The sequence below is a fragment of the Pristiophorus japonicus genome, chromosome 12 (genome assembly GCF_044704955.1).
Source record: "Pristiophorus japonicus isolate sPriJap1 chromosome 12, sPriJap1.hap1, whole genome shotgun sequence".
Classification (NCBI taxonomy): Eukaryota; Metazoa; Chordata; class Chondrichthyes; family Pristiophoridae; genus Pristiophorus; species Pristiophorus japonicus.
This window is the reverse complement of record NC_091988.1, coordinates 9,415,559-9,487,647: the sequence shown is the minus strand read 5'-3', so window position 1 is coordinate 9,487,647 and position 72,089 is coordinate 9,415,559.

Sequence of the window (72,089 nt, the reverse complement as noted above, 5' to 3'; positions counted from 1 at the left end):
ACAGTCTCTCGCCGCTCCTGCTGTATCTGCCCATGCTCCAATCACCGACCTGGATCTTGATGACGTCACTCTTCACTGCCGTCGCCCTCCTGCACCAGCTTGCACTGCTCCCTGGAGTAGTAACATAGAAAACATAGAAAATAGGTGCAGGAGTAGGCCATTCGGCCCTTCGAGCCTACACCACCATTCAATAAGATCACGGCTGATCATTCCCTCAGTATCCCTTTCCTGCTTTCTCTCCATACACCTTGATCCCGTTAGCCGTCAGGGCCATATCTAACTCCCTCTTGAATATATCCAATGAACTGGCATCAACAACTCTCTGCGGCAGGAAATTCCACAGGTTAACAACTCTCTGAGTGAAGAAGTTTCTCCTCATCTCAGTCCTAAATGGCCCACCCCTTATCCTAAAACTGTGTCCTCTGGTTCTGGACTTCCCCAACATCGGGAACATTCTACCTGCATTTAACCTGTCCCGTCCCGTCCCGTTAGAATCTTATATGTTTCTATGAGATTCCCTCTCATCCTTCTAAACTCCAATGTATAAAGGCCTAGTTGATCCAGTCTCTCCTTATATGTCAGTCCTGCCATCCCGGGAATCAGTCTGGTGAACCTTCGCTGCACTCCCTCAATAGCAAGAACGTCCTTCCTCAGATTAGGAGACCAAAACTGAACACAATATTCCAGGTGAGGCCTCACCAAGGCCCTGTACAACTGCAGTAAGACCTCCCTGCTCCTATACTCAAATCCCCGAGCTATGAAGGCCAACATACCATTTGCTTTCTTCACCGCCTGCTGTACCTGTATGTCAGCTTTCAATGACTGATGAACCATGACACCCAGGTCTCGTTGCACCTCCCCTTTTCCTAATCTGCCGCCATTCAGATAATATTCTGTCTTCGTGTTTTTGCCCCCAAAGTGGATAACCTCACATTTATCCACATTATACTGCATCTGCCATGCATTTGCCCACTCACCTAACCTGTCCAGGTCACCCTGCAGCCTCCTAGCATCGCTGCTCCTTTTATGGCCCCGACCTGGCAAATGGTGTTGTCACGCAGGTCGGTGTGTAACTGAATGGATTGATGCACCCATTCTGATGAATTACAAAATATTTAATCTTAATATGCACACTGATTGAATTGCTTAATTTAAAAAAAAATTGTTTCAGTTTTTCCACAGGAGTCAGCCATTCGATCAGACTGTATTATGAAGTACACAGTTGATGGCTGGTCAAGTGCCCAATCTGCAAGTGACTTTATTGAATTCTCTGGAGCACTTTAAAAAAATGTAAACAGATGTAATATGTGATGATTTTCAGGACTGCAATTTGCATGGTTTCCGTTTTTTAAATTAAACTGTTGGATGTTAATGCTGAATCTGTCAGTCAATAATGACATTTTGTCATGACACGCAGCACTCTGCTCGTATGGGTTTCCAATTAAAATACTTAAAGTCCTTTCCTGTCAAATTTGTGGTAATCGTGAAAAATGATGTCATTCCTGGTAGGCATCGTCAATATACTTGATATTTTGAAGAGTTCCAAAAAGGGTTGAATAAAATAATAAAAGTACTAATGGTGTGTTGGACCAGGCCGTGAAAGAAGTGATTTGTGCTTAATGGGACATGTAATAAATAACCATATGAAAAATGTGGTATCTAGCTATTGTATGGTTAGGTTCTTGCAGAGCTCATGAACGAGATAAAAGGACATGATTGGCAATAGTATGTGCCTGTAAAACTTAACTGGACACAAGGAAGCTACTGAGTGTATAAAGTAGAAGCAGAGAAATTGCACCACCAACTGTGGTCTAATATCATCGCCCTGGGTGATCACGGGTAAAATTAGTGAATTTTATGATGACCTGAATTGAAGGGTCAGGGAAACAGATATGACTGCACCTGCAAGAACATAAATTGGCTGGACGCGATCCGCCTAAAGCTATCATTCTAGGATCAATAAACAAACTAGCAAAGGTCAGGAAACGATAGTCAAGACTATTTAATTACTGTCTTTCTCTTGGAGATGATGATTGTGTCCTTGGCTACAGCCTGGTAACTCCCTGAAACATTGGGACCATGTCGGGGAGATTCTAATCAAATACCTTCAGACACCCCCCCATTTTTTAAGTTATAGTACTGGAAATCTATACTGCATGATCTTGCGATACTGCTGTGTGTGCAGATGTGACGTGTATGCAGCATGGAACACTATGTCTGGTTTAGCCTCAGTGAGCATGTGACTTTTATTTTCCCCACTTAAAGCTATTTTCCGTAGTGGATGGATATCTTTTAAAGCAGGAATATCTCTCCACCCAAAAACTTTGAAAAATGAATTGTTAAGATTTGAAGTAGCAGGAAGACTAAAGACACAGAACCGCAATAAACTATTATGCCCCTTAAATTGGCTTTTTCAACTTGACAGAAATCTAATTCACACACTACAAAAATTACATAATGTTCTCCCCAGATAATAAATAAGAACACTATGAAACACCTCTCTGTATATTATTTTACAACCCGTTCTTTATTCATAATAAAATATTTACATAAAACCCTCTGAAATACATTTGTTTCTCCTCATGTTTCTTTTATGTGACCAAACTAGGAGGTAAACAGAAGTGATTTTCATGATTTCTTGAATGTCATGTGTATTTTGTTTGATGCCTAAAATGTCAGGTTATGAAAGTAGTTAATAAACATCATCGAAAGTCAAGCTTAATTCCTAGTTCAACCACGAAAATGTCAGGCACTAAACTGGGGATGCATGATATGTATAAGCAGAGGAAACTCACTTCTGTTGGGAGCCAATATAAATATGAAAGCATTTTCTAGATAAACTCGGTTTAGTGATGTGTTATAGTCAATGTCACTTTTTGCATTTAAGTGATAAATTGTTGCTCTGCAGTATAAGTCAATATAAGGTCTTTGAATTACCTGAATTGAGAGTTTAAAGCCCCATATCAGAACTGCTTGCACAATGTTTTAGACTGTATCTTCATAAAATTACTTTTAATATTCTCCTGCCCCATGGCTGTTGTTCTGGTTGGAGCCGTCATGTTTGAGTGATTCTCACTTCTGACATATGATATCTTAGTGCCTAGCGGAACACTCCATGCTTCCCGCTGTTCAAACTGCTGCGTGTGATCTTGATGTCGTATCTCTCACCAGAGAGAAAACATGAAGATCAGGTTCTGTTCAAAATCATTTGTGTATGCTATTTGTATAATTTGTAAAATACCTTTGAGGATTTGGTGTGTACATATAATGTAAAAATTATAAATCCACAAATTACCTTTGATCTCAACTAATTATTACCTTTCAAACTTGGTAAAAGAAGGCTTTGGATGTTTTGAGTTATTAATGAAGACCAACTCACTTTCCTTCACCTTTCTTTACAAGTGAAAAATATAAAAACGGGTAACATTTATTTTGATTTTGATCAAAGATGAGAGAAAATGTGTTGAGTCCTAGAAGCAGGAAATGCTGAAGTCCATATCTGGTCCATCAGCATCTGAAAAGACAGGATAGGTTAATATTTTGAGTCGAGATTCTGTGTTGGAACTGGGTCTCAGTTCTGACCAAGAGTGTGCAATTAAAACATTAATCTGTCTATTTTCAAATACCTAACAGACTTTCTGTGTATTTCCAGCATTTCCCACTTCTATTTCAGATTTCCAGAATTTGCATATTTTTCTCCTTTTTATCCCAATTTGTTTTAAATTATTGCAAGTTTCACAAACACAATATAACAGCTTAAATGATTCTATTTTGTTTTTTACATTGAATATCGCTTGCTCCCTCACCACTCCAGGGAACCTTCATTTGCACATTTCTGTAGAAACAAAATTACTTAAATCAGCGTAGGATTGTAAATATCACTCATAATTCCATGGCTCTGCTTGTCTGATATTTGTCTGAATTTTTAAGTTTGTAAATCTGTATTCTTATTGGCTTTTACATAACATAATTTAAAAATGAACTGCTAACATTATGGGTGCCTGCTGGGGCCATGTGCTTCCTCTCTGTGCAGTTGTCTCTCAGATTATATTTTCAGGCTGGCCATTTTCATTTGCCATTTAATTTAATTTTATTTGTTATCTAACTGTCTTCACACTGAATGCTCAAAATGACAGCTGGCAATACTAATCCAAAGATATTGAGCTTAAAAATTGGACAAGGTTTCTCCTTTTACTTCTACCTGTCAGCTGTGGCTCAGTGGGCAGCACACTTAGCCTCTGAGTCAGAAGGTTGTGGGTTCAAGTCCCACTCCAGCTTCTTGAGCACATAAATCTAGGCTGGCACTCCCAGTGCAGTGCTGAGGGAGTGCTGCACTGTTGGAGGTGTCATCTTTCAGATGAGATGTTAAATCGAGAACCCTTCTGCTCTCTCAGGTGGATGTAAAAGATCCCATGGTACTATTCTGAAGAAGGGCAGGGGAGTTATCCCCGGTGGCCAATATTTATCCCTCAATCAACATAACAAAAACAGGCTATCTGGTCATTTTCACATTGCTGTTTGTGGGAGCTTGCTATGCGCAAATTGGCTGCTGTGTTTCCCACATTACAACAGTGACTACACTCCAACAGTACTTCATTGGCTTTTAAGTGCTTTGAGACATCCAGTGGTCATGAAACACCAGATAATTAATGTAAGTTCTTCCTTTCCCTCTTTCACTCTTTCAATCTTTTCTTTCACCCTTTCACTCTCTCTCTCACAGTGGGCTATAGAATGTTTCTGCCTCCAATGGGTACAGAATACAAATTTAGATTCAAAGTAATAGAAGTGATTAAGGTATTAATACATCTATTTATTGAGAATATTATTTTAAACCAAAGTTATTGGATTAACAAGGATATATGGAACTAATTGTCGATCATTTATTTGACAATATTACTTGAGCCAGTTGTGGACACCAACTTGCAACTTTCAAAGGAGAAATTGATGTTTATTTCCAACCATTTTAGATGTGTTTATTTGAAAACAAGGTGTTTTATCAAATTCATTCCGCAGTCACCCCCAGCACCCCCTCCTCTCCCCACGGCACCTTCCCGTGCAAGTGCAGGAGATGTAACACCTGCCCTTTTACCTCCTCCCTTCCCACTATCCAGGTCCCTAAACACTCCTTCCAGGTGAAACAGCGAGTTACTTGTACTTCTTTCAATGTAGTATACTGTATTCGCTGCTCACGATGTGGTCTCCTCTACATTGGGGAGACCAAGCGTAGATTGGGTGACCGCTTTGCGGAACACCTCCGTTCAGTCTGTAAGTGTGACCCTGAGCTTCCGGTCGCCTGTCACATTAATTCCCCGCTCCACTCCCACTCTGACCTCTCTGTCCTTGGCCACCTACACTGTTCCAACGAAGCTCAACGCAAGCTCGAGGGACAGCACCTCATCTTTCGTTTAGGCCCATTACAGCATTCTGGACTCAACATCCAGTTCAACAATTGCAAAGCGTAACCACTGGCCATATCTTGTTCCCTTTCCTCCCTTTTTTTACTAAAACTTTCCCCCTTTTTAATTTTTATTTTGTTTCATAGAAACATAGAAAATAGATGCAGGAGTAGGCCATTCGGCCCTTCGAACCTGCACCACCATTTAATAAGATCATGGCTGATCATTCAACCTCAGTACCCCACTCCTGCTTTCTCTCAATACCCCTTGATCCTTTTAGCCGTAAGAGCCACATCTAACTCCCTTTTGAATATATCTAACGAACTGGCCTCAACAACTTTCTGTGGTAGAGAATTCCACAGGTTCACAACTCTCTGAGTGAAGAAGTTTCTCCTCATCTCGGTCCTAAATGGCTTACCCCTTATCCTTAGACTGTAACCCCTGGTTCTGAACTTCCCCAACATCGGGAACATTCTTCCTGCATCTAACCTGTCCAATCCCGTCAGAATTTTATATGTTTCTATAAGATCCCCTCGCATTCTTCTAAATTCCAGTGAATATAAGCCTAGTCGATCCAGTCTTTCTTCATATGTCAGTCCTGCCATCCCGGGAATCAGTCTGGTGAACCTTCGCTGCACTCCCTCAATAGCAAGAATGTCCTTCCTCAGATTAGGAGACCAAAACTCTGCACAATATTCAGGGTGTGGCCTCACTAAGGCCCTGTACAACTGCATTAAGACCTCCCTGCTCCTATACTCAAATCCTCTTGCTATGAAGGCCAACATACCATTTGCCTTCTTCACCGCCTGCTGTACATGCCAACTTTCAATGACTGATGTACCATGACACCCAGGTCTCGTTGCACCTCCCCTTTTCCTAATCTGTCACCATTATAGTATTCTGCCTTTGTGTTTTTGCCACCAAAGTGGATAACCTCACATTTATCCACATTATACCGCATCTGCCATGCATTTGCCCACTCACCTAACCTGTCCAAGTCACCCTGCAGCCTCTTAGCATCCTCTTCACAGCTCACACCGCCACCCAGCTTAATGTCATCTGCAAACTTGGAGATATTACATTCAATTCCTTCGTCCAAATTATTAATGTATATTGTAAATAGCTGGGGTCCCAGCACTGAGCCCTGCGGCACCCCACAAGTCACTGCCTGCCATTCTGAAAAGGACCCATTTATTCCCACTCTTTGCTTCCTGTCTGACAGCCAGTTCTCTATCCACGTCAATACATTATCCCCAATACTCGATGTTTCCCATGGCAGCTGGTATTTATTCCGCCATTCAAACCCTATCTAGACTCACCTTTTGTTTCCTAACTTGTGCCATTACCATCTCCATTCGGCCCATCATCCCCTTTGTCTCTCAAATCTTTTCTGCCTTCCACCCCATCACAGACCTTCCCTTTTGTTCTCCCCTCCCCTTCCCCTATCACTGCCCCCTGCACTTCCTTAAGAATCTGTTACATTTTGAGCTGTTGCCAGTTCTGACGAAAGGTCATCGATCTGAGACGTTAACCTCTGTTTCTCTCTCCGCAGATGCTGCCCGACTTGCTGAGATTTCCAGCATTTTCTGTTTTTATTTCAGATTCCAGTATTTTGCTTTTGTTTTAGTGTATCATCAAATGTTCATAAGTTGTCCTGTGTAACAATCCAGGTTATAACATCAAACCTGGTCAGAATGGTATTAATGCCTTTTTTTTAGGTACATTCTGGATACTAGCCAATGGTGACATGATGGTTTACGTATAGTCTGTTTTAGAAAGTTGTAGATTCAAGCCCCTAACCCTAATTGAGGCTGACATTTCAGTGTGGTACTGACGGAGGGCTGCATTGTTGGGAGGGTACATCTTTTGGATAAGATGTTCATTGAATACTGCGTCCTCCCTCACCTCTTCAGGGAACCTTCATGTGCACAAGTCTACTCCAGTGGATGTAAAAGATCACAAGACACTTTTCAAAGGACAGCAGGGAGGCACCTCAGTGCAGTTGCTAACATTCCTGTTTCAAACATCAACAAAAACAGATTAGCTAGTCATTCCTCTCATTCCTGTATATGGGACCTTGCTGTTCAAAAATCATCAGCGTTCATGTGGAAACTGACGCTGTGTTTTCGGATGACATCGCCAAGGGGCAAGTTGTAGATGAGAAATAGGAGGGGGCCAAGTATAGATCCTTGGGGGACACCAGAGATAACGATGCGGGAGTGGGAAGAGAAGCCATTGCAGGTGATTCTCTGGCTACGATTAGATGGATAAGAATGGAACCAGGCGAGTGCAGTCCCACCCAGCTGGACGATGGTGGAGAGGCGTTGGGGGAGGATGAAGTGGTCAACCGTGTCAAAGGCTGCAGACAGGTCGAGAAGGACGAGGAGGGATAGTTTACCTTTGTCACAGTCGCAAAGGATGCCATTTGTGACTTTGATGAGAGCCGTTTCGGTCCTGGGGCAGGTGCAGAAACCGGATTGGAGGGCTTCAAACCTGGAGTTGTGGGAAAGATGGGCATGGATTTGGGAGGCAACAACAAGTTCAAGGATTTTGGAGAGGAAAGGGAGGTTGGAGACGGGGCGGTAGTTTGCAAGGATGGATGGGTCGAGAGTTGTTTTTTGGAGGAGGAGGGTGATGACGGCAGATTTGAGGGAGAGGGGAACAGTACCTGAGGAGAGAGAACCGTTAACAATGTCGGCTAACAGGGGAACCAGAAAAGGGAGTTGGGTGGTCAGCCGTTTGGTGGGAATAGGGTCAAGGGAGCAGGACGTGGGTCTCATGGACAGGATGAGCTCGGAAAGGTCAGAAGGGGAGATCAGAGAGAAACTGGAGAAAGGTGTGATGTCAGGGCTAGGGCAGGGGGATCCTTCGAGGAAGTTTGACCCGGTGAGCTAGGGGATGGAAGGGAAGAGGCAGAGGCAGATGGTCTCAATCTTAGAGACAAAGAAATCCATGAGTTCCTCACACATTGTCGGAGGTGAGGGTGGAGACTGGGGAGTTGGGTTTAAAAAGACGGTTTGCAGTGGAGAATAGAAGCCGGTGTTTATCCTTACATTCCAGAATGATTCTGGAATAGTGAGCGGCAGGCGAGAGCAGGGCCCGATAGTGCTTTATGTGGCTCAGCCAGATCTAGCAGTGAATGACTAAACCAGTCGTCCAATATATCTGTTCAAGTCTGCGTCCCTTGGACTTAAGGGAAAGAAGATCAGGACTGCACCAGAGGACATGGCCAGGGTGAGAGAGAGTAATTGTTTTAACAGGGACTAGGGCATCAAAGGTGATGGTGAGGGTGTGATTGAGCAGATCGGTAGCTGCAGAGATGTCTGGTGAATGGAGGGCTAAAGGCTGGACAGTGGAGAGTTCAGAAGTGAAGTTGTAAAAGAGTCGGGAGAGAATTTTTTCCAGGGCGGACACAGAAGGAGGTTGGGTTGACAGGGGGTCGGGGGGGGGCTGTTGGTGTGGAAGGGGGATGTGGATGGAGAGCGATATGAGGAAATGGTCAGAGATGGCCTTATCTGTGATTGACACGATGGGAGTAACGAGGCTACGAGAGATGGCAAGGTCAAGGGGGTGGCCGTGAATGTGGGTTAGGGAGTTTACCTGGAGGGCGAGATTAAGGGAGAATAGGAGGCTAGTGAACTCAGAGGAGAGCATGATGAATTGAGATGGAGGTGTAAATCACCGAGGATGAGAAGTTGGTCGGTACAGAGGCAAAGGGAGGAAAGCAGTGAAGAAATATTGGTAATAAAATGTTTATGGTACTTGGGTGGGCATAGAGAACGAGAATTTAAAATGAGAGGTGGGAGGACTGGAATAAGGTGAGATGCTCAAAGGAGGAGTAGGGGGACAGAGCAAGGTGTGATTCGGTGAGGAGAGCCACACTGCCACCTCGACGGTCTGGACGGGGCAAGTGGTAGAAGGTATAGCCGGGTGGGGAGGCTTCATTTAAGGGTAAGGTGTCATCATCCCTCAACCAGGTTTCCGTCAGGGCCATGATGTGAATGCCATCATCCACGATAAACTCATGGATGGCAAGGGCCTTGTTGGCAAGTGAACAGACGTTCTGGAGGGAGATGCGGAGAGGGTCGGTGATGGCTGCCCCACTGCCTGCGTCCACAGGGTCAGTGCTGGGGGGAATGAATTGGTTGGGGAGGAGATTGGCAAGATTAGCCCCCAGTGGTGCACTGGGTGGGAAGGTCGGTGAGAGAGTAGGATCGGACAGTTGCGATTGCTATTTGTAAGGAGGCAGCGACGAGTGCCTCGATGGGCCCTGCGTAGGATGCCAAGAGAGGCACAGAGGGAAGCTGCAGGATTATCTATGAGGGAGTCGAGCCTGGGCGACGGCAGGAGAGGAGGAAGGTCGAAGAGTAATGAAGGGTTGGGCTATGGATTTGGGAGGGCAGAGTATCTGAGAGAGGAGAGATGAAAGGAGGCACGATGACAGGAGAGAGCGGTCAGGGAGGGAGAGAAAGAAGAGGAAAGATGGGGAAAAGTGGAGAAGTATTGAATGGCTGGGGTCCGGAGTGACAGCCACAGTGCCTACACAAATGGCCAGGGGGAAAGCTCAGGTTACAGAGGTCTGTTTAAATGTGGTAATGGGATACAATAGTAGGGAGACCAGGATCAAAGCCAGAGGTCGCAGAGAAGGACAAAGCCGACGAGCAGGATGGGACCAGCACGGAGCATCGACGAGCAACTGATCAAAACAGGCGAGTGAAGTGCAGAAGCTATTTGAAGGGTAGAGAGTTTGAGGTTGTGCAATAAGAGGGAGAGTCAGTCGTGGTGCAGAAAGTTTCTAACGAATACTCACCCTGCTGTTGAATTAAAACCTAACCTGTAACCAGCAGTTGCATTTTACTTTAATTCAGAACCCAACTCAGGAATGTACTCAACATCAAACACTCCCATATTACATTCGAGCATTATAGTATTCGCAACATCAGTACAACAAGGTTTCATTAACTGCTCAGATCCCAAAACACAATGTGGTCAATAGGGAAAGAAAACTAATTATAAGTAGACTTACTGTTGTATTTAATATAAGGAATCTAATTTGATTGGTTTTTGGAACACAAATATGCTTTTTGTAAGCTTCCCCTACAGTATTCCTCAAACCAGGCTACTTGGCGATAGGCAAACTGAAAATCAGAGAGATGTACTAACTGTGGTTCATGTCAAAGAACGTTGTAATGTCAAATAACAGTATTGTGTAAATTGTGTCCATTATATTAAAAATGAATGTCCTTTTTATGAACTAAATTTCTGTGGGAAATTCTGAAACGATAATGCATGCAAGTCATGTCACTCAGAACACATTGGGTGAAGAAGGAATATTGTTGTATTGTTCTTCCATTCCCTGCCCCGTCCACCATCCAATCACTATTGCAGGCTGGATTTCTCCACAGTGCTTCAGGTCATGTCGTCATATAATGAGGCTGATGGTTTTCAAATTCTTCATATTAGAAAAAACCTCCGATAACACTATTTCCACAGGATGGAAGTTGTCACTCCCAGAAAGAAACTGAAACTCCTGCTAAACATTAATTCTGTTTATCCTTCTAATAACATGTATAGTATAACAGTGAAAATATTCGTGTATTATTAACTATTCTTGACGAACTATATGGTACAGCTTCTGTTTCTGTTATAACAGCTACTGTATATTGTCGTGGAACAGCTTTCGAAAACCAACTTCACATTCAATCTCAAATGATGCACTTACAGCAACCTTAATAGCATTGTATCTGTAGGTAAGTATAAGACAATATATTGTTTAAAAAAACAATGCCACCTCCCACAGCAGAGCTTCCGATTTTTCCTCAGCCGAGGAAATCCACTGTGGTAGCCAGGGCCCTCGAGAGTGTCCATCCCATTTCCTGTTCTTCAGCCTTCATCCCTGCTCCTCCTCCATTCTAGAATCATGATACGGCCCTCCTTATCCTCACCTTCCACCCCACTAGCCTCCACATTTGACGATCATCCTCCATTACCTCCAACACGATCCCACTATCAAACACATCTTCCCCATCCCTTTTAGCATGTCAAAAGGACCACTCCATCTGTGCCAGCCTGGTCCACTCTTCCATCTGCTAGTGCTGTTGGCGGGGAGTTAAACTAATATGGCAGGGGGATGGGAACCAATGCAGGGAGACAGAGGGAAACAAAATGGAGACAGAAGCAAAAAACAGAAAGGAGATGAGTAAAAGTGGAGGGCAGAGAAACCCAAGGCAAAAAACAAAAAGGGCCAATGTACAGTAAAAGGGAATATTATTTGAATGGGGAGAAATTACAACATGCTGCGGTACAGAGGGACCTGGGGGTCCTTGTGCATGAATTCCAAAAAGTTAGTTTGCAGGTGCAGAGTCCACGGTCAGATCAGCCATGATCTTGTTGAGTGGTGAAGCAGGCTCGAGGGGCTAGATGGCCTACTCCAGTTCCTAATTCTTATGTTCTTATGTTCTTATACAGCAAAATTCTAAAGGGTCAAAGTGTAATAAAAAGGCAAGCCTGAAAGCTCGGTGCCTCAATGCGAGGAGTATTCGGAACCCAGGAGAGGGCTCTGAGCTAGTTAGAGTGGGTGAGAGCTCAGATGAACAGGACCCCAAGGAAGAATGCAAAAGGCAGGAGGCAACAGAGCAGAGTAGCACTGGGGTAAGTGTAAACCACAAGGTGATAGGAAGGAACAATATGTATGAATATAAAGGGGCTGCAGGAGGGGTCAAAACTAAAAATCATGGTTTAAAAACTAGTATTAAAACACTCGACCTAAACGCATGCAGCATTCGAAATAAAGTAAATGAGTTGACGGCACAAATCATTACAAATGGGTATGATTTGGTGGCCATTACAGAAACGTGGTTGCAGGGTGGCCAACACTGGGAATTAAACATACAGGGGTATCTGACAATTCGGAAGGATAGACAAGAACGGAAAGGAGGTGGGGTAGCTCTATTAATAAAGGATGATATCAGGGCAGTTGTGAGAGATGATATTGGCTCGAATGAACAAAATGTTGAATCATTGTGGGTGGAGATTACAGATAGTAAGGGGAAAAAGTCACTGGTGGGCGTAGTTTATAGGCCCCCAAATAATAACTTCACGGTGGGGCGGACAATAATCAAGGGAATAATAGAGGCATGTGAAAAAGGAACGGCAGTAATCATGGGGGATTTTAACCTACATATCGATTGGTCAAATCAAATTGCACGGGGTAGCCTGGAGGAGGAATTCATAGAATGCATACGGGATTGTTTCTTAGAACAGTATGTTACAGAACCTACAAGGGAGCAAGCTATCTTAGATCTGGTCCTGTGTAATGAGACAGGAATAATAAACGATCTCCTAGTAAAAGATCCTCTCGGAATGAGTGATCACAGTATGGTTGAATTTGTAATACAGATTGAGGGTGAGGAAGTAGACAAAGGGGACTACAGTGAGATGAAGGCAGAGTTAGCTAAAGTAGACTGGGAACACAGACTAAACGGTGGCACAATTGAGGAACAGTGGAGGACATTTAAGGAGCTCTTTCATAATGCTCAACAAAAATATATTCCAGTGAAAAAGAAGGGTGGTAAGAGAAGGGATAACCAGCCGTGGATAACCAAGGAAATAAAGGGGAGTATCAAATTAAAAACCAAAGGTGGCCAAGGTTAGTGGGAAACTAGAAGATTGGGAAAATTTTAAACGACAGCAAAGAATGACTAAGAAAGCAATAAAGAAAGGAAAAATAGATTACGAAAGTAAACTTGCGCAAAACATAAAAACAGATAGTAAAAGCTTTTACCGATATATAAAACAGAAGAGAGTGACTAAAGTAAATGTTGGTCCCTTAGAAGATGAGAAGGGGGATTTAATAATGGGAAATGTGGAAATGGTTGAGACCTTAAACAATTATTTTGCTTCAGTCTTCACAGTGGAAGACACAAAAACCATGCCAAAAATTGCTGGTCACGGGAATGTGGGAAGGGAGGACCTTGAGACAATCACTATCAGTAGGGGGGGTAGTGCTGGACAGGCTAATGGGACTCAAGGTAGACAAGTCCCCTGGTCCTGATGAAATGTATTCCAGGGTATTAAAAGAGATGGCGGAAGTTATAGCAGATACATTAGTTATAATCTACTAATATTCTCTGGACTCTGGGGAGGTACCATTGGATTGGAAAGCAGCTAATGTAACGCCTCTGTTTAAAAAAGGAGGCAGACAAAAGGCAGGTAACTATAGGCCGGTTAGTTTAACATCTGTAGTGGGGAAAATGCTTGAAGCTATCATTAAGGAAGAAATAGCGGGACATCTGGATAGGAATAGTGCAATCAAGCAGACGCAGCATGGATTCATGAAGGGGAAATCATGTTTAACTAATTTACTGGAATTCTTTGAGGATATAACGAGCATGGTGGATAGAGGTGTACCGATGGATGTGGTGTATTTAGATTTCCAAAAGGCATTCGATAAGGTGCCACACAAAAGGTTACTGCAGAAGATAAAGGTACGCGGAGTCAGAGGAAATGTATTAGCATGTATCGAGAATTGGCTGGCTAACAGAAAGCAGAGAGTTGGTATAAACGGGTCCTTTTCGGGTTGGAAATCGGTGGTTAGTGGTGTGCCACAGGGATCGGTGCTGGGACCACAACTGTTTACAATATACATAGATGACCTGGAAGAGGGGATAGAGTGTAGTGTAACAAAATTTGCAGATAACACAAAGATTAGTGGGAAAGCGGGTTGTGTAGAGGACACAGAGAGGCTGCAAAGAGATTTAGATAGGTTAAGCGAATGGGCTAAGGTTTGGCAGATGGAATACAATGTCAGAAAATGTGAGGTCATCCACCTTGGAAAAAAAAACAGTAAAAGGGAATATTATTTGAATGGGGAGAAATTACAACATGCTGCGGTGCAGAGGGACCTGGGGGTCCTTGTGCATGATCCCAAAAAGCTAGTTTGCAGGTGCAGCAGGTAATCAGGAAGGCGAATGGAATGTTGGCCTTCATTGCGAGAGGGATGGAGTACAAAAGCAGGGAGGTCCTGCTGCAACTGTACAGGGTATTGGTGAGGCCGCACCTGGAGTACTGCGTGCAGTTTTGGTCACCTTACTTAAGGAAGGATATACTAGCTTTGGAGGGGGTACAGAGACGATTCACTAGGCTGATTCCGGAGATGAGGGGGTTATCTTATGATGATAGATTGAGTAGACTGGGTCTTTACTCGTTGGAGTTCAGAAGGATGAGGGGTGATCTAATGGAAACATTTAAAATAATGAAAGGGATAGACAAGATAGAGGCAGAGAGGTTGTTTCCACTGGTAGGGGAGACTAGAACTAGGGGGCACAGTCTCAAAATACGGGGGAGCCAATTTAAAACCGAGTTGAGAAGGAATTTCTTCTCCCAGAAGGTTGTGAATCTGTGAATTCTCTGCCCAAGGAAGCAGTTGAGGCTAGCTCATTGAATGTATTCAAATCACAGATAGATAGATTTTGAACCAATAAGGGAATTAAGGGTTACGGGGAGCGGGCGGGTAAGTGGAGCTGAGTCCACGGCCAGATCAGCCATGATATTTTTGAATGGCGGAGCAGGCTCGAGGGGCTAGATGGCCTACTCCTGTTCCTAATTCTTATGTTCTTTTGTTCTTATATCACCGCTAACACCTGCTCTCCTTCACTGGCTCCATTATTTGCAAGCATAAAAGATGCAACATCTGTCCTTTCGCCTCCTCACATAACACCATCTAAGCCCGCAACACTCCTTCCAGGTGAGAGTGATTTATTTGTAATAAGAACATAAGAACTTAAGAAATAGGAGCAGGAGTAGGCCATAAAGCCCCTCGAGCCTGCTCTGCCATTTAATACGATCATAGCTGATCTGATCATGGACTCAGTTCCACTTCCCCGCCCGCTCCCCATAATCCCTTAATCCCTTATCGGTTAAGAAACTGTCTATCTCTGTATTACATTTATTCAATGTCCCAGCTTCCACAGCTCTCTGAGGCAGCGAATTCCACAGATTTACAACCCTCTGAGAGAAGAAATTTCTCCTCATCTCAGTTTTAAATGGGTGGTCCCTTATTCTAAGTTTATGCCCTCTAGTTCTAGTCTCCCCCATCAGTGGAAACATCCTCTCTGCATCCACCTTGTCAAGCCCCCTCATAATCTTATACGTTTCGATAAGATCACCTCTCATTCTTCTGAATCCCAATGAGTAGAGGCCCAACCTAATCAACCTTTCCTCATAAGTCAACCCCCTCATCCCCGGAATCAACCGAGTGAACCTTCTCTGAACTGCCTCCAAAGCAAGTATATCCTTTCGTAAATATGGAACCCAAAACTGCACGCAGTATTCCAGGTGTGGTCTCACCAATACCCTGTACAACTGTAGCAAGACTTCCCTGCTTTTATACTCCATCCCCTTTGCAATAAAGGCCAAGATTCCATTGGCCTTCCTGATCACTTGCTTACCTGCATACTATCCTTTTGTGTTTCATGCACTTCTAAATTATTGTACCGTATTCGCTGCTCATGATGTGGCCTCCTCTGTAAAGTCTAGTTCTATGTGTACTGTTTAATAAAACCCTCATCATCATGGGTGGCATTTTGGTGTATGAACTGTGAATATTCGCCATATGGACCCGCTGAACCTTGGCGTTCATTGATTTGCCCTAAAAGTCATCCTGCCTCAAAGAACCCTCTTCTGGTCCATCTGCCTCATATATTAGTCTGGTTGTAGACTTTTTGTACATTCGAGTTAAGTGGCCACTGAGATTGCACTTCCTGCAGACAAACTGTTGAAATCTGCAAGATTTAGTTGAGTGTTTTCCCCCACACCTCCAGCATGAGTTAAAGTTTCTATTGTTGGGAACAAAGGGACTATGGCCAGGCATTTAGCACTGACTGTCCCTTTGACTGCTCTTAAGAACTCTATTAGTGGGTGTCAATGGCCCCATCCTGGGCCGCATTGTCCACTGTGATTGTTCAGTCTGGCATTGTCTTTGTTGAAGTCCTACTCTGGGGTCTATTGTCGTCTGGGCAGTGTCGGACTGCCCCTGCCTGCCTGCGGGGCTCTGAGTCATATTGATGATGTTGACTCCCTGATCCATCACCGTGTTAGAGGCAGAATTGTGTGCGTGTATTATTTTCGACTCTTCCTCCCCCGCCATGAAAGTTTGAGCTATCAATGCCACCGTTTCCAAGGTCAAATCCTTGGTCTCAATTAATTCATGGAAAATTCCCGCATGACCGATGCCCTCGATAAAGAAGTCCCTTAGCATCTCCCCAACACAGTGCTACTGGTGGTCTATTGTGGGTCGTGAATTCCCGTTTCTTGTCGCCAATGTAAAGTCTTTATTCTATAGTAAGAAATTATACGAGGCACATTTTGGGGATAAGGTCACTCTGTGACCTTAATTCTTTATTTATAGGACTCCAAAGACCATGACCCTGTGTGGGACCTCCCTTTTTATACCTGTGTGATCAGGTAAGGAGTGTCTCTTATAAGTTCACCCCTTGTGGTCAAGGTGTGCATCTAGGTTGAGTGTATACAGTAATACAGTGGTGTTACATTGTGGTTACATACATGACATCCTTCACATCGGGAGACCAAATGCCAATTTGATAATCTCTTCATTGAACACCTTTGTTCTGTCCAGAAGTGCGACCAATGTACTTTATTGGTTGTAAAGCGCTTTGAGACATCTGGTGGCCGTGAAAGACGCGACATAAATCCTTCTTTTTTTCTTTGAGCTTCCGGTCATTTACCACTCTGACCTTTCTGTTCTTGGCCTCCTGCACTGTTCCAGTGAAGCTCACCACATTTAGCACTCTGACCATTCTGTTCTTGGCCTCCTGCACTGTTCCAGTGAAGCTCACCACATTTACCACTCTGACCTTTCTGTTCTTGGACTCCTGCACTGTTCCAGTGAAGCTCACCACATTTAGCACTCTGACCTTTCTGTTCTTGGCCTCCTGCACTGTTCCAGTGAAGCTCACCACATTTACCACTCTGACCTTTCTGTTCTTGGCCTCCTGCACTGTTCCAGTGAAGCTCACCACATTTAGCACTCTGACCTTTCTGTTCTTGGCCTCCAGCACTGTTCCAGTGAAGCTCACCACAAGCTTCAGGAGCAGCAACAAATGTTTCTACTAGGCACTTTACAGGCGGACGTGCCGCCTCGCGCTGACGTGTCACAACGTCCCTCCCCTTCAGTTAAAGGGGAGGGCCGCGACGAACTCTACAGTCACTTTGGTGGCAAACACTGGGCCATCAGGGAGGGTTTCGGCCGGGCCAGCGGCCTGGTACCCAAGAGTTGGTGCCAGGCTGCCCGTGCTAACAGTCGACTGACAAAAATAAATATGATGGAGTCGCTCGCAGTGCAACCTCCCCTTTAAGAGTGGGCGCCCACCCAGCCACACACAGCTCTCCGCCGGGGAAAGTGCTCAGTGGCACCGACCGGCGGTGGCAGAAAGGTTGGTCACCGCCGATCGGTAGTGGGTCGGCGCTTCTGCCCGCCCCGGGTTGGCAAAGCCTCTCTGCTCCATTCCCACCTCTTAAAGGCGGTAATGAAAGCTTATGGAGACTTTGCTTGTAAGCAATGTTACAGGAAGTCCTTATAGCATTGCACTAGATCAAAATAAGCCAAAGTTCAAACTTACTCTGTTTAAAATGTACTTTCAATAGCTAGTTCCTGGCCCCTGGGGTTTCAGAATCGAAGCATTTATGCCCACAGAGCGGAGATACACAAGTTCAGAGATATTCTTTTGAATATTAAACTCAAATTGCAATGTTGCATATGTCATGCCCTGAGTTTATTAACCGGTGAATTAAAAAAAAACATTTTAGCCATAGAAATGCTGGTCTCTTTAACTCACTTGTATGTATTAATCTGTGGTTTAACATATTTGTATTGAAATATTGAGCATTCATTTTCAAAGCCATTTTGTTTGACCTGACTACCTTTGTTGGTTTTTTCCATTTGAAATGCAATGGTTGAAAGGATTCTTTGGGGATTCATTAGACTTTTATGTGGTTCAACCTATTTAATATAAATAACTTTGTAAATGAATTTATGAGAGACTAGTCATCAATTTGCATTTTTTCATAATTTTCACATTAGCTAAGTTTCCCATCCGTAGAATTATGCTAAGGCTATCTGTAGGGGATAAACCTCTGGGTAAGCATAACTGCTGTTGGTGAAGATAACATCTTGTTTAATCTACTAAGTGCTGAATTGCTTTTGTAGCTTGCAGCACAGTAATATGTTTTCTTCCACAAAACTTCACAAAATTGTACTTTGTAATTGAACATAACCCCAGGCATGTTTCAATGTAGAAAGAGGTAAAATAATAGAATAATTAGAACATCAAATTACTTTATTTCCTTGCATTTGCTTGTCATAATCTATATACAACAAGGGTAACTATTCCAGAATACATTGAATAAAATGTCTTTTTTGAAACATTTGTAACGTGGATTTGTTTAATTTTCAGACTTGAAGTAGTAAATTAATTTTGAGTATGATTTAACTTAATAATTATTGGGATCTACAAAACCCTAATGAATGTTTTGAAGCTAAAACCATTCTCGCAACTGGTTAATGAATGTCCTATAGGGACACAAATCAGATTTCACTACACTGAGAAATTCACTTCTGTCCACATACATGGTACTAATGGATATCGGACTGAATTACTTGAAAACGTGAAGTTTAGGGACCCTGAATCTAGGTACTGCGCAGCGTGCGAGAGCAGCCGTAGGAAAGATATTGATTTTTTTTTTCTCTTTTTAAAATCAGCTTTGAAGCTACTTTTGAGATGATAGATATGAAGTACTTTTTTTTTTGCAGAGAAGCTCCTGGCCTCTCACATTTTCTCACATCGGATGGTTGAGATGGGGACCTGATCATGGGACTACGGATATCAACCTACATCCTACAATGGAGGCGAGGAGACAGAGGTCGGGACTGTGAGGTGCGGAGGTCGGGACTGGTGAGGTGCGGAGGTTGGGACCGGCAAGGTCCGGAGGTCGGAAGCGGAGAGGAGAGGATGGACAAGGCATGGAGGAGCAGAGAGGTCGGAGCCCAGAGATAGAACAGTGTGAACAAGACCAAGGGAAGGTGCAGCATGGGCCATTACCGAAGCTGTGAGGTTGTGAGGCTCACATTGCAGACTATGAATTCCATGTAGAGAGAGGTCCTGTGGGAAGGAGGAAGGAAGGAGGACAGTAGGAGTGTGTTTGAGTTTGTGTGTATGTATTGGCACACGCCGCGGAGCCTGGTCTCCAGTCGTCCTGGTTCAACCCTTGCCACTGGACCAAGACCTCGCTCTGTCAAGCCCGTGTGGTGGCTGGTGTGCAACGGCCACCCCACGTTAAAAGAATTCACACACAGGCATCTTCCACCATTTAAAACGAGTTCATCAGTCACATGAGTACTCATTTTTAGTGTGGAAGCAAGTCATCCTCGACCCAGAGGGACTGCCTATGATGATGATGATGACCATTACTGTTGTGTATCTGTAAAGCATGCACTCCCATGTTCCGCCACCAGAGAACTCATTCCCTGAAGTTCCAAGGGATCCCAGCATCCCTTGGGAGCACTGTATATAAGCCGGCCCCTAAGGCCTGTTTCTCACTCTGGAGTGTCTTATTAAAGACTGAGGTCACTGTTACTTTAACCTCCCTGTGTGCACTCTCATCTGTGTTAGGAACACAATAACTGGCGACGAGTATACGAATCCAATGCAAAGATGCAGCAAACTGTGGGCATCCTGGAGAAGTTCTCGGAGGGTGAGGACTGGGAAGCCTATGTCAAACGGTTAGACCAGTACTTTGTAGCCAACGAGCTGGACGGAGAAGGAAGCATTGCAAAAAGGAGAGCGGTCCTCCTCATGGTCTGCGGGGCATCGACCTACAGCCTCATGAAGAATCTTCTGGCTCCGGTGAAACCCACAGATAAGTGGTATGAGGAGCTGTGTACACTGGTTCGAGAGCATGTTAACACGAGGGAGAGCGTGCTGATGGCGAGGTATCGGTTCTACACGTGCCGGCGATCAGAAAATCAGGAAGTGGCGAGCTACATCGCCGAGCTAAGGCGACTTGCAGGACAATGTGAGTTTGATGGCTACCTGGAGCAAATGCTCAGAGACTTTTTTGTACTGGGCATTGACCACGAGAACATCCTATGAAAATTTTTGACTGTAGAGACACCGACCCTCAGTAAGGCCATTGCGATAGCACAGGCGTTTATGTCCACCAGTGATAACACCAAACAAATATCTCAGCACACAAGTGCTCGCAATGTTCATAAATTAACTGGAACTGTGTTTGCGAGCAGAAATGTACAGGACAGAAACCACGAGTCTGCAACTGCCAGCAGGCCTCAGGTGACCCAGATGACTCAGAGTCCGCAACAAAGGATGAATGCAAGGCAATTCACACCTTGTTTCAGTTGTGAAGGCTTCCATTCAGCTTCAAAGGGTATGTTTGCAAGAGCTGTGGAACAATGGGGCACCTCCAACGAGCTTACAGCCGAGCTGCAAGCTCTGCAAAACCTGCTAACCACCATGTGGCAGAGGAAGATCAGTCCATGGTGGATCAAAGCAATTTCGAGCCTCAGAGAGAGGAGGCAGATGCTGAAGTACACAGGGTGCACACATTTTCGACGAAATGTCCACCTATAATGCTAAACGTAAAATTGAATGGCTTACCCGTAGCCATGGAACTGGACACTGGCGCTAGCCAATCCATCATGAGTAAAAAGATGTTTGAGAGACTGTGGTGCACAAGGCATTCAGACCAGTCCTGAGCCCCATTCACACGAAACTGAGAACATACACCAAAGAGCTTATCACTGTCCTGGGCAGCGCCATGGTCAAGGTCACCTACGAGGGCATGGTGCATGAACTGCCACTCTGGATTTTCCCAGGTGATGGCCCCACACTGCTTGGAAGAAGCTGGCTGGGCAAAATCCGCTGGAACTGGGATAACATCCGAGCGCTATCACATGTCGATGAGGCCTCATGCACCCAAGTTCTTAACAAATTTCCTTCCCTTTTTGAGCCAGGCATTGGAAACTTTTCCAGAGCGAAGGTGCGGATCCACTTGGTCCCAGGAGCACGACCCATTCACCACAAGGCGCGAGCGGTACCTCACATGATGAGGGAGAGTGTGGAAATCGAGCTGGACAGGCTGTAATGCGAGGGCATCATCTCCCCAGTGTAATTCAACGAGTGGGCCAGCCCGATTGTTCCAGTACTCAAAAGTGATGGCACGGTCAGGATTTGTGGCGATTATAAAGTAACTATTAATCGTTTCTCGCTACAGGACCAATACCTGCTACCTAAGGCAGATGACCTATTTGCGACGCTGGCAGGAGGCAAGACGTTCACCAAGCTCGACCTGACTTCGGCCTACATGACGCTGGAGGAGTCTTCGAAGGGCCTCACCTGCATCAACACGCACAAGGGACTGTTCACTTACAACAGATGCCTGTTTGGAATTTGGTTGGCTGCACCGATCTTCCAGAGAAACATGGAGAGCCTACTCAAGTCGGTACCACACACGGTGGTCTTTCAGGACGACATATTGGTCACGGATCGGGACACCGTCTAGCACCTACAAAACCTGGAGGAGGTCCCCAGCGCCTGGATCGCGTAGGGCTGCGGCTGAAGAGGTCGAAATGCATCTTCATGGCAACAAAAGTGGAGTTTTTGGGGAGCAAGATCACGGCGGATGGCATTCGGCCCACAGACGCCAAGACAGAGGCTATCAGGAACACGCCCAGGCCACAGAATGTCATGGAGCTGTGGTCGTTCCTGGGACTCCTCAACTATTTTGATAACTTCCTACCAGGGTTAAGCACCCTCTTCGAACCCCTACATGTGTTATTGCGTAAAGGCGAGAACTGGGTATGGAGAAAAAAAACAAGTAATTGCTTTTGAGAAAGCCAGAAACGTTTTATGCTCCAACAAGCTGCTTGTATTGTATAACCCGTGTAAAAGACTTGTGCTAGCATGTGATGTGTTGTCGTACGGAGTCGGGTGTGTATTACAACAAGCTAACGTTGCAGGGAAGTTGCAACCTGTCGTCTATGCTTCCAGGAGCTTGTCTAAAGCTGAGAGGGCCTACAGCATGATTGAGAAAGAGGCATTAGCGTGTGTGTTCGGGGTAAAGAAAATGCATCAGTACCTGTTTAGCCTCAAATTTGAGCTGGAAACCGATCATAAGCCCCTCACATCCCTGTTCACTAAAAACAAGGGGATAAATACTAATGCCTCAGCCCACATACAAAGGTGGGCACTCACGCTATCAGCGTATAACTATACCATCCGTCACAGGCCAGGCACCGAGAACTGTATGGATGCGCTCAGTTGGCTACCATTGCCCACCACGGGGGTAGAAATGGCGCAGCCTGCAAACTTGTTGATGGTCATGGAAGCGTTTGAAAATGATAAATCATCTGTCATGGCCCGCCAGATTAGGACTTGGACCAGCCAAGAATCTCTACTGTCCCAAGTAAAAAACTGTGTACTGCATGGGAGCTGGGCCAGCATCCCTGTTGAAATGCAAGAGCCAATCAAGCCGTTCCAGTGATGAAAGGATGAGCTGTCCACTCAGTCAGACTGCCTGTTGTGGGGTAGCTGCGTAGTGCTTCCAAAAAAAGGCAGGGAGACGTTCATCTCGGATCTCCACAGCACACACCTGGGTATAGTAATGATGAAAGCGATAGCCAGATCTCACGTGTGGTGGCCCGGTATCGACTCTGACTTAGAGTCCTGTGTACGGCAATGCAGTGTGTGTGCTCAGTTGAGCAACGCGCCCAGAGAGGCACCACTAAGTCGAGGATCCATGTCGACTATGCGGGCCCGTTTCTCGGTAAAATGTTCCTGGTGATGGTGGATACTTTTTCAAAATGGATTGAATGTGAAATAGTGTCGGGAAGCACTGCCACCGCCATCATTGAAAGCCTGAGGGCCATGTTTGCCACCCTCGGCCTGCCTGACATATTGGTCAGTGACAACGGGCCATGTTTCACCAGTGAGGAATTTAAAGAATTCATGACCCGCAATGGGATCAAACATGTCACCTCGGCCCCGTTTAAACCAGCCTCCAATGGGCAGGCAGAGCAGGCAGTACAAACCATCAAACAGAGCCTTAAACGAGTCACAGAAGGCTCACTCCAAACCCACCTGTCCCGAGTACTGCTCTGCTACCGCACGAGACCCCACTCGCTCACAGGGGTGCCCCTGGCTGAGCTACTCATGAATAGGACACTTAAAACCAGACTCTCGCTGGTTCACCCCAAACTGCATGATCAGGTAGAGAGCAGGCGGCAGCAACAAAATGTAAACGATGGTCGCGCCACTGTGTCACGGGAAATTGATCTGAATGACCCTGTGTATGTGCTAAACTATGGACATGGTCCCAAGTGGATCGCGGGCACGGTGATAGCTAAAGAAGGGAGTAGGGTGTTTTAGTCAAACTAGACAATGGACAAATTTGCAGAAAGTACCTGGACCAAATGAGGCTGCGGTTCACAGACTGCCCTGAACAACCCACAGCAGACACCACCTTTTTCGAGTCCACAACACACGACACCACGCCGGACCAGGAAATCGAACCCATCACGCCCAACAGCCCAGCAAGGCCAGGCTCACCCAGCAGCCCTGCAGGACCAACAACACACCAGCCCAGCGAGGGCACAGCCAACACACCAGAACAGACATTTGTACCGAGACGGTCCACCAGGGAAAGAAAGGCTCCCGACCGCCTCACCTTGTAAATAGTTTTCACTTCGACTTTGGGGGGGGAGGGGGGGAGTGATGTTGTGTATCTGTAAAACATGCACTCTCATGTTCCACCACCAGGGAGCTCATCCCCTGAAGTCCCAAGGGATCCCAGCATCCCTTGGGAGCACTGGATATAAGCCGGCCCCTAAGGCCTGTTCCTCACTCTGGAGTGTCTTATTAAAGACTGAGGTCACTGTTACTTTAACCTCCCTGTGTGCAGTCTCATCTGTGTTAGGAACACAATAATTACAATTGCAGGAAAATGGCACAGCAGTGCACTGCACAATCATGCCTCTGTTTATCCGTCAATTCTTCATATATTTAAATTTTCTTTCCATGCTTTCATTTATCTTCTTTCTCTTTTTTTTTCACTATCTGCTTTAAAAAGTTTTCTATGCAGGACAGAATTGAGCCCCCATACACTCGGACAATAACAGACATCCTGATGCTCAATACTTCTTCAATATATAGTAAGATTTCTCAACTCATGGTCTAGAGTTAACTGGAAGCAATCCGGAAGCTGGGTGCAGTGTAAATCTGTCGGGTCTGGCACTCTGTCAGGGCGGTTAGGAAGATTAACAAACTGATTGCTGTGAGTATCAAACATTTTAATAGAGTTGAAAGCAGCAACTTCCATGGTTTGTTGGATTATTTTACTCTCCACATCTTTTGCTGCAATGAAAGTTTCCATTATGGCTCAGAGACATGGACCATGTACAGCAGACACCTCAAGTCGCTGGAGAAATACCACCAACGATGTCTCCGCAAGATCCTACAAATCAACATTAGTGTCCTCAACCAGGCCAACATCCCCAGCATTGAAGCACTGACCACACTTGATCAGCTCCGCTGGGCAGGCCACATAGTTTGCATGCTCGACATGAGACTCCCAAAGCAAGCGCTCTACTTGGAACTCCTTCACGGCAAACTAGCCAAAGGTGGGCAGAGGAAACGTTACAGGGACACTCTTAAAGCCTCCCTGATAAAGTGCAACATCCCCACCGACACCTGGGAGTCCCTGGCCAAAGACTGCCCTAAGTGGAGGAAGTGCATCCGGGAGGGCGCTGAGCACCTCGAGTCTCATCGCCGAGAGCATGAAGAAATCAAACGCAGGCAGCGGAAGGAGCGTGCGGCAAACCAGTCCCACCCACCCTTTCCCTCAACGACTATCTGTCCCACCTGTGACAGGGACTGTGGTTCTCGTATTGGACTGTTCAGCCACCTAAGGACTCATTCTAAGAGTGGAAGCAAGTCTTCCTCGATTCCGAGGGACTGCCTATAATGATGATAAATGCAGCAATATTTGCAGATATGGGATTGTGGACATACCCCTAGACATTTGTTACTTTTTATGAAATCCTCTCAATATCCTCAGATTCTGGCGACTGAAAGTAGTTGAACTTTATTGATTCAAATTCTGCTTTAAAAAAATGCTCAGTTATTTACTCCAGTTACAGCTTAGTTTATATTTTTATGAGTGATAATTAGGAGATTCCTAAACTTAATCAGGCTGGCTATTTTATTTACAATAAAAACAGAAAATACTGGAAATACTCAGTGGGTCAGGCAGCATCTATGGAGCGAGAAACAGAGTTAACGTTTCAGGTCGATGACCCTTTGTCAGAACCTGAAACGTTAACTCTGTTTCTCTCTCCATAGATGCTCACTGGCCCACTGAGTGTTTCCAGCATTTTCTGTTTTTATCTCAGATTTCCAGTATCGGCAGTATTTTGCTTTTGGACATTTTATTTTCTCACCATCTCACCTACACAGGTCTATTAAATTGATCGTGTGGATATAATTGGTTCTGGGACATGTGCAACCACTCGTGTGTGAGTGTGTGTATGTGTTTGAGACTAAATGCTGGATAATTGCTCTTTTAGAGTATAGAGCAACCAGCCTAGCTACGAAAAGTCTTCGACCATAATTACACAAGAACATAAGAAATAGGAGCAGGAGTAGGCCATACGGCCCCTCGAGCCTGCTCTGCCATTCAATACGATCATGGCTGATCCGACCATGGACTCAGGCCCACTTCCCCACCCGCTCCCCATAACCCCTTATTCCCTTATCGGTTAAGAAACTGTCTATCTCTGTCTTAAATTTATTCAATGACCCAGCTTCCACAGCTCTCTGAGGCAGCGAATTCCACAGATTTACAACCCTCTGAGAGAAGAAATTTCTCCTCATCTCAGTTTTAAATGGGTGGCCCCTTATTCTAAGATCGTGCCCTCTAGTTCTAGTCTCCCCCATCAGTGGAAACATCCTCTCTGCATCCACCTTGTCAAGCCCTCTCACAATCTTATACATTTCGATAAGATCACCTCTCATTCTTCTGAATTACTCGACATCTAAACTGGAAGTTGCAAAATTATCGGGCTAGAATTTCCACACCATCTCCGCCAGGATTCTCGGCGGTATTGGTCGGTTTGGGCGAGATAGACCCGGAGGGAATTTCCCCAAAGAGTTCTGCCGGCGGTTACCAAATACCACTGGGGAGTGGACTGCTGGCATGCAGCGCCGGAAAAATGCTACCGGCCGAGTTTTGACTCAGCGGTGACCCGTAGGTGAGTAGAAAAATACGCTCACGAGAAGCAGCGAGAGCTGGGCGGTAGGCAAAAAAAGGTAAGTTCAAGTATTTTTTAATAATTTTTTTGAAATTCTTTTACAGCGATTAAGTGGAAAAGGGTCCTGAGAATGTTTTCTAAGTTTTTAATTTTTTTGTTTTTTGGAAAAAATATTTTTAGTGTTTTCCCCCTCCCTAGGCCCAACCTGCAGCCTCGGACTAAATTTGAGTAAGTACCGTCCAATTTGCCCAGGATCGCGTGCTCCGCCGAGAATCTGAGTGTAAGACCCATTTTTCCCGCTGTGCAGAATTTTTTCCTTTTTTTGTACAATTTTTCACTGGCGTTAATTTCTGTCTCCGTTTCTGGGGATAGGTTATTGACAAACATCCTCTAAAGCCCACTGACTCCCACAGCTATCTGGACTACACTTCCACCCACACCTGCTTCCTGTAAGGACTCCATTCCATTCTCCCAGTTTCTCTGTCTCCGTCGCATCTGTTCTGACGATATTACCTTTCATTCTGGTGCATCTGATGTCTTTCTTTTTCCTCAACCGAGGATTCCCCTCCGCCGTGGTTAACATGACCCTCGACCATGTCCGTTCTATTTCCCGCACCTCTGCTCTCACCCCTTCCCCGCCCTCTCAGAACCATAATAGGGTTCCCCTTGTCCTCACCTTTCACCCCACCAGCCTCCACGTTCAATGGATCATCCTCCGCCATTTCTGCCACCTCCAGCGTGATCCCACCACCAATCGCATCTTCCCCTCTCAGCGTTCTGAAGGGACCACTCCCTCCGCGACACCCTGGTCGATTCCGCAGTCACCCCCAGCAGCCCCTCCCTTTCCCACGGCATCTTCCTGTGCAAGCGCAGGAGATGTAACACCTGCCCTTTTACCTCCTCCCTTCTCACTATCCAAGGCCCCAAATACTCCTTCCAGGTGAAACAGAGATTTACTTGTACTTCTTCCAATTTAGTATACTGTATTCACTGCTCATGATGTGGTCTCCTCTACATTGGGGAGACCAAGCGTAGATTGGACGACCGCTTTGCGGAACACCTCCGTTCAGTCCGTAAGTGTGACCCCGAGCTTCCGGTCGCCTGTCACTTTAATTCCCCGCTTCACTCCCACTCTGACCTCCGCACCCTCGGCCTCCTACACTCGAGGAACAAAACCTCATCTTTCGATTGGGCACTTAACAGCCTTCAGGGCTCAACATCGAGTTCAACCATTTCGGACAATAAGCTCTGCTCATATTTATTTTTCCCACGGCAGCTGTTGATGATTCTGCCATCTCCATTTACACCCTATCTAGACCCATCTTTTGTTTCTTAACTTGTCTCATTACCATCTCCTTTTGCCTCGCACCATCATCCCTTTTGTCTCTCTAATCTCTCCTGCCTTCCACCCTCTCACAGACCTTCCCCTTTGTTCTTTCCTCCCCTCCCCCCTTTCCCTACCCCGACACTTGCTTAAAAATCTGTTACATCTCTAACTTTTTCCAGTTCTAACTCTGTTTCTCTCTCGACAGATGCTGCCTGACCTCCTGAGTATTTCCAGCATTTTCTGTTTTTATGACATAAAAAGATTATCTAGAATTAAGATGCTGGACTTAGGGTGGTGATATCAAGAATAGTACCTGCGTGCAATGTTTGTTTCATTTTTATCGAATACAATTCTTTTGTTCAATTCTTGACATCCACCCTTTCATTACATTGCACAATAGCTACCAAAATGTGCAGAACTATTCAAGCTGCTCAATATATGACAATCCGAAAGTCTCCAATGTGTTGTATCCTTGGAACTTATTTGAAGACTTCTGTTGGATCTTAATTTCTGTTCTTTTGAATTACTATCAAAGAAACTTAAGAGATTTTGAAGATCAAATCACTTAAGGTAATGGCATTTAGTGGTCTATAGTTTATATGTGTTTGGATTAGGTGCTGATGGAAGGAAACTATATACTAAGAGACTTCAGAATGTTAAGATTTAATCTAAATCTAAATTTAGTATTTATATCCCTGGCCTTGATCAACTTAATTCTGATTTACAAATCATCATCATCGTCATCATAGGCAGTCCCTCAGAATCGAGGAAGGTTTGCTTCCACTCTAAAAATAAGTCCTTAGGTGGCTGAACAGTCCAATACGAGAACCACAGTCTCTGTCACAGGTGGGACAGATAGTCGTTGAGGGAAAGGGAGGGTGGGACTGGTTTGCCGCACGCTCTTTCCGCTGCCTGCGCTTGATTTCTGCATGCTCTCGGCGACGAGACTCGAGGTGCTCAGCGCCCTCCCGGATGCACTTCCTCCACTTAGGGCAGTCTTTGGCCAGGGACTCCCAGGTGTCAGTGGGGATGTTGCACTTTATCAGTGAGGCTTTGAGGGTGTCCTTGAAATGTTTCCTCTGCCCATCTTGGGCTCGTTTGCCATGTAGAAGTTCCGAGTAGAGTGCTTGCTTTGGGAGTCTTGTGTCAGGCATGCGAACAATGTCCCCAGCATCGAAGCACTGATTTACAAATAGGCTGCTTTTGTCAAGGGAACCTAGAATATTCACCCTGTTGTACACTCCATAATCAGGTGGCGTGTAAAGGGGAATGCCAATGTGTTATCGCTTGTTTTACGCTGCCACCAATGACAGCTTTCACCTTCGTATTTTTACTTATCAGCAACATCCGTCACCTTAATGAACATAATTTTCTTCATTTAATAATCTTGTATTAATTTAAATATATCAATGGTATTTTTTATTTTTAAGTCTCTGCTTAGCTATTTCTCTGAAACCATGTGATTTTATGGGCAAGTACTGATTTTAAACCATTCTCCAAAATATCCGATGTAGTAAAACCCTTAAATCATAACCAGGACTTGACTCAGGTACCTGCCCCAGCTCAAAATGGAAGCGCTATGAGTTGTATATCAGAAAGAAATAATTGGCTTTGATAGAATTGGCTTTGCTTGACCTGATCAAGTTGAAAATGGTAGATCTGGCAAAGAAGTATTGCCTGTGTAATTTTCTTTCAATGATAAAATTGGATCAGTTGTTGCTGCTGCAATGTGATTATTCTCAACTCCTTATAATGGTCCTTATTATAATTGATATGTCCCCAGAGTTTCGATGGTATAAATTGCAGTGAATTTAAATTGTTTTGTACATGGATTTTTTGTAACTTGTGGGTACGACATGACCATAACTCAATGAAAACAACCCATGTACATTTAACAGTTGCCTCCAACTTGTGGAAAAATGAATTAATTGTCATCACCTCAGCCCAATGTTACATAAATCTCACTGTTATATAGCATATAACTATACGGTCTGCACATTTTTAACCTTATGGATTCAGTCTTAACTCTTCATATATAAATATATATAGTTGCTTCTTCATTCTCACAACTAATTATCCCCTAATAGTAGTAGATTTTGAATCAGCTAGTTTTATTTGAAAAGTCGCATACAAAACTATTTCACAAATAATAATTGCTGCTTCTAGAACTTTTTAAAGGTACACGACATGTGTTATGTAGAATCATACAGAACAGAAGGAGACCATTTGGCTCATCGTGTCGGTGCCAGGTCTTTGAAAGAGCGATGCAATATTCCACACCCCTGCTCTTTCCTCATAACCCTGCAAATGTCGCAAGTATATATCAATTTCCTTTTGAAAGTTACGATTGAATCTGCTTCCACCAACCTTTCAGGCAATGCATTCCAGATCATAGCAACTTGCTGAGTAAAAAAAAAAGTCTCCTCATCTCCTCCAAGGCTTTTCTATCAATTATCTTAAATCTGCGTCCTCTGGTTACCGATCCTCCTGCCGGTGGAAACAGTTTAGAAACATAGAAACATAGAAAATAGGTGCAGGAGTAGGCCATTTGGCTCTTCTAGCCTGCACCGCCATTCAATGAGTTCATGGCTGAACATGAAACCTCAGTACCCCACTCCTGCTTTCTTGCCATACCTCTTGATCCCCCTAATAGTAAGGACTACATCTAACTCCTTTTTGAATATATTAGTGAATTGGCCTCAACAACTTTCTGTGGTAGAGAATTCCACAGGTTCACAACTCTCTGGGTGAAGAAGTTTCTCCTCATCTCGGTCCTAAATGGCTTACCCCTTATCCTTAGACTGTGTCCCCTGGTTCTGGACTTCCCCAACATTGGGAACATTCTTCCTGCATCTAACCTGTCTAACCCTGTCAGAATTTTAAACGTTTCTATGAGGTCCCCTCTCATTCTTTTGAACTCCAGTGAATACAAGCCCAGTTGATCCAGTCTTTCTTGATATGTCAATCCCGCCATCCCGGGAATCAGTTTGGTGAACTTTCGCTGCACTCCCTCAATAGCAAGAATGTCCTTCCTCAAGTTAGGAGACCAAAACTGTACACAATACTCCAGGTGTGGCCTCACCAAGGCCCTGTACACCTGTAGCAACACCTCCCTGCCCCTGTACTCAAATCCCCTCGCTATGAAGGCCAACATGCCATTTGCTTTCTTAACCGCCTGCTGTACCTGCATGCCAACCTTCAATGACTGATGTACTATGACACCCAGGTCTCGTTGCCCCTCCCTTTTTCCTAATCTGTCACCATTCAGATAATAGTCTGTCTCTCTGTTTTTACCACCAAAGTGGATAACCTCTCATTTATCCACATTATACTTCATCTGCCATGCATTTGCCCACTCACCTAACCTATCCAAGTCACTCTGTAGCCTCATAGCATCCTCCTCGCAGCTCACACTGCCACCCAACTTAGTGTCATCCGCAAATTTGGAGATACTACATTTAATCCCCTCGTCCAAATTATTAATGTATAATGTAAACAGCTGGGGCCCCAGCACAGAACCTTGCGGTACCCCACTAGTCACTGCCTGCCATTCTGAAAAGTACCCATTTACTCCTACTCTTTGCTTCCTGTCTGACAACCAGTTCTCAATCCATGTCAACACACTACCCCCAATCCCATGTGCTTTAACTTTGCACATTAATCTCTTGTGTGGGACCTTGTCGAAAGCCTTCTGAAAGTCCAAATATACCACATCAACTGGTTCTCCCTTGTCCACTCTACTGGAAACATCCTCAAAAAATTCCAGAAGATTTGTCAAGCATGATTTCCCTTTCACAAATCCATGCTGACTTGGACCTATCATGTCACCTCTTTCCAAATGCACTGCTATGACATCCTTAATAATTGATTCCATCATTTTACCCACTACTGATGTCAGGCTGGGTCTGTAATTCCCTGTTTTCTCTCTCCCTCATTTTTTAAAAAGTGGGGTTACATTGGCTACCCTCCACTCGATAGGAACTGATCCAGAGTCTATGGAATGTTGGAAAATGACTGTCAATGCATCCGCTATTTCCAAGGCCGCCTCCTTAAGTACTCTGGGAGGCAGTCCATCAGGCCCTGGGGATTTATCGGCCTTCAATCCCATCAATTTCCCCAACACAATTTCCCGACTAATAAGGATTTCCCTCAGTTCCTCCTTATTACTAGACCCTCTGACCCCTTTCATATCCGGAAGGTTGTTTGTGTCCTCCTTAGTGAATACCGAACCAAAGTACTTGTTCAATTGGTCTGCCATTTCTTTGTTCCCCGTTATGACTTCCCCTGATTCTGACTGCAGGGGACCTAAGAACATAAGAAATAGGAGCAGGAGTAGGCCATTCGGCCCCTCAAGCCTGCTCCGCCATTCAATAAGATCATGGCTGATCCGATCATGGACTCAGCTCCACTTCCCCGCCCGCTCCCCATAACCCCTCATCCCCTTATCGTTTAAGAAACTGGCTATCTCTGTCTTAAATTTATTCAATGTCCCAGCTTCCACAGCTCTCTGATTCTACAGATTTACAACCCTCTGAGGGAAGAAATTTCTCCTCATCTCTGTTTTAAATGGGCTCCCTATTAATACCCCATGTAAGTTTGAACACCCCCGTTACATTTCCCTTTTTTGCTCTAACGAGAACAATTCCAGCTTCATTAGTCTCCACATAAATTAATTTCCTTATCCCTGGTACCATTCTGGTAAACCTCCTCCGCAGCCTCTCGGAAGCCTCTGAACTGTGGTTCCCAGAATTGGACACAAGTTTCGAGCTGAGATCTAACCAGTGATTTAGAAAGGTTTACCATAGCTTTTGTAGTCTATGCTTCTATTTATAAAGCTAAGGATCCCGTATGCTTTTTTAACAGCTTTATTAACTTGTCACCTTCAAAGATCTGTGTACGTCAACCCCCAGGTCATTTTGTCCCGGCACCCCTTTAAAATGTTACCATTTAGTTAATATTGCCTCTCTTCATTTTTCCTTCCAAAATGCATCACTTCACACATCTCTGCATTAAATTTTATCTGCCATGCGTCTGACCATTTCACATTCTGTCTCTGTCCTCCTGAGATCTGCTAATATCTCCATTACTGTTTACTACATGTCCAAGCTTTGTGTCATCCGCAAATTTTGAAATTATGTCTCCTATCCCCAAGTCCAGGTTATCAATATATATTAAAAAGAGCAGTGGTCTTAGTACTGGCCCCTCAAGGGCACCACTGTATACCTCCCTCCAGTCTGAAAAACAGTTGTTCACTACTACGCTCTGCTTTCTGTCTCTCAGCCAATTTCGTATCATCACTGCCATTGCCCCTTTAATCCCAGCGGATTCAATTTTGCTAATGAGTCTATTATGTTGCACTTTATCAAACGCCTTTTTGAAAGTCAATATATACAACATCAACCGCACTACCTTCATCATCATCTCGTTATTTAATGGAATAACTCAATCAAGTTAGTCAAACATGATTTACCTTTAACAAATTTGTGATGGCTGTCATTTATTAATCAATGTTTTTCCAAATAACAATTCATTTTGTCTCAGATTAGTGTTTCTGGAAGTTTTCCCACCATTAATTGGCTGGTAGTGGTTTATCCCACTCCCTTTTTTGAACATTGGTGTAACATTTGCAAACTTCGAATTCCCATATCCAAGGAGGATTAAAAGATTATGGCCAGAGCCTCTACTATTTCCACCCTTGCTTCCTTCGGCAACCTGGGATGCATTCCATCCAGTCTGGGTGAATTTTCTACTTTGATCGCTGCCAACCATTTTAGCACCTACTCTTTATCTACTTTTATCCTATCCAATTCTCTATTCCCTCCTCCTTCATTGTGATGTAGAAACATAGAAAATAGGTGCAGGTGTAGGCCATTCAGCCCTTCGAGCCTGCACCACCATTCAATATGATCATGGCTGATCATGCAACTTCAGGACCCCATTCCTGCTTTCTCTCCATACCCCTTGATCCCTTTGGCCGTAAGGGCCACATCTAACTCCCTTTTGAATATATCTAACGAACTGGCCTCAACAACTTTCTGTGATAGAGAATTCCACAGGTTCACAACTCTCTGAGTGAAGAAGTTTCTCCTCATCTCGGTCCTAAATGGCTTACCCCTTATCCTTAGACTGTGACCCCTGGTTCTGGACTTCCCCAACATCGGGAACATTAGCAGCATCCTCTTCTTTAGTGAAGACAGATGCAAAGTACTGTTAGTGCCTCAGCCATGCCCTCTGTCTCCTCAAGAAGATTTAATTTATGGTCCTTAATCGGCCCCCCTTTCTTTTGGCTATCGCATATGAAACTTCCTACATTACAACAGTGACCACACTTCAAAAGCACTTAATTGGCTGAAAAGCACTTTGGGATGTCCTGAGGTTGTGAAAGGTGCTGGGTAAGTGCAAATTCTTTTTATATGAAATTGCAGGAGAGAAATTCATCATTAACTTGTTAATGCCTCCTTTATAGATTTACTTGGCTGTATATGAGCGATGCATAAAAGTTGTAAACATTTTAACATTTTGTTTTAACTTGGCGCAGTAAGAATTCTCTGCTTTGTCTCTGTAAATAAAGACTTAACTGAATTTAAGTTGTTTAAGATTATTGAAGTTTATCTGTGATTTGCTCACAGGTCGAGGACGAGCTGAATATTGAAGTAGGCTTTGTTGAAAAGTAAACATTGTGCTTCAGTACAAAGGTGTTGTCCTAATCCAGGGCCGCTCGCCTTTAAGGCCCTGACCTGCCGCTGGTGTTCTCACGTTGTAGAGAGACGTGATCGGGGCCCAGGGGAGGCGTGAGTTCAGGGCCCAGGAGAGGTGAGGGCCCAGGGGCAGCACGGCCCAGCCCACACTGCAATATGTGTGCGCACTAGGTCCGTGCAGCAGAGCTGGTCTCCAGTCATCCTGGTTAACCCTTGCCACTGGCCCAAGACCTCGCTCTGTCAAGCCCCGTGTGGTGGCTGGTGTGCAACGGCCACCCCACGTTAAAAAAATCCACGCACAGGCATCTTCCACCCTTCAGGATGCAGTTCGGGATCTGGAATATCAGGTCCTTCATTGAAACACCTGTGAACTCATCCCTTTTTGGCGTGGAAGCAAGTCATCTTCGATATGAGGGACTGCCTAAGAAAGAAGAGTTGTCATAATATTTGCTATAGTGGTATTTAAACTAAAGCATGACACCTTTTTAATTATCTTGCTTTGTGCATTAAGGTTTACAAGGTTGATGTGGTAAAAATATATCCGTAGCATAATCAGGTTGGTGCTGAGCAAGCAAAATGGAAAAAGCAACAGTTTGCATGTTTTTTAAATTCTGGGTATGCTGAGGATAGCTAAAAGTTATAGTGTGAAATTTCAAGCTGTTTACAACTGTGACAACATATGTCAAGCATCCACAATGCATTCATTTATTGCACCCAAGAAACTCGCAAAATAAATTCATATTAGCACAAGAGAAACAGATGTGTGGTAGTTTCTAGGAAAGGACAGCCGTATGTTGGCAATTGCCTGTACAAGATGCTCAGTAGCAGCTTGCTGGTAAGGGCACTGCAAATTGCCGATGTTGCTTTTGTACGCCTATATTTAAATGTTAAGGATAGTCAGAGCATATTTGCATATAAATTAAGATTGAAAAAAAGGAATATGTTTGAGAGGTCCAGAATAGAAATTATTTTCTGATTTATCCACTTCACCGGGGACTGGAGATTAGTTGTTACTGTTGACATGAATAATGAGGCTTCACACTGAAATGTTGCAGTGTATAAAGATACAGGTCAATCAGACTTTAATGAACAATTCATGATATTAAAAATCTACAACCTTGTATGCAAATAGCAATAGATTAAGTTGGTAAATAGTTCAAAGATAGTGTACTTAAAGCAGTAAACAGCATTTTGATAATGCCAAGGGCCCACAGTGTCTTTCTGATTTCAGCCCGTATACACGCGTAATCTGGACGCAAACGCGTTAAGAGGCTTAAAAGATCGCGGGAATTTGGACGTAAATGAGTTACGCTCATAACTACAATACGTCCAAGTATCCACCATCTTTTAAGTGTGTCCATTGAGTCTTGCGTCCAAACGAGACCACGCTCCCAGCAGCAAAATGCGAGTTTCCTCGAATTGCTTTTGTTCGGGGGACCTTACAGTGTGCCCAGCATACACGCACCCAATGTCACATGATCCAGTGCAACTCAGCTGACCAGAAATGAATTGAAGCTTCCAGCCAGTCCCACTGTTACAGAAAACATACTTTTTTGAAAAAACCTGTGGATGACTAATTTTCGAGCCGTACCACTGCTCTGTCTAATGCTGGAGGAAGAGGAGGAGGGAGTAGAGAGACAGAGCCAGAGACTTGAGGACCAAGAATTAAGTACCACAGGAACAGACTGCACCCCACTCGCAGGTGACCTGCCCACAGAGCATACAGGCCTCATATATTATAGGAGGGGTTGTCTGAGGAGCTACGATTCATTCAGGGTGCTATCGGCCAACTGTGTGAATTGATGCAAAAGGATCTCAAGCCTTGTTCCACAAGCTGCAGAGCCATGACAGAGGAGATGAAGGTCATCACGGCCCTAAACTTCTATGAGTGTGGATCATTCCACGGGATCCTGTGCCGGATCAGTTGAGGGACAGCATTCAGCAGGTGACTGATGTCTCGTTCCATAGGGCTTGAGAGTACATAAAATTTGAGAGGTCACTGGTGGAGCAAAGGCGGAGGACACTGACCTATCGGATCGTTGCTTTTCCCAAGGTGCTTGGAGCGATTGACGGGATACATGTAGCATTGAAGGCTCCCTTTTAAAATGCACAGAGCTACATGAATAGAATTGGATTCTGCTCTCTTATGTCCCCGGCCTGCGTGAGAACATCAGCGGGGCCATAAAAGGAGCGGAGGTGCGGTGGCCCGGAAGCAGCGTGAAGGCGTACCACTTCAGGAAGCAGCGCGAGCTGGTGCAGGAGGGCGACGGCAGCGAAGAGTGATGTCATCAAGGTCCAGGTTGGTGATTGGACCGTGGGTAGGTACAGCAGGAGCGGCGAGAGACACTGGAGGGACGTGATCGGGGCCCAGGAGAGGCGTGAGTTCGGGGCCAGGGTCCCAGGGGCAGCACAGGCCCAGCCCACACTGCGATATGTGCGCGCACTAGGTCTGTGCAGCAGAGCAGGTCTCCAGTTAGTCTTGGATAACCCTTGCCACTGGACCTAGACCTCGCTCTGTCAAGCCCGTGTGGTGGCTGGTGTACAACGGTCACCTCATGTCAAAAAAATCCACGCATAGACATCTTCCACCCTTCAGGATGTAGTTCGGGATCTGGAATATTAGGTGCCTCATTGAAATACTTGTGAACTCATCCTTATTTGGCGAGGAACTGCCTATGATGATGACATTACAACAGTGATTACAGTTCAAGGGTACTTCATTGGCTGTAAAGAGCTTTACGATGTCCGGTGGTCATGAAAGTCACTATACAAATGCAAGTCTTTCTTTTTACAAGTGCAAACATTTAATTTGGCAAGTTGTAAACATTTTTTTAAAATGCGTAAAATCTGTGTAAAACTGTAACATTTATACGTTTTCCAGGACCGATTGGCTCTGCTCCAATTACGTTTTGACCGTGCTGATTTATGGAGATTTTATGTTTGGGCTTAGTTTGCATGGAAACTAGTGCAGAATTTCAGCTCGACCAGGCGGATACAGGTTTGGGCGCAATTTGAGTGCAATTTCCTGATTGCGCCTACGGAGACAACTGGTGTAAAACTGTTTACCGTTTTATTTTGCGTAAAATATTCTGTGCTTGGAGTTGGTCGCAAAGAAAAATATTTCTAATCTTTGTCTCTTCTCTTTTTAAACACATTTTTGATTTACTCTCCACTGAGAAAATCTTCCCCAAAGTCCATTGAATTCAATAAATATTTTGTGGTAATAATCTGTTTCCATTGGTAGCCACAAAAACATTGATTCATTAGTTGCTTTTCTAATTTCCCCTCGGGAGCTTCCACTTGTGAGAAATGAATTTGATTAATTGCATGCTTTCACAATAAAACTGATCAGTACTATATTTTAAAAACCTATAACTCAACTGTGGAGGTTTTTTACATGACAAGTGGTGTAACAGCAGGGTTCAGCTAGATGCAGCCATAATGAGGATCGATGGTTTGCAAATTGACCATAATTGTTGAGAGCACAGAAAGACTAAGAGAGTTTGAACTGACGTGCCATTGTAAAGCCAGAGCCTTGTAGCCTAATGCATGCACCAACAATCTTGGTGTAGCAAATGGTGGTTAGCTCTGCTTTTGTACTGTGCTGTTGCAGGGACAGGAAGCGTATGAATCTGTTATTTCATGCAGATTTTTGGATTGATAGAGAATATTAAGGCCCTCATAGGCCTGGAATAAACATTGGAGTCTAACTTACGCACTTGCAAATCTTGTGATCTTAAAGAGGGTGGCCAGTCCTGCCATATTTGTATGATGTTATACAGGATGAAATCTTGTGTAGCAGGATTTACCGTCCAGTCCATTGGTCTGCGAGACTTTGAACTGTGTTGAATGCCAACAACAAGAAAGGAGCTTGCATGTCCAAATTGCTTCACAACCAATTAATTACTTTTGAAGTACAGTCTCTGTTCTGCAAGTATCCGAAAGACAAAACAGCACTCGCTCAACATTTCACTTAGGGCCAACCTAGATTATTTGGTTAAATATGATAAATAAAAATGAGTCCCATTGCCGAGAGCGTGCAGAAATCAAGCTCAGGCAACGGAAAGAGCATGCGGCAAACCAGTCCCACCCACCCCTTCCCTCAACGACTGTCTGTCCCATCTGTGACAGAGACTGTGGTTCTCATATTGGACTGTTCAGCCACCTAAGGACTCATTTTAAGCAAGTCTTCCTCGATTCCGAGGGACTGCCTATGATGATGATGATATTTGGTTAAATCCAGGAGTGCGTTTAAACTTCTGAGTCAGAGATAAGAGTACAACCAACGGAGCCACGCTGACACTTGATTGCATTATTCTATCTAAAGGCAAAATATGAGTTTTGTTAATCAGTGAAGTTGCTGACAAGGACAAATGGGTGCGTTTTCTTGTATTCTCACCCTTCTCGTTCTTGTCATGCTTGCCTCACCATAGCCTGGAAGTGATTAACCCACGGAGCTGACTGACTGAAGAACATTATGTATCCTCCTAGGGTAAGGGGTGACAGAGAAAAAGATAGAAATATTCGTTTGGTCTTCGAGCACTGAAGATAAAACATTACCCTGCTCTGTTTAGAGCTGCTGCTTGTCACGGTCTAAATTCTGCTCATATATTTGTCATTTGAACACCTTTTGAAATGAAAGCCTGGTAACTCATTTTGTGATTTTTATTTTACTCTGTTTTTTTAATATACTGAAGCGTGCAGACGCTTTGTTGCGAGGATATTGTGACTTCTGAGATATTTTGCAGTTCAGGATATTTTGGCAACTCTGTATTTTTTAAAATAAATATACCTGTGTGCTGTAGAGTGCCGGCTTGGCTTGGTGTCCAAGGTTGTAGGTTCAAGCCCGACACCAGAGCATATAATCTATATGGACATTTCAGTGCAATACCGATGAAATACTACGTTGTGAAAGGCATTCTTTCAAAGAAGATATTAAATTGAGGCCCAGTCTGCCCTCTCAGGTGGATGTGAAAGATCATCATCATCATCATAGGCAGTCCCTCGAAGCGAGGATGACTTGCTTCCATGCCAAAAAGGGATGAGTTCACGGGTGTTTCAATGTTCCAGATCCCAAACTAATATTCCAGATCCCGAACTACATCCTGAAGGGTGGAAGATGCCTGTGCGTGGATTTTTTTAACGTGGGGTGACCGTTGCACACCAGCCACCACACGGGCTTGACAGAGCTAGGTCTTGGTCCAGTGTCAAGGATTACCCAAGACGACTGGAGACCTGCTCTGCTGCATGGACCTAGTGCGCACACATATCGCAGTGTGGGCTGGGCCCGTGCTGCCCCTGGGCCCTCGCCTCTTCTGGCCCCCAGATTCACGCCTCTCCTGGGCCCCGGTCACTTCGCTCCACATACTCTTGCCGCTCCTTCGCCCCTCCTGCTGTGCCTGCCCGCACTGCAATCAGCGACCTGGCTTCGCAGCCATCGCCCTCCTGCAGCAGCACGCGCTGCTCCCTGCAGTGGTATACCCCCGCACGCTCAGCGTAGTTCCCCTTTTGCAGGAGCCTGTGAACACGGCTCACAGGGAACTGCAGTCCGGCCCGGGAGGAGCGAGACTTGGCCTTGGCCCGAGTTTTACTGCTAGTTTTTCCTCTTCCAGACATTTCCACAATCCACAGGCTGAGAGAAAGATACCATGGCAGTATTTGAAGAAGAGCAAGGGAGTGCTCCTGATGTCCTTTTATCCCTCAAGCAACATCATGAGAAAAACAAAAGTCTGGTCATTTATCATTTACCTCAATGCTGTTTGTCGGACCTTGTGTACAAATTGGCTGCCACATTCCCGTACATTACAACAGTGACTACACTTCAAAAAGATAATTCATTGGCTTTGAATCACTTTGGGATGATCAGAAAGGTACGATAGAAATACAAGTTCTTCTTTCTTTTCCAAGCTATAGAAATGTAGAAATATTTCCGTGCAGGAACATGAGCATTGTATCCAAATATATTGCAATGACTGTCCATAATAAAACTTGCTTAACATTTCAGTTCATAGTTTTCACAATTAAAATTTCCATAATTTTTCACTGACATAAGATACCCTCCAATACGTCATCCAACTAATCATTATTTGTATGTCAGTCTAGACATTGAGTGTTGGCAGGCACACAGTAGCCAAGCCCTCACATGGCAACTTTCTAGCAGGAGGTTATTGGATAGAGATCAGACGAGCTGAGATCAGACAACTCCGCATAGTCTGGGAATTGAGTCTATTGTTTTAATACTTATGGTCATGGAATGTTCTGCAGTGTTCCAAGGATAGATTATTTCACTTGAACTCGTAATAAACCCATTGAGGTACCAATAATCATTTAAGTATAGTCTGATAAAAGCTGCACACTATTGTGCATGATACGGCATTTGTAAAATACTTGGACGGATGAAATGATTTGTTACAGTTATGAAGCTGCAGTAATATTCAAAGTTATCACTAGATGGAGCTGCTGGTTCGGTAAAAGTTTTAAAATTAAATTGTACCCTGGTTATACTATAAACTTCATCCATGACGAATAGGAAACGATTAACTCCCCACTCCCGCTCTCCCCCCGCCCCCCGATGCCCCTGTCCCCAAACCAGACAGACATTGGGTAGAGCAGGAGTTAAAATGAGGCGGGAAGTTTACTGCTCTATTCCCGCCCTGTGATGATTTCCACGCTGCTGATTTTTCCAGCGGCCAAGCCTGATTCAAGCGGGAGTGTCCTGCGTTTATGCAAATCGGGTTCCTCTGCGGTACATAGGTCTCTGATGAAATTTTAATTGCTGATCTGAGGCCATAATGCTCAGTGAAGCCTGGTCGGCAGGAAGAAGAGGCCCTGTAGGATAAGTGTTAAACTTCCCTTTGTGGGGTTAGAGGAGCTGGACTTCCTTCACTGACTTGAGTGCCAACAGGTGGTCTCCGGGCCATCCCACCTTCTGCTGGTAACCAGCAGCTGCCCCTTTCAGTGGCGGGGGGTGGGGGGGGTGGTCAGCGGACAGGATCGGTGGCGGGTAGGGTGTGAAAATTGATTTTTTTTTTGACGGGGTGTCAGGACCGCGCTGACAACTCGCCGCAATGCCTTTCCCAGTGGCGCGTGTGTGTGACCTCCGATCCGAACCAACCCGCAGATGCGAGCGACTCAATTAACCCAATTATTGTCTTCTTCACAGACCCTTAATAATGTATGTTACCTTTAACTGCTCACGCACAGGGCCCATGCTGCTCAGGAATCATGTCTGTTAACCTGAGGTGGGAGTTGAATGGCCATTGAATCAGCGGATTAGTTGACAGCTTGAAATGTGTTATAGATGGGAGGAAAACCAATAGAAATATAGAACCATAGAAATATAGAAAATAGGTGCAGGAGTAGGCCATTCGGCCCTTCGAGCCTGCACCACCATTCAATAAGATCATGGCTGATCATTCCCTCAGTACCCCTTTCCCGCTTTCTCTCCATACCCCTTGATCCCTTCAGCCGTAAGGGCCATATCTAATTCCCTCTTGAATATATACAATGAACTGGCATCAACAACTCTCTGTGTCCCCTGGTTCTGGACTTCCCCAACATCGGGAACATTCTTCCCGCATCTAACCTTTCCAGTCCCGTCAGAATCTTATACGTTTCTATGAGGTCCCCTCTCATCCTTCTAAACTCCAGTGTATAAAGGCCCAGTAGATCCAGTCTCTCCTCATATGTCAGTCCAGCCATCCCTGGAATCAGTCTGGTGAACGTTCTCTGCACTCCCTCAATAGCAAGAACGTCCTTCCTCAGATTAGGAGACCAAAACTGATCACAATTTTCCAGGTGAGGTCTCACCAAGGCCCTGTACAACTGCAGTAAGACCTCCCTGCTCCTATACTCAAATCCCCGAGCTATGAATGCCAACATACCATTTGCCTTCTTCACCGCCTGCGGTACTTGCATGTCAACTTTCAATGACTGATGTACCATGACACCCAGATCTCATTGCACCTTCTCTTTTCCTAATCTGCCACCATTCAGATAATATTCTGCCTTCGTGTTTTTGCCACCAAAGTGGATAACCTCACATTTATCCACATTATACTGCATCTGCCCACTCACCTAACCTGTCCAAGTCACATTGCAGCCTCTTAGCGTCCTCCTCACAGCACCCAGTTTAGTGTCATCTGCAAACTTGGAGATATTACACTCAATTCCTTCATCTAAATCATTAATGTATATTGTAAAGAGCTGGGGTCCCAGCACTGAGCCCTGCGGCACTCCACTAGTCACTGCCCGCCATTCTGACAAGGACCCGTTTATCCCGACTCTCTGCTTCCTATCTGCCAACCAGTTCTCTATCCACGTCAGTACATTACCCCCAATACCATGTGCTTTGATTTTGCACACCAATCTCTTGTGTGGGACCTTGTCTAAAGCCTTTTGAAAGTTCAAATACACCACATCCACTGGTTGTCCCTTGTCCACTCTGCTAGTTACATCCTCAAAAAACTCCAGAAGATTCGTCAAGCATGATTTCCCTTTCACAAATCCATGCTGACTTGGACCGATCCTGTCACTGCTTTCCAAATGCGCTGCTATTTCATCCTTAATGATTGATTCTAACATTTTCCCCACTACTGATATCAAGCTAACCGGTCTATAATTACCTGTTTTCTCTCTCCCTCTTTTAAAAAAAAAGTGGTGTTACATTAGCCACCCTCCAGTCCAGAGGAACTGATCCAGAGTCGATAGACTGTTGGAAAATGATCACCCATGCATCCACTATTTCTAGGGCCACTTCTTTAAGTACTCTGGGATACAGACTATTAGGCCTTGGGGATTTATCGGCCTTCAATCCCATCAATTTCCCTAACACAATTTCCCGCCTAATAAGGATATCCTTCAGTTCCTCCTTCTCACTAGACCCTCGGTCCCCTAGTACATCCGGAAGGTTATTTGTGTCTTGCTTCGTGAAGACAGAACCAAAGTATTTGTTTAATTGGTCTGCCATTTCTTTGTTCCCCATTATAAATTCACCTGAATCCGACTACAAGGGACCTACGTTTTTCTTCGCTAATCTTTTTCTCTTCACATATCTATAGAAGCTTTTGCAGTCAGTTTTTATGTTCCCGGCAAGCTTCCTCTCATACTCTATTTCCCCCCTCTTAATTAAACCCTTAGTCCTCCTCTGCTGAATTCTAAATTTCTCCCAATCCTCAGGTTTGCTGCTTTTTCTGGCCAATTTATATACCTCTTCCTTGGATTTAATACTATCCTTAATTTCCCTTGTTAGCCACGGTTGAGCCACCTTCCCCGTTTTATTTTTACTCCAGACAGGGATGTACAATTGTTGAAGTTCATCCATGTGATCTTTAAATGTTTGCCATTGCCTATCCACCGTCAACCCTTTAAGTATCATTCCCCAGTCTATCCTAGCCAATTCACGTCTCATACCGTCGAAGTTACCTTTCCTTAAGTTCAGGACCCTAGTTTCTGAATTAACTGTGTCACTGTCCATCTTAATAAAGAATTCTACCATATTATGGTCACTCTTCCCCGAGGGGCCTCGCACAACAAGATTGCTAATTAGTCCCTTCTCATTACACATCCAGTCTAGGATGGCCAGTTCTCCAGTTGGTTCCTCGACATATTGGTCAAGAAAACCATCCCTAATACACTCCAGGAAATTCTCCTCCACCGCATTGCTACCAGTTTGGTTAGCCCAATTAATATGTCGATTAAAGTCACCCATGATAACTGCTGTACCTTTATTGCACACATCCCTTATTTCTTGTTTGATGCTGTCCCCAACCTCACTACTACTGTTTGGTGGTCTGTACACAACTCCCACTAGTGTTTTCTTCCCTTTGGCATTCTGCAGCTCCACCCATACCGATTCCACATCATTCAAGCTTATGTCCCTCCTTACTATTGACTTAATTTCCTCTTTAACCAGCAATGCCACCCCACCTCCTTTTCCTTTCTGTCTATCCTTCCTGTGTGAGGAGGACACACAAAATTTGCAAAAGGACATAGACAGGCTAAGTTAGTGGGCAAAAATTTGGCAGATGGAGTATAATGTTGGAAAGTGTGAGATTATGCACTTTGGCAGAAAAAAAATCAAAGCGAAAGTTATTATTTAAATGGAGAAAGATTGCAAAGTGCCGCAGTACAGCGGGACCTGGGGGTAGTTGTGCATGAAACACAAAAGGATAGTATGCAGGTACAGCAAGTGATCAGGAAGGCCAATGGAGTCTTGGCCTTTATTGCAAAGGGAATGGAGTATAAAAGCAGGGAAGTCTTGCTACAGTTGTACAGGGTATTGGTGAGGCCACACCTGGAATACTGCGTACAGTTTTGGTTTCCATATTTACAAAAGGATATACTTGCTTTGGAGGCAGTTCAAAGAAGGTTCACTAGGTTGATTCCGGAGATGAGGAGGTTGACTTATGAGGAAAGATTGAGTGGGTTGGGCCTCTACTCATTGGAATTCAGAAGAATGAGAGGTGATCTTATTGAAATAAGATTATGAGGGGGCTTGACAAGGTGGATGCAAAGAGAATGTTTCCACTGATAGGGGAGACTAGAACTAGGGGGCATGATCTTAGAATAAGGGGCGCCCATTTAAAACTGAGATGAGGAGAAATTTATTTTCTCAGAGGGTTGTGGATCTGTGGAATTCACTGCCTCAGAGAGCTGTGGAAGCTGGGACATTGAATAAATTTAAGACAGAAATAGACAGCTTCTTAACCGAGAAGGGACTAAGAGGTTATGGGGAGCGGGCAGGGAATTGGACCTGAGTCCATGATCGGATCAACCATGATCGTATTGAATAGCAGAGCAGGCTCGAGGGGCCATATGGCCTACTCCTGCTCCTATTTCTTATGTTCTTATAAGAGCTCCCACCTCACAGCTGTTCACTTTCCAAGTGCAGAAGCGGTTGCTTACTCCATTTGGAAGATAGATTGAGCTTTAAGCAGGCTGCAAGTGTTTGGATCAAACTCTCTATCCAGTGTCATCTCATTGGATCAACCTTTCCCTCCATTGATGGCTTGCTTCTGTCAACTCAACTTCACCGGCCATCTATTCCATCAGCATGGGTGCCGTTTATACTGTTTCACCTTGGTCCTCAGAGTCTGATCATGATCAGCCCCAACACCAGCAGCACCAGGCACACCAGCAGCACCAACAACATCAACCTTTTCCTCAACACCCTGATGCTGCATAGGGCACAGGGCATCAGCACCAGACTATATTGCTGCCTGAGAGACCAGGGATGGGCTCACCATGGCCATATTTACTTCACTTGATGCCCTGGCAGCCACATGATACCCCACACCAGCACCATAAAGCATCCTTACAATGCCCAAGCCATTCTTTTCATACTCATCACCATTGCAAATGTCTCACCATTCACTGCAACTCACTAAGCCACTTCCAAAGGTGCATACAAATCTGTCCAAGAACGGAAAGTTTTGAAAATAAAGGTTTCAATCTTTGACAGCCCATTAAGAGAAACTTTACATGAACATTGGATAAAACACCCAAGTGGCTACCCTTGGTGTTGTTTGTTGGCAATGTAGATAGCGAGAGAGGGATGGGCAGAGGTGCAAGGTACGTTGGTGTGAGTAAGGATGTGCAGGAGTAGGGTAGGGAAGGCAGAGTGATGGGGATGTGATGAGAGGCACAGCAGGGTGAAGGTGAGTGTGCCTTTGTACTAACGTTTCATGATCTACTGAAATCATTGAAAGGTTTGTGCCACTGCAGCCTGGTCCTCCAGACCACATCCCTGCTCGTGACCTCCTGTGCAATGTGCAACCAGGCTGTGTTGGTCTCCTGGGGAGGTCACTTCTGCCCATTGGAAAGGAAGAGAACCTCCCTATGTGCTCCCCTCATAAGCATCTGGAGAGAGTGATGGGAGAGCCTGGGTGCAGCTGTGCCCCTCTGTGGAGCGATTGTCAGTGTTTGCAGCACCTCAATGCTGTAGAACACTGACAGCACAAATATCAAAACAAAGTTGACCACGGTCCCTTTAAGGAAACTGGCTGTGAAAGCATGAAAGACGTCACCAAACGCTTGCTTTAATTGTCCCAGAAAACACAATGGGCAGGCTTAACAAGCCCCAGCGACCCGCTGCTGACATCGCCTGCCCCGGACCCACCGAGGTAAGGAACATCCGGTCTGTATGTTTCAGGCAGGCAGTTGGTCGGTGGGATGTAAATGCGCTTGGCCGTTAAAATCAGCCAAGCCTCCTGTTGTTTCTCCCTGCTCCCCTCTGCGCCCGGCCCCAGGAGTTAAACTCTGTTGTCTATGAAAGGTAAATTTACATTGTGCAGAAATTTTTTGTGACTTGAGTTTTCCACTGAAACCTAAATCCCAGTCAAGTAGTTTATAGTCTGTATGCTATTTTTAAAAATTTCTGTGGTGGACTTAATATTTTCAGTAAAAATAATTTCAGTAAAACCTTTCTCACCAGCACAATGGGAAGGCAAAAGCAACAAGTGGATCGGGATAACATCCTCCTCATTTGGGGACGGTGGACAGGAATATGTTAAATCATAAATTTATAGCTAACAGGGTTCAAATATCTAAAACCCCCAAGAGCATCTCATGGTGGGTTGCATCTCTTGATTGTGATTCCTTATAATCCATCACTGAATCGTTGTAAGAATGTATCAATGCGTATAATTTTAGAATTGCCAGTGTACAACCTGATTGTGAAGCTTCTCGCAGTGAAAGAGCGATGAACATATCCTGGAATATTTGTTTATTTTGACGTTTTCCATTTTTATTTCAGATTTCCCGCATCCGCAGTATTTTGTTTTAGTATTGGTGAAAGGCGAATTTAGGATTGATGTCAAGAAGTTCTTTGTCATACAAAGAGTGATCAACGTTTACAATGGACTTATGGGTATAGCAGTGGGCATGAAAATTCTGAAATTCTTTAATAAACATGTGGTTGCTGCAATGAAGGGACTGTAGTCTTTCTGGGTGGATGAACAAATCTATATTTAGTTTGTGATTCGTCTCTGTTAGCCACATGATATTTTTGGTCATGTCACCAGTGGGATCAATCAGAAATATAGTTGGAACTCTACATTCATACACATAACAGATGTTTTTTTTAATGTACGTAGATATATAGCTAGAATAGGTGATTGATTGGAGTCATCATCATCATAGGCAGTCCCTCGAAACGAGGATGACTTGCTTCCATGCCATAAAAGGACGAGTTTCCAGGAGTTTCAATAAAGGACCTGATGTTCCAGTCCTGAACTCCAATTGAGGCAGGGGTAACACGGGCCAGCCCACACTGCGATATGTGTGTGCGCACTAGGTCTATGCAGCAGAGCTGGTCTCTAGTCGTCCTGGTTAACCCTCGCCACTGGACCAAGACCTCGCTCTGTCAAGCCCGTGTGGTGGCTGGTGTGCAACGGTCACCCCACGTTAAAACAATCCATGCACAGGCATATTCCACCCCCTCGATTGGATCGGAGTATGTTTAACAGAATCCCTGATTTGGTTACTTGTATGGTGTGAAGTCAAAACTCAAGTGATTTATGCAGTAATCAGAATTTTTTATTATTCGTTCATGGGCTGTCCAGGGAGCTCTGGCTTTGGTTGCACTACCTTTCCCCCTCGTGGGAATGTACCTCGACTGTACCTGAACCATTTCCTCTTTAAAGGCAGCCCATTGTTCGATTACAGTTTGCCTGCCAATCTTTGATTCCAATTTACCCGGGCCAGATCAATTCTTAACCCACTGAAATTGGCCTTGCTGCAATTAAGTATTTTTACTTTAGATGGCTCGCTGTCTTGTTCCATAGCTAGTCTAAACATCATCATCATTATCATAGGCAGTCCTTCGAACGAGCAAGACTTGTTTCCACACCAAAAAGGATGAGTTCACAGATGTTTCAATGAAGGACCCGATGTTCTAGTCCTGAACTCCAGGGCTAGACGATGCCTGTGTGTGGACTTTTTTAGCATATGGTGACCGTTGCACACCAGCCACCACACGGGCTTGACAGAGCTAGGTCTTGATCCAGTGGCAAGGATGTGACATTGTGATCACAGTTCCCGAAATGTTGCCCTACTGACACTTGCTATCTGTCTCTCTCAATCCTTTTTGCACCTTGTTTCTCCTTTCTAATGCTATATCCTGATGCCCATCCCCCTGCCAAATTAGTTTAAACCCTCCCCAGCAGCGAGGACATTGGTCTCAGCTCTGTTGTGGTGCCACCCGTCCGGCCTGTACAGGGACCACCTCCCCCAGAACCGATCCCAATGTCCCAGGAAACTAAAGCTCTCCCCCCTGCACCATCTCTCCAGCCACACAGCATCTGCTCTATCTTCCTGTTGCTATACTCACTAGCTCGTGGCACCGGGAGTAATCCGGAGATTACCACCTTTGAGGTCCTGCTTTTTAATCTCTTTCCCAGCTCCTTAAAATCTGCCTGCAGGACCTCAACCCTCTTTCTACCTATGTCATTGGTACTGATATGGATCATGACCTCTGGCTGTTCACCCTCCCCCCTAAGAATGTTCTGTAGCCGCTCAGTCACATCCTTGTCCACCATCCACAGAAACGCCTGTCTGTTCCCCAAACTATCAAATCTCCTATCAGTATTGCTTTCCCGATCTTCCTCCTCCCCCACTGTATAGCTGGTCCACCTGTGCTGCCATGGACTTTGCTCTGGCTGTATGCCCCAAAGGAACCATCGCCCTCACCAGTGGTTGGAGAGCGAGATACACTCTGGGGACTCCTGTACTACCTGCCTGGTCCTCCTTGTCTCTTTGATGGTTACCCATTCTCTCTCTGCCTGCACACTCTTATGCTGCGGGGTGATGACCTCCTGAAACATGCTGTCCAAGGAGCTCTCAGCTTCACGGATACACCACGGATGACGACATTTCCTGCACATGTGGTTGCCCAGGACACAGGAAGCATCCTGGAGTCCTCACATGGCACAAGATGTAGATTCCACGGGACCAAGGTGCCCTGCCATGCCTCTACTTAATAGACTGTTAAGTAACTTAACAGAAATAAACTTAGGGACTTTAAAAAAACAATTACACCAATCAGCTCCTTCCCTTGCGCTGATGTCATTTACCTCACTTCCTACACTCATGCCCCCTCTGGGCTTTCGGGCCACTTCTCTCACTGTCCCACAGGTCTGCTCTCGTGTCTATTAACTTAGAGACCTTGGGTTCTGTGGCTCCACTACTGCTTTTCAATCAGACGTCTTAATCACCTTCCTACTTGTTATGTCCTTAATGCTCTTATGAATGAAGAGCAGACATCGACGACAAGATCCAATACCGCCTCCAGTGCGCCAGTGCAGCCTTCGGCAGCCTAAGGAAAAGAGTGTTTGAAGACCAGGCCCTCAAATCTGCCACCAAGCTCATGATCTACAGGGCTGTAGTAATACCCACCCTCCTGTATGGCTCAGAAACATGGACCATGTACAGTAGACACCTCAAGTTGCTGGAGAAATATCACCAACGATGTCTCCACAAGATCCTACAAATCCCCTGGGAGGACAGGCGCACCAACATCAGCGTCCTAATTCAGGCTAACATCCCCAGCATTGAAGTACTGACCACACGCGATCAGTTCCGCTGGGCAGGCCACATAGTTCGCATGCCAGACATGAGACTCCCAAAGCAAGTGCTCTACTCGGAGTTCCTTCACGGCAAACAAGCCAAAGGTGGGCAGTGGAAACGCTACAAGGATACCCTCAAAGCCTCCCTGATAAAGTGCAACATCCCCACTGACACCTGGGAGTCCCTGGCCAAAGACCGCCCTAAGTGGAGGAAGTGCATCCGGGAGGGCGCTGAGCACCTCGAGTCTCCTCGCCGAGAGCATGCAGAAATCAAGCGCAGGCAGCGGAAAGAGCGTGCGGCAAACCTGTCCCACCCTCCCTTTTCCCACCTGTGACAGGGTCTGTGACTCTCATATTGGACTGTTCAGCCACCAAAGAACTCACTTCAGGAGTGGAAGCAAGTCTTCCTTGATTACGAGGGATTGCCTATGATGATGATGATGATGATGATAATACGTATGACTCCACGAGGTCTAGTATTGTACTTGAGCTGTTGTGACCTTAGTCCCATTTATTGTAACTCCAGAGTGAGGCACAAGCATGGTGGGCGGCCTCTTATTCTGGGCCCTGCACATCTATGCAGGTGACCCTCAGGTCTCCCACCGCAGTGCCCTCTGGTGGCACAACTTATGTGACTATACAGTTAGTAAACATAGTCTACATACATGACACTCCTCTCCACCGAATTCTTGCGCTCACAAAATTCCTCGCTCTGCTTGCGATTCACTCCATTTGCGTTCTCCCAGCTCTGTCTCCGAGCTCTGTGTTGTGCTTTTTTTTTCAAACTGTATTACTTGTTGCTGTTGCAATGTTGCCTTTTGCATGTGGGTTGTTAACTGTGCTGTAATCAATGATCATAGCTGGTCTGGTGATTGAAAGTGGAGCTGAGAATAATGGTGTTCCACTGCCACTGGACAAAATGTATAAGTGAAACTCAACTGGCAACTGATCATTTTAAAATTTAAGCTGCTGAAATGTTTATCTTTTGCAAAAGCATTCACTATGATTCTCCATATTCAAATGTGCCAAAGAGTGATATGACATCTTTCATGTGTTGAGGTGCAAGGTGCAATTTTCTAATTACACTGTTGTTAAGCATGTCTTTTTCTAATTAGAATTTAAGTTTTTGTTCAAAAAAATCAAAGGAAAAGGTTTTCTTCATATAATTGAAGATGTGACATTGAAGTTCTGTTATCGTGACTTTGGTTATGTGTATCAAGCTAAATAAGCAGATAAAACAGCAACAGAAATCAATGCAACTGTAGAGACTATAGATTGGAGCTAGTATAAAGTCATACTGCTGCCTTTCTTTTTTATAACCCTGTAATGTGAACTTGTTCCCCTCCCTCCTTTTGTGCCCCTCATGAATCAAACCTGAGAAATTTTGGTAATATGCGTGAGGATTTGAAGGTAGGAATGGAAGTGGAGAAAGTACATTTTTGTAGGTCTGAGCAGTCTAAATTTTCCGATCGTGCTGTATTTATACCGAACATATCATTAAGCAATCAATATTTTTCTTTAATTCCAGTTCAATAACCATGTATACCTTTCCTGAATATGTCACTCAATAGCACCAAATATGATTCTAAATTTGCTAGAAACCATTTCATTACACTTTCTACTGCAATATAGCAGCAGGTACCCAGAGGTTATAAAATATGCGAGTAATGATGTTTTCATGTGTCTTCCATCTTCATGTAGAGATAGTCTTGAGGCTATTTGCAAACAAATGGAGTCTCATGCCTTGCTTCAATCTGTATTTACTGTGGACTGTTACAGAGATATCGTATTAAATTATGCAGTGACAGAATAGAAACATTTCATTGCCTCTGACCAAACGTCTGGAAGTCTGTTGAGTGAATGTAATCAATTAGATTTTATAGAAAATGAGCTTTGAAACTGCCTCATTCACTGTCAGAAGTATGAAAGAAAATGCAATTTTTATTTGGATTTGGCTTAATAGCAACTCCTGCCTGTCTGTCTAAAAGACAATTGTATTTGGTATAGTTACAATTTGTTCTTTGCATCAGGAAAGGAAAGATTTTATCTATTTACTGTAATTATCTGAATTATATTTGCAAATCAGCTTAAATTGGTTCAATCTGGGTATCTTTATTAGCTGCAATATTGAAGATTTTTACTTAGTGGATAGGAAATGGAATAAACCCAAGTGGAGCTGATCAAGAGAACGCCATAAACAGCCTTTTGCACATTTGTACAGAATCTATTAATCCTTTGAAAGGTTTGGTTTATTACTACATCGAGGCGTTTCTGAATCATTTTTGTAGTGAAAATGACTCTTTGCATCCTGCAGTAAATTCTGAAAAGGACACTAATAAAAATGCAATTTGCAAGGTTTCATGTTGAGCAGTGAAAAGCAATATTGCGCCATTGGTAATATTTGTAAGTGCTATGCGGATTGCTGTGTTGTGAGTTTTCATGTCCATTACACCACTACAGAAAGATGTGAAGAGGGCACTGTCCTGTGTGAAAGGCCATTCCATAGTTGAGGATGCCCTTGTTAGCTTCACAGTTTCTGTCAGTACGAGTGATGGACGTTGTAAACAGCAGTAAAGTAATCTTCTCTCGCTGTGCTTCTTGGCAAATAGCTATAACTACTGCACTGAAAGGATATTGACAAATGCAGGATTTTGTGTGAGAATGCTGGCGAGAGGTATGGACTGACTAGTCAGAGTAACATCATGATCTAATGGTTGGTGCAAAAATGTGATGTCTTTCAGGAAATAAGAACCCTTCACAAACTTAGATTTTACAAATAAATCTTTGAACAGGAATCAGTAACTAAATTTTGGTTTTAATGTTATGTAAAATTGACTGCTTTTGCCAAGAAATTGATTTATCCTATTTTCTGAAGCATCTCTTAATTAATGAATCATTACACCGGAGAGTTTTCAGTTAGATTGCTATTGGAGCAATCAGTTTTGAAAGTTCACCAGAATGACTCCTGGGATGGCAGGACTGTCGTATGAGGAGAGTTGGGTCGACTAGGCCTGTATTCACTAGAGTTTAGAAGAATGAGAGGGGATCTCAATGAAACGTATAAAATTCTGACTGGGTTGGATAGACTGGATGCAGGGAGGATGTTTCCCCGGCTGGGGAGTTTAGAACAAAGGGTCACAGTCTCAGGATACGGGGTAGGAAATTTAGGACCGAGGTGAGGAGAAATGTTTTCACTCAGAGGGTGGTGAACCTGTGGAATTCTCTACCACAGAAGGCTGTGGAGGCCAAGTCACTGAATATATTTAAGAGGGAGATAGATAGATTTCTAGAAACAAAAGGCATCAAGGGGTATGGGGAAAATGCGGGAATATGGTGTTGAGATAGAGGATCAGCCATGATCATATTGAATGGTGCAGACTCGAAGGGCCGAATGGCCTACTACTGCTCCTATTTTCTATGTTTTTATGTTGTGATTTTAACCTAACCGTCCTGTAGGAACTAGGGTGGGGGGGGGGAGTTTGGGTCGAAAGCCAGGTTTTACATCCTGCTCTATTTTACTCTCTATCGACTTCAGTGGTGAGTAAAACCGGATGGAGTATAAAACGGGCGTCTGATCCGAACATGCCCCATTCCCACCGGGCAGGTTCGGTTAAAATTGGGCCTGAAAAGTCTGTAGCGTTGGCCACTGGAATATGAGGTTTTGCAGTTTAAAAAAAGAATGTGGCCACCAAAGCGAGTGGTGACTGATTGACTGTGTTAATAATCACATGATTGTGTAATCCTGCAATTTATGAATCTTTAAGATGCGTCAACAGACAGCAGTCGTTCTTTAAGACAATGCCCTATCATTGTTTTTCTTTTTTGCTGAAATTGATTTTAATTCTTCAGTAGAGCTGCTCTTGGCTGTGATTACAAATTGAAACTTTAATAGCAAATTTTAGAAGCTTTTAAAGATATTGTTAACTTCAGGAATTTTTCATCCAAATAGAAGTTCTCATCATGGCTGGTAAATCGTGCCCTTGACTCAACAATCTACAGCATGCAATGTATTTCAAGAATTCACTTAAAACCACAATCATACACAGAGCGATATTGCTTCATATGTGATAGAAGTTGAAGTGTGTTTACACGTTTTGATGTATTTTTGTATTCATTCTCTTTGTATCAGAGCCAGTAATAAGAAAACTCAAATCAATATGTTAGGCTGTTTTTACCTTTATTATTTTTCCAATACAGTTCATTCTTGTCTTCATTTTCCTATGTTTTCTTCCTTCTCTTCATTTTCATGCTTATCTCTCAGCTCCTTCTCAGACTTAACTTATGTCCCACAGTCAGTGAGCAGGAAAATGCTGGATCAACTGGTCGATCTGGGAAGATTGAACAACAATGTTTTTCCACGGTTTTAGATATAGGCTAGATTTACCCAACAATCTTGGTCTTATCAGCAGTTATTCTCCTGCAGCTATTTTGATTTCATGTAAAAGTTGTATTGGAGGTTAATTCTGTGGTCAATTCTTTGTTTTCTACCTATGATAGTGAGTGTAATATGTCCCAGTTTTGCTGCACCAAGTGCAGTGGTAGGGAAGGCATAACTCTGCATGCTAAAAACTCAAGCACTAGGTGTTACTTACCAATGCTGATAACATTTCTAAAGAAAGAAAGACTTGGATTTTTATAGCGCCTTTCACGACCACTGGACGTCTCAAAGTGCTTTACAGCCAATTAAGTACATTTGGAGTGTTGTCACTGTTGTAATGTAGGAAATGCGGCAGCCAATTTGCACAGAAGGAAGCTCCCACAAATTGCAATGTGCTAATAACCAGAAAATCTTTTTTTGTTGTGTTGATTGAGGGATAAATATTGGCCAGGACACCGGGGATAACTCCCCTGCTCTTCTTCAAAATAGTGCCATGGGATTCTTTACGTCCACTTGAGAGAGGAGACAAGATAAAGTTGTCTGCTGTGATGCAACTACAAGCAGAGACATTTTCAATTAAAATGCTGGGAGATTCAATTTGAACTGGAGCATCATATGGAAATGAGTTTAACCATATATCTTCAGTTGCTGATAAAGAGGATCCTGCTTGCTTTGGTACCATTTTTCAAAAGAAACTACTTATTGAAATAATAATTCAAAATGGTGCAATGAAGAACAATTTTACAATAATTTTAATATATTTATTATAGTTATGCTTTTGGGCTAAAATTTTTCAGCTAGTCTATGGCAACCAAGTGGGAGTCCTTCCAAATGAGATATTGGATCTCAAGTATCATAAAAATCAATCTTGGCTATTAGTTGTCTGTAAGTGGTGAGTTTTCCAATCTTGACTGAATCACTTAGGCAGAGAAAACTAATCTTGATGTGGCTCTAACTGCCCTCCCCCTTGCTGGAGCATGTTAACTTGTGTGTTGATCAAGGAGTGATTTTGGTGACATTGATGAACTTATGGAATGAACGTTCACATTCTCCTGAAGAAAGAATAAGGCAAGGCTACAGAGCATGTTGTAGGGAAAGGCAAAATACAAAATGGTGGTGGGCTAGGGCCAATTAAGATATTACAGTTAAGAAGTAAGCAGCACAGCACAATGGCATAAGTACCCATGCACTCTATGTGGAGTAGCAGGACATAAGTTCATAGCAATGAGTTCACTGTGTAATGAACTGTTAAACCCACTTCCTTATAATGAGATAGCAAATTGGTGTTCCAGCCACTCTTGTGCTGTCCTTTGACAAACAGATTATTAATATGTGATCGGGGCCCAGGAGAGGCGTGAGTTCGGGGCCAGAGGCCCAGGGCCCAGGGGGCAGCATGGGCCAGCCCACACTGTGATATGTGTGTGCACTAGGTCCATGCAGCAGAGCTGGTCTCCAGTCGTCTTGGTTAATCCTTGCCACTGGACCAAGACCTAGCTCTGCCAAGCCCGTGTGGTGGCTGATGTGTAACAGCCACCACACATTAAAAAAATCCACGCACAGGCATCTTCCACCCTTCATGATGTAGTTCGGGTCTGTAGTATATGCAAGCACTCTAATAACGATTCCACGAGGTAAAGGTATAGTACTTGAACTGTAGTGACCCTAGTCCGTTCATTGCACTCCTAGAGTGAGGACACAAAGAGATAAGTTCCCTTTTATACTTGGTTACCTGCAGCGTACAGGTGACCCTTAGGTCTCCAGCAGCAGCACCCTCTGGTGTTACAGGTATGGTGTATACAGGGTGAAAGTACATTCAGTGGTCTAGTTTTACAGTACATACATTAACATACATACATTACAATACTCCCCCCTAAGTCTTCCCCAAGTCCTTATTGCCATGATATGGGGAAGTGATCAGTAGTGGACGGTTGACGGTTGTGGTGAGGGTTGTGTGGGTTCCGGGTGTGATCCAGGTGTTCATGGCTACACACATCCATTTCCTCTGCCCCTCCCCCCCCCCCCATACATAGACCATGTGGTTATGTCACTGCTTCAGCAGTGGTGGATTCAGCAGTGGTGGAGCAAGTCATCATCGGCAGTCCCAAGAGTCGAGGTGACTTGCTTCCACGTCAAAAAGTTCACAGGTGTTTCAATGAAGGACCTAAAATTCCAGGTCCCGAACTAAATCTTGAAGGGTGGAAGATGCCTGTGTGTGGATTTTTTTAATGTGGGGTGGCCGTTGCACACCAGCCACCACACGGGCTTGACAGAGCTAGGTCTTGGCACAGTAGCAAGGGTTAACCAGGACGACTGGAGACCAGCTCTGCTGCACGGACCTAGTGCGCACACATATCGCAGTGTGGGCTGGACGGTGCTATCTCTGGGCCCTTGCCTCTTCTGGGCCCCAAACTCACACCTCTCCTGGGCCCCGATCACGTCCCTCTGCAATCTCTCGCCGCTCCTTCGCCCCGACCTCGCCGCTCCTGCTGTTCCTGCCCACGCTCCAATCACCGACCTGGATCTTGGTAACATCTCTCTTCGCTGCCGTTGCTCTCCTGCTCCAGCTCGTGCTGCTCCCTGGAGTGGTACACCGCCACGCTGCTCCTTCCGCCCCCCCGGCCTGCTCCGATGGTGCTCGCAGGCCACTCGCAGGAGCAAGTACATATTATAGGTAAGGTGCATACATTAGATTGATTGGGTGGGTGAGGACGTTTAGTGGTGGGCAGAGCCACAGGGTGGTGTGGCCTCCTTGTCCTTGATTTGAGGGCTTTAGGGTCGCCCTGCTGCCCTTCATGGTGGTGGAAGTCTGGTCATCTCAGGTCCCGCCGGGAAAGCTCGGAGGGTACTGGCCTCTTGCTCTTGGTGCTGGTCCTGGTGGCCAGGGGGAGTTGGGCCGATCTGGGGCAGGTTGCCAGTGGTGGTGGCTGTGCTGTCCATTGACTGCTGTCCCTGCAGTGTGTATGCTCCCACTGGGTGTGTGTGAACCCTTCCTGGTGCATTGCATCGGTCCCGGAAGCGCAGGCTACATGATCAGGTAGCCCGCTGGACCTGAGTGTTTCCCACTGGGGATTTCCTTTGGCAATGTCAGTATACATGTAGATCCCGGTATAATTTCTCATTCTATCATTAGCATACATAAGAACATAAGAATTAGGAACAGGAGTAGGCCATCTAGCCCCTCGAGCCTGCTCCGCCATTCAATAAGATCATGGCTGATCTGGTCGTGGACTCAGCTCCACTTACCCGCCCGCTCCCCGTAACCCTTAATTCCCTTATTGGTTAAAAGTCTATCTATCTGTGACTTGAATACATTCAATGAGCTAGCCTCAACTGCTTCCTTGGGCAGAGGATTCCACAGATTCACAACCCTCTGGGAGAAGAAATTCCTTCTCAACTCGGTTTTAAATTGGCTCCCCCGTATTTTGAGGCTGTGCCCCCTAGTTCTAGTCTCCCCGACCAGTGGGAACAACCTCTCTGCCTCTATCTTGTCTATCCCTTTCATGATTTTAAATGTTTCTATAAGATCACCCCTCATCCTTCTGAACTCCAACGAGTAAAGACCCAGTCTACTCAATCTATCATCATAAGGTAACCCCCTCATCTCCAGAATCAGTCTAGTGAATCGTCTCTGTATCCCCTCCAAAGCCAGTATATCCTTCCTTAAGTAAGGTGACCAAAACTGCACGCAGTACTCCAGGTGCGGCCTCACCAATAACCTGTACAGTTGCAGCAGGACCTCCCTGCTTTTGTATTCCATCCCTCTTGCAATGAAGGCCAACATTCCATTCGCCTTCCTGATTACCTGCTGCACCTGCAAAATAACTTTTTGGGATTCATGCACAAGGACCCCCAGGTCCCTCTGCACCGCAGCATGTTGTAATTTCTCCCCATTCAAATAATATTCCCTTTTACTGTGTTTTTCCCAAGGTGGATGACCTCACACTTTCCGACATTGTATTCCATCTGCTAAACCTTAGCCCATTCGCTTAACCTATCTAAATCTCTTTGCAGCCTCTCTGTGTCCTCTACACAACCCGCTTTCCCACTAATCTTTGTGTGATCTGCAAATTTTGTTACACTACATTCTGTCCATGATACATTGGCTCTGACCGCAACTAGCTGACTCGACATTGTTATTTCTCTTTACACTTTCACACTTGTCAATTACAAAACTTTCCTGTGTACTATCAGTATCTCTGTGCAAGGTTACAATTGGATACCTGCCTTTGTTAGTTACATTTTTCTCATTAGCATTACCGGCATCACTATTCAACAGTACAGTTATATATCTGCATCCATTAATTACACTTTTATCATTAGTGTCACTGGCATTGCTGTGCCAATATTGGAACTGTCCCTTTAGTTGTTTTGGGTTGCCGGTCTCCTTTAAGAGGGCCTTGCAATCTTTACCCCAATCCGGTTCACTGCTCGGAATCACGTGTTGCTCCCTCAACGCTGCCCCTCGTGGTCTGGTCGCGGCCATCTTGATTTCAGGTGCTTCACCTCGTGGTGCAGGCGCCATCTTCTTTCTCTCCACGAGGTAGGCTGTGGTGATTCTTTTCTCCCCAGGTTCTGCCACGGAAGCCGGGAATCTACCTTCTGCGCCGATCTTCTTCCCTCGGAGTCCTGCCACTGGAACCTGGAAGGTGAGGTCTGGTCGTTCAGGTTGGATCATCTCGCCGTTGAGTTGTGCGGTCTGTGTCGTCGCCACGCAGTCGAGTCGGACGGTAGGATTTTCAGGTGCTGTGATGGATCCAAGTTTGGGACCGTGTGGGATATCGATCGCTGGGGCCTGGAGGCTTTCCCCACTCCAAAAGATCTGGATTTGCTTCATCCATCTTCTTCCCAGCAGCGTTGGACCATGACCGGCAATGATCCACAAAGGAAGCTTGTGTATCGCGCCGCCATGGGACACCTGGACATTCACGCTGCCATCGACTGGGATGGTGCCTTTTGTGTAGGTGAGCAGCTTCGCCTGGATTGGGGACATTTGGGTCATTTGGCAGGGTTGTCCCAGAGTTTCTCGAAGACCATCTGATTCATCAGCAGTTGGCTCGCCCCTGTGTCGATCTCCATCGAGATTGGAACACCCTTGATTTCTACTTCCATTTTCCAGGGGGAACTCTCGGTGGAGCAGGTATACACTCCGTGCACCTCTTCCAGGGGCTGAGTGGCTTCGTCTTCATCAGCGCTGGAGCCCGGGTGATCGGCCAACTCTTCAGCAACTCAGTGAGTGAAACTTCTTCTACACATTCGCTGAGGTGACCGATAGCGTTGCAGCCTTTGCAGGTATAGTCTTTGTATTGGCACTGGTGGGCCCTGTGGTTTCCTCCACAGCGCCAGCACGGGGCTAGCCGGTTGGCCCCATGTGGCGGACTCAGGGTGGCAGGACACGGGGCAGCAGTCTTGCCTCTGAAAGTCACCATTCGGTTCACTGTACTCATCGGGTTAGAGTCTTGGGGGTGAGCCATCATCCTCTTGGAGTTGCAGACCGAAATCATGAAAGCCTGGCTCACTTTGATTGCCTCCTGCAGGGTGACCGTAGTGTCCGCAGAGAGCAGTTTATGGAGGAGGCCCTCGTGGCCGATTCCAATAACGAAGATGTCCCTTAGTGCTTCAGTGAGGTGGTCGCCAAAATCACACGGTGTAGCCAATCTTCTCAGACCTGCAGCATATTTAGCAATTTCTTGGCCTTTGGGCCGCCGGTGGGTGTAGAACCGGTGCCTGGCTGTGAGGATGCTCTCGTATTATAATTGTTCTTGTATTATAGTTATGAGCTCCACATGAGTCTTGGTTGTCATCTTCGCTGGGGCTAGCAGGCTGTGGACATTGGGCCCAGAACTGCTGAGCAAGATGGTTCTGTGCTTGTCCGCCAGCGAGGTCGGTTTGTCTCCAGCCAGGTTGTTCGCGATGAAAAAGTGTTCGAGCCTTTCCACAAAGGCATCCCAATCTTCCCCACAGTGAATTGTTGGAAGTTGCTTAGGTTAGACATATTGTGCATGGAAATTTGTTACCTTGTCGCCAGTTGTAGTATATACAAGCACTCTAACAATGACTCCACGAGGTAAGGGTATAGTACTTGAACTGTAGTAACCTTAGTCCGTTTATTGCATCTCCTAGAGTGAGGACACCAAGAGGTGAGCTCCCTTTTATACTGGGTTACCTGCAGTGTACAGGTGACCCTTAGGTCTCCAGCAGTAGCACCCTCTGGTGGTACAGGTATGGTGTATATAGTGCGGAGCTACATTCAGTGGTCTAGTGTTACAGTACGTACATTAACATACATACATAACAGGGTTCTTCATTGAAACACCTGTGAACTCATCCTTTTTTGGCATGGAAGCAAGTCATCCTCGCTTCGAGGGACTGCCTATGATTGATTGATATTAATACTATTAACAGCCTCATTGTGCTGTCTGTGTTGCTGCAACACCACATCAGAACTCTGTCCCATCCTGCTGTGGCCCTGGTTTCAGCACTCTCACTTGACTCAGTCTCCAGCCTATCTGCTGTCTCCTGGCCTGGCACAGTTCTGACCACAGCCCTCTTCCCCAGCCTCACGTGGCTCTAGCCTCAGCCTCCTGCCTCGATGAGTTCTCCCAGCTCGAAGCATCCGTGTTGCACTCTGCTGACAGAAGGTAGAAATTAGTAATCGGTTCAAAATAACCAAAACATTCCTGGGCTAAGAGTACTGAATTGATTAGAAGACTGTATTGTGAAAGGAATGGGATTGAAGTGTTAGATGTGTCATTTATGTATTGTGTATTATTTGATTGCTTGAAGAAAAGAGTGTCCGAAGACCAGGCCCTCAAAACTGCCACCAAGCTCATGGTCTACAGGGCTGTAGTAATACCTGCCCTCCTGTATGGCTCAGAGACATGGACCATGTACAGTAGACACCTCAAGTCGCTGGAGAAATACCACCAACGATGTCTCTGCAAGATCCTGCGGATATATGCTATGGGTAAAATGCTGGAGACTTACCCGGAGGACATCATTGTGAAACACTTAGAGGAGTATGTAGTTATCAGAGCAAGTCAGCATAGCTTAATTTGGGGGTCAAGAATCACGCCTCACAGACCTGTTAGAATTCTTTGAGTTGGTATCAGAGCTTGTGGATAAAGAAACTCCATGGACAATGGGTCGGAAACTCCGACCTCACCGGGTCGGTACGGAGTGGATACGGACATGGCGAGGCCTCGCAAAAGCCGGTTTTTGGGGCATGACGGGCTTTTCCGATTTGTCGAGATTTCTCTTAACATCTCCGGGAAAAGGACATCTGCACGGGAGAGATTGGGCTATTTTCTCAACTCATGCCCAGGGAATGTCCTTCAAACTCTTACGCCTGGTAAAGGCAGGTGAATAGCTTACTTTTACCAGCGTAACACTTTTAAAACATATATAAATTAAAATTAAACACTCATTTTTATATTAACCCCGTCTATTAAGGTAAGTGTATTTTTAACATTATTAAAACACATGAAAAAAAATTCCCAAAATATTTTTTTCTCCAAAATATTTAATTTCAATTAATTTTAAATATGTGAGGTGTTTTATTTAGTTATTATGCTGTGTTTTGGTGTTTTAGGGGGTTTTCTCATTGATAGTATTGGGAAATCGTACAAATTAAGTTCCAATTTTTATCGATGAGAATACTGCACAGAGATTGGTGGTCCAGGCCCACGTGACTCCAGCATGTACGTACGTACCTCGAAGACATCTTCCCAAACGCTGCGCGGCGAATTTCCGCCTCCGACCGGGGTCCTACGTTCCTCCGGGAGCACCAGGTACTTCCGTAGATATTTTCCGGGTCGGAGGCGTTTGTACGCAGGAAACCGCCGACTACAATTTCCCCCCCACTGTTTATCAAGATTTCAGTAAGTTTTTAATACAGTACTACAAGGGGTATTGATCAGTAAATTAGATGGGGATTTGGGAGTGGGGGAGGGGGGAGTTGCACAAAAATCAAAAGCAAGCTGATCAGTTGCAGAGGGATCCAAATAGATTGGGAAATTGGGAAGTAAAATGGCAATTTAAATTGAGTGCAAAGTGGAGACGAATAAATGTTGGAACTATAAACCATAGGGGGAGAAATTCGGGGTGTTTGCGCCTCCCGTTTTCGCCCAGGCGTGGCGCCGTTACTGACTCTCGCAAAATTCCACGGGAGTTTAGCCGTCCTGCTCCGCTGCACAGTGACCCATTTTTGCCCCGGAGTGAAAATTCGTTAGCGCCCCCTGAAACCGAGGCGGGTCTTGTCTACGCGGCAGCGCTGCGTATCCCACCACGTATATTCAAAAAGGAGTTAGATGTAGTCCTTACTACTCGGGGGATCAAGGGGTATGGCGAGAAAGCAGGAATGGGGTACTGAAGTTGCATGTTCAGCCATGAACTCATTGAATGGCGGTGCAGGCTCGAAGGGCCGAATGGCCTACTCCTGCACCTATTTTCTATGTTTCTATGTTTCTACCACGTAGCACTGCGCCCTTCGCGGAGTCCTTCTGCCCCGCTCGCGCCCCATAGAGCAAGTGAAGCGTGATATTTTGCGCTCCACTTGCTCTTGGGGGCAGTAAGTCAAATATAGGTCGCGGGGCGGGACTTCTGCGCCTGCCGCAAGAACTTCCGCCTTGTGGCTGTTACGGTACTCCATTTTGGTCCCAAAAAGTCTGCAGAATACAGCACAGGAAAAGCATTTGGTGCTATTAGTGGATGGATCATTGAAACCATCTGCACAGTGCACATGGTGCTGAAAAAAGTGCAGTTTAAAGGTTCGTCATCATAAGCAGACCCTCGGAATCGAGGAAGACTTGCTTCCACTCTAAAAATGAGTCCTTAGATGGCCAAAGAGTCCAATACGAGAACCACAGTCCCTGTCACAGGTGGGGCAGACAGTTGTTGAGGGAAGGGGTGGGTGGGGAGTCTGGTTTGCCGCACGCTCCTTCCGCTGCCTGCGCTTGATTTCTGCACGCTCTCGGCGATGAGACTCGAGGTGCTCAGCGCCCTCCCGGATGCACTTCCTCCACTTAGGGTTACCTGCCTGATGAATTGCATCACGTGCTTGAGATGCCAGGAGAGATGATGGAGGCCGGGTTTGGCTATGTTATAGACCGAGAGGGGATCTTGGTGAGACCACACCTGGAGTATTGTGTACAGTTTTGGTCTCCTAATCTGAGGAAGGACATTCTTGCTATTGAGGGAGTGCAGCGGAGGTTCACCAGACTGATTCCCGGGATGGCAGGACTGACATAATGAAGAAAGACTGGATTGACTAGGCTTGTATTCACTGGAATTTAGAAGAATGAGAGGGGATCTCATAGAAACATATAAAATTCTGATGGGATTGGACAGGTTAGATGCAGGAAGAATGTTCCCGATGTTGGGGAAGTCCAGAACTAGGGGTCACAGTCTAAGGATAAGGGGTAAGCCATTTAGGACCGAGATGAGGAGAAACTTCTTCACTCAGAGAATTGTGAACCTGTGGAATTCTCTACTACAGAAAGTTGTTGAGGCCAGTTCGTTAGATATATTCAAAAGGGAGTTAGATATGGCCCTTACAGCTAAAGGGATCAAGGGGTATGGAGAGAAAGCAGGAGTGGGGTACTGAAGTTGCATGTTCAGCCATGAACTCATTGAATGGCAGTGCAGGCTCGAAGGGCCGAATGGCCTACTCCTGCAACTATTTTTTATGTTTCTATGTTTAAGTATTGAAGATCCTTAAGGGTATTGTTCAAGTTGAACCTTGAAAACCTGACTCCCAAAGCAATAATGAGGGGTCATGGATGAAACTCAGAAGAGGGAAGGTGAATGGACAGACCAGATATAACTGCTTCACATAGAGAATGGTGAATGCTTGGCATTGACCTCCATGGAGGCAAACGAGGCTGATAACATCAATGATTTTAAGAAGGAGTTGGTGAAAAAAATCAGAGTAGTTATTAACTATCACGTATTTTTGAACTTTGGGCCAGTCCAATGAACCAAAATGATGATTTTCATTGGATACATTTTTGTGTTCCATTTACATAGAAACATAGAAACATAGAAAATAGGTGCAGGAGTAGGCCATTCGGCCCTTCTAGCCTGCACCGCCATTCAATGAGTTCATGGCTGAACATGCAACTTCAGTACCCCATTCCTGCTTTCTCACCATACCCCTTGATTCCCCGAGTAGTAAGGACTTCATCTAACTCCTTTTTGAATATATTTAGTGAATTGGCCTCAACAACTTTCTGTGGTAGAGAATTCCACAGGTTCACCACTCTCTGGGTGAAGAAATTCCTCCTCATCTCGGTCCTAAATGGCTTACCCCTTATCCTTAGACTGTGTCCCCTGGTTCTGGACTTCCCCAACATTGGGAACATTCTTCCTGCATCTAACCTGTCTAACCCCGTCAGAATTTTAAACGTTTCTATGAGGTCCCCTCTCATTCTTCTGAACTCCAGTGAATACAAGCCCAGTTGATCCAGTCTTTCTTGATAGGTCAGTCCCGCCATCGCGGAAATCAGTCTGGTGAACCTTCGCTGCACTCCCTCAATAGCAAGAATGTCCTTCCTCAGGTTAGGAGACCAAAACTGTACACAATACTCCAGGTGTGGCCTCAGCAAGGCCCTGTACAACTGTAGCAACACCTCCCTGCCCCTGTACTCAAATCCCCTTGCTATGAAGGCCAACATGCCATTTGCTTTCTTAACCGCCTGCTGCACCTTCATGCCAACCTTCAATGACTGATGTACCATGACACCCAGGTCTCGTTGCACCTCCCCTTTTCTTAATCTGTCACCATTCAGATAATAGTCTGTCTCTCTGTTTTTACCACCAAAGTGGATAACCTCACATTTATCCACATTATACTTCATCTGCCATGCATTTGCCCACTCACCTAACCTATCCAAGTCGCTCTGCAGCCTCATAGCATCCTCCTCGCAGCTCACACTGCCACCCAACTTAGTGTCATCCGCAAATTTGGAGATACTACATTTAATCCCCTCGTCTAAATCATTAATATACAGTGTAAACAGCTGGGGCCCCAGCACAGAACCTTGCGGTACCCCACTAGTCACTGCCTGCCATTCTGAAAAGTCCCCATTTACTCCTACTCTTTGCTTCCTGTCTGATAACCAGTTCTCAATCCATGTCAGCACACTACCCCCAATCCCATGTGCTTTAACTTTGCACATTAATCTCTTGTGTGGGACCTTGTCGAAAGCCTTCTGAAAGTCCAAATATACCACATCAACTGGTTCTCCCTTGTCCACTCTACTGGAAACATCCTCAAAAAATTCCAGAAGATTTGTCAAGCATGATTTCCCTTTCACAAATCCATGCTGACTTGGACCTATCATGTCATCATTTTCCAAATGCGCTGCTATGACATCCTTAATAATTGATTCCATCATTTTACCCACTACCGATGTCAGGCTGACCGGTCTATAATTCCCTGTTATCTCTCTCCCTCCTTTTTTAAAAAGTGGGGTTACATTGGCTACCCTCCACTCCATAGGAACTGATCCAGAGTCAATGGAATGTTGGAAAATGACTGTCAATGCATCCACTATTTCCAAGGCCACCTCCTTAAGTACTCTGGGATGCAGTCCATCAGGCCCTGGGGATTTATCGGCCTTCAATCCCATCAATTTCCCCAACACAATTTCCCGACTAATGAGGATTTCCCTCAGTTCCTCCTCCTTACTAGACCCTCCGACCCCTTTTATATCCGGAAGGTTGTTTGTGTCCTCCTCAGTGAATACCGAACCAAAGTACTTGTTCAATTGGTCCGCCATTTCTTTGTTCCCCGTTATGACTTCCCCTGATTCTGACTGCAGGGGACCTATGTTTGTCTTTACTAACCTTTTTCTCTTTACATATCTATAGAAACTTTTGCAATCCGTCTTAATGTTCCCTGCAAGCTTCTTCTCGTACTCCATTTTCCCTGCCCTAATCAAACCCTTTGTCCTCCTCTGCTGAGTTCTAAATTTCTCCCAGTCCCCGGGTTCGCTGCTATTTCTGGCCAATTTGTATGCCACTTCCTTGGCTTTAATACTATCCCTGATTTCCCTTGATAGCCACGGTTGAGCCACCTTCCCTTTTTTATTTTTACGCTAGACAGGAATGTACAATTGTTGTAGTTCATCCATGCGGTCTCTAAATGTCTGCCATTGCCCATCCACAGTCAACCCCTTCAGTATCATTCGCCAATCTATCCTAGCCAATTCATGCCTCATACCTTCAAAGTTACCCTTCTTTAAGTTCTGGACCATGGTCTCTGAATTAACTGTTTCATTCTCCATCCTAATGCAGAATTCCACCATATTATGGTCACTCTTCCCCAAGTGGTCTCGCACAACGAGATTGCTAATTAATCCTCTCTCATTACACAACACCCAGTCTAAGATGGCCTCCCCCCTAGTTGGTTCCTCGACATATTGGTCTAAAAAACCATCCCTTATGCACTCCAGGAAATCCTCCTCCACCGTATTGCTTCCAGTTTGGTTAACCCAATCTATGTGCATATTAAAGTCACCCATTATAACTGCTGCACCTTTATTGCACGCACCCCTAATTTCATGTTTGATGCCCTTCCCAACATCACTACTACTGTTTGGAGGTCTGTACACAACTCCCACTAACGTTTTTTGCCCTTTGGTATTCTGCAGCTCTACCCATATAGATTCCACATCATCCAAGCTAATGTCCTTCCGAACTATTGTCTTAATTTCCTCATTAACTAGCAATGCTACCCCACCTCCTTTTCCTTTTATTCTATCTTTCCTGAATGTTGAATACCCCTGGATGTTGAGTTCCCAGCCCTGATCATCCTGGAGCCACGTCTCCGTAATCTCAATCACATCATATTTGTTAACATCGATTTGCACAGTTAATTCATCCACCTTATTGCAGATACTCCTTGCATTAAGACACAAAGCCTTCAGGCTTGTTTTTTTAACACCCTCTGTCCTTTTAGAATTTTGCTGTACAGTGGCCCTTTTTGTTCTTTGCCTTGGGTTTCTCTGCCCTCCACTTTTCCTCATCTCCTTTCTGTCTTTTGCTTTTGCCTCCTTTTTGTTTCCCTCTGTCTCCCTGCATTGGTTCCCATCCCCCTGCCATATTAGTTTAACTCCTCCCCAACAGCACTAGCAAACACTCTCCCTAGGACATTGGTTCCGGTCCTGCCCAGGTGCATACCGTCCGGTTTGTACTGGTCCCACCTCCCCCAGAACCGGTTCCAATGCCCCAGGAATTTGAATCCCTCCCTGCTGCACCACTGCTCAAGCCACGTTTTCATCTGCGCTATCCTGCGATTCCTACTCTGACTATCACGTGGCACTGGTAGCAATCCCGAGATTACTACTTTTGAGGTCCTACTTTTTAACTTAGCTCCTAGCTGCTTAAATTCGTTTCGTAGGACCTCATCCCTTTTTTTACCTATGTCGTTGGTACCAATGTGCACCACGACAACTGGCTGATCTCCCTCCCTTTTTAGAATGTCCTGCACCCGCTCCGAGACATCCTTGACCCTTGCACCAGGGAGGCAACATACCATCCTGGAGTCTCGGTTGCGGCCGCAGAAATACCTATCTATTCCCTTTACAATTGAATCCCCTATCACTATCGCTCTCCCACTCTTTTTCCTGCCCTCCTGTGCAACAGAGCCAGCCACGGTGCCATGAACTTGGCTGCTACTGCCCTCCCCCGATGAGTCATCCCCCCCAACAGTACCCAAAGCAGTGTATCTGTTTTGCAGGGGGATGACCACAGGGGACTCCTGCACTACCTTCCTTGCCCCACTCTTCCTGCTGGTCTTCCATTCCCTAGCTGGCATATACCACATAAAGTGGTACTAATTTTACAAATGATTGTGAACAAAATAGATCTTCAAAAGGAATATACTAAAATAATGAATAATAAACATGGAAAAATTCCTGAAATGTTCAACAATAAATACATGATTAGTCGCTTTCAGCTTTCACTATACTTACTTTCAACCAAGGATTTTAAATGTGAGGCACTGGTGCACCAGGAGTAATATAGGTCAGCGAGAACAGGGGTGCTGGGTGAATGGGGCTTGGTGCGAATTAGGATACGGGCAACAGAGTTTTAGATGAGCGCAAGTTTATGGGGGATGGAAAATGGGAGGTTTCCCAGGAGAGCGTTGGAATAGTCGAGTCTGGAGGTGACAAAAACATGGGTGAGGGTTTCAGTAGATGGGCTGAGGCCGGGACAGAGCCAGGCGATATTACATAGGTGGAAATCATATTGGGTTGGAAGCTGAGCTCAAGGTCAAGTAGGATGCCGAGGTTGTGACCAGTCTGGTTCAGCCTGAGACAGTGGCCGTGGAGGGGGATGAATTCGGTAGCTAGGGAACAGAGTTTGTGATGGGGGCCAAAGACACTTTGATCTTCCCAATACTTAATTGGAGAAAATCTCAGCTGATCCAGTACTGGATGTAGGACCAGCAGCCTGACAACACCGGCAATGGATGGGTCGAGAGAGTTGGTGGTAAGGTAGAGCTGGATGTCCGTCAGCGGACACGTGGAACTTGCATTGTGTTTTCAGATGATGTCACCGATGGGTAGCATATAGAAGAGAAATGTCGAAGGGGATCAAGGGTAGACCCCTGTGGGACTCCAGAGGTGAAGGTGTGGGAGCGGGAGGGGAAAGCAATTGCAGGAGATTCTCTGGCCACGACTGGACAGGTCGGAATGGAACAGCTGAGGTCATTCCCACTGGATAATGGAGGAGAGGCATTGGAGGAGGATGCTGTGGTCAACCTCCATTCACCTCAAACGTTGTGGCATGGGAGATTAAGGTATGAACAGGGACTCCCCACATTAATAGTTCCCACAATTAGAGATTTAACTGTGACCCGGTGTATGGTTAGAGAACCACCAGCAATTGTGTGTCTACGTGGGGGCTAGGCAGAGATCATGGCTTGGACCTTCAAAGATTTGGAAGGATTCCTTTTTTAACCTTTTCAAGCAGACCCCTTTCAACGGGGTCCAAGGGGGGCATATATAACTTGTTTCTGGTAGAGGAGCCAGGACATTTTACCTGGCCAGGTAATCTTCAGCTGGATGTTCAAATTAATCGAAGATTATAAATATAGACATAAATGATCAAAAGGCAAGATAATTTCAGTCCTGTTGGGGAGCGGAATGTCATCTGTGGAAACTATTTGGTTAGGTTGAAAAGTGTAAGGGGGTATTTGAACCCCCTGCGCCCAAAGGAAACCGCTGGAAAAAAAATGTCCTTGAATTTTATCTGGAAGTTTTAAAAAAAAATACAGAATTCAAGATGAAGAGCCAAAAATTAACAAGAGATCCTTTTATCTGATGGTTAATCAATTCCCTCAGGAGATTATGTCTTCGTGTGATTGCAAACTGTACAAAGTTTGTTGGAAAGAACATACTCGAGAGAAATATCTTTACTTGTTCCATAACTCCTCCCTAACTACAGCACATTATCCACTTGTACACGTGAACATCATACTTATGGGTGAGTCCACCAGTAATGCATGCAGATCACAATTTACATATGCAAATAGCTGTCCTTTTGATTGTATCACACTGTTTCATTTCCTAAGTTCATTACCGGGAACGATAGCATAGTGGTTATGGGCCTGAACTTGGTTGAAGCCAAGGCCTGCCCTAGTGCCGCCCAAGGGACCGTCAATGTCCGCCAAGAGACCGGGCGGTACTTTGCCTGGAAGGCTCCTCTAAAAGTACCACCCGGTGACCAAACAACAGCTTACGCCATCAATCTGGGCGGTAGCGGGCGGGAGGTTCCAATCTCGGCGGCAAATGAGCTTGCCGCCCAAGTACCGCCGAGGATGGAGTCGGGCCCACGGAGGGTGGAGGAGCTGAAAATAAAAATCATAGCAAAAAAAAAAAACACCGCAACACCTTCAGGGGACCCCCATCCAGGTAAGCCGCTGTAAAAAATGTTTAAAAATATGTTCAATCACCTTTTTTTTCCCGTTCTTCGTACCTACCGTCGGGGTTAGAACAGCCTCCACACAGGGGTCCTTCCCCCTGCTGGTGCTGAATCCCGTCGACTCCCGCCCGCACCAATCTGGTAGCTCTGCGGGTGGGAGGACACTCGCGTTACTTGGCCGCCAGAAAACGTCAGTAGCCGGTTCCCGGCGGTGATCCAGCCCAAGTGGAAAATGGCAAAGAGGGGCGATCGGCAGCAAAACTCGGTGGCAGTGGGCGGTAAGGCCACCAATATCGGGGCCTATTCCACCGGACTAATAATCCAGAGGTCTGGACTAATGATCCAGAGATCTAAGTTCAAATACCACCACGGCAGCTGAGGAATTTAATTTCAGTTAAATAAAATTGGAATAAAAAAGCTAGTAGCAGTAACGGTGACCATGAAACTACCGGATTGTCATAAAAACCCATCTGGTTCACTACTTTAGGGAAGGAAATCTGCTGTCCTTACCCGGTCTGGCCTATCATCATCATCATAGGCAGTCCCTCGGGATCGAGAAAGACTTGCTTCCACTCTTAGCATGAGTTCTTAGGTGGCTGAACAGTCCAATATGAGAACCACAGTCCCTGTCACAGGTGGGACAGATAGTCGTTGAGGGAAAGGGTAGGCAGGGAGCCTGGTTTGCCGCACACTCCTTCCGCTGCCTGCGTTTGATTTCTGCACGCTCTCGGCGACGAGACTCGAGGTGCTCAGCGCCCTCCCGGATGCACTTCCTCCACTTAGGGTGGTCTTGGGCTAGGGACTCCCAGGTGTCAGTGGGGATGTTGCACTTTATCAGGGAGGCTTTGAGAGTGTCCTTGTAACGTTTCCCCTGCCCGCCTTTGGCTCGTTTGCCGTGAAGGAGTTGCGAGTAGAGTGCTTGCTTTGGGAGTCTCGTGTCTGGCATGCGAACAATGTGGCCTGCCCAGCGGAGCTGATCAAGTGTGGTCACTGCTTCAATGCTGGGGATGTTGGCCTAGACGAGGACGCTAATGTTTGTGCGTCTGTCCACCCAGGAGACTTGCAGGATCTTCCGGAGACATCGTTGGTGATATTTCTCCAGCGACTTGCGGTGTCTACTGTACATGGTCCATGCCTCTGAGCCATACAGGAGGGCAGGTATTACTATGGCCTTGTAGACCATGAGCTTGGTGACAGTTTTGAGCGCCTGGTCTTCAAACACTCTTTTCCTCAGGCGGACGAAGGCTGCACTGGCGCACAGGAGGCGGTGTTGGATCTCATCATCAATGCCTGCTCTTGTTGATAGGAGGCTCCCAAGATCTGGGAAGTGGTCCATGTTGTCCAGGGCCACGCCGTGGATCTTGATGTTTGGGAGGCAGTGCTGTGTGGTGAGGACAGGCTAGTGTAGGACCTTTGTCTTACTAATGTGTAGCGTAAGGCCCATGCTTTCATACGCCTCGGTA